Source organism: Musa acuminata, chromosome BXJ3-8 (genome assembly GCF_036884655.1).
Source record: "Musa acuminata AAA Group cultivar baxijiao chromosome BXJ3-8, Cavendish_Baxijiao_AAA, whole genome shotgun sequence".
Lineage (NCBI taxonomy): Eukaryota > Viridiplantae > Streptophyta > Magnoliopsida > Zingiberales > Musaceae > Musa > Musa acuminata.
The window spans coordinates 40,961,695-41,028,006 of NC_088356.1; the positions used below are offsets into that span (position 1 = coordinate 40,961,695).

The 66,312-nt window shown below is 36.1% G+C and overlaps 6 protein-coding genes and 1 pseudogene across 9 annotated transcripts in view; 3 read left to right on the forward strand and 4 right to left on the reverse strand.

The window, feature by feature from the left end:
- Positions 1–20,766: 20,766 nt before the first annotated feature.
- Positions 20,767–22,720, forward strand: LOC103995097 (vicilin Cor a 11.0101-like). Its single transcript, XM_009415606.3, has 5 exons — positions 20,767–21,211; positions 21,291–21,466; positions 21,543–21,623; positions 21,708–21,968; positions 22,058–22,720. Exons 1-5 carry the CDS (start codon positions 20,797–20,799, stop codon positions 22,547–22,549), a joined length of 1,425 nt encoding a protein of 474 aa, XP_009413881.3. The 5' UTR covers positions 20,767–20,796; the 3' UTR covers positions 22,550–22,720.
- A 672-nt stretch (positions 22,721–23,392) lies between these two features.
- LOC103995144 (NADPH-dependent aldehyde reductase-like protein, chloroplastic) lies at positions 23,393–24,103 on the forward strand (annotated as a pseudogene).
- A 9,170-nt stretch (positions 24,104–33,273) lies between these two features.
- LOC135644743 (proteasome subunit beta type-2-B) lies at positions 33,274–35,694 on the forward strand. The gene is made up of 3 exons (XM_065162616.1): positions 33,274–33,549; positions 33,654–33,777; positions 35,210–35,694. Exons 1-3 carry the CDS (start codon positions 33,392–33,394, stop codon positions 35,540–35,542), a joined length of 615 nt encoding a protein of 204 aa, XP_065018688.1. The 5' UTR covers positions 33,274–33,391; the 3' UTR covers positions 35,543–35,694.
- A 143-nt stretch (positions 35,695–35,837) lies between these two features.
- Positions 35,838–37,755, reverse strand: LOC108953602 (actin-binding protein wsp1-like). The gene is made up of 4 exons (XM_018830239.2): positions 37,389–37,755; positions 36,545–36,643; positions 36,400–36,459; positions 35,838–36,313 (listed from the first exon to the last, which is right to left on the reverse strand). The coding sequence occupies exons 1-4, from the start codon at positions 37,648–37,650 to the stop codon at positions 36,126–36,128; spliced, it is 609 nt and encodes a 202-aa protein (XP_018685784.1). The 5' UTR covers positions 37,651–37,755; the 3' UTR covers positions 35,838–36,125.
- Positions 37,756–38,070: 315 nt separating this feature from the next.
- Positions 38,071–42,176, reverse strand: LOC135644610 (protein CDC73 homolog). Its single transcript, XM_065162339.1, has 3 exons — positions 41,046–42,176; positions 38,420–38,502; positions 38,071–38,314 (listed from the first exon to the last, which is right to left on the reverse strand). Exons 1-3 carry the CDS (start codon positions 42,109–42,111, stop codon positions 38,222–38,224), a joined length of 1,242 nt encoding a protein of 413 aa, XP_065018411.1. The 5' UTR covers positions 42,112–42,176; the 3' UTR covers positions 38,071–38,221.
- A 2,309-nt stretch (positions 42,177–44,485) lies between these two features.
- LOC135646088 (FCS-Like Zinc finger 8-like) lies at positions 44,486–47,080 on the reverse strand. 2 transcript variants are annotated; one of them, XR_010498956.1, is made up of 4 exons: positions 46,547–47,080; positions 45,585–46,478; positions 44,974–45,457; positions 44,486–44,830 (listed from the first exon to the last, which is right to left on the reverse strand). XR_010498956.1 is itself a non-coding variant. In XM_065165231.1 (3 exons), the coding sequence occupies exons 2-3, from the start codon at positions 46,457–46,459 to the stop codon at positions 44,779–44,781; spliced, it is 927 nt and encodes a 308-aa protein (XP_065021303.1). In that variant the 5' UTR covers positions 46,460–46,478; positions 46,547–47,080; the 3' UTR covers positions 44,486–44,778. The 2 variants fall into 2 exon arrangements, 1 of the variants encoding a protein (XP_065021303.1); XM_065165231.1 differs by lacking the exon at positions 44,974–45,457.
- An 18,829-nt stretch (positions 47,081–65,909) lies between these two features.
- LOC135584542 (single-stranded DNA-binding protein, mitochondrial-like) overlaps positions 65,910–66,312 on the reverse strand; it is a 2,976-nt gene continuing 2,573 nt past the window's right edge. For all 3 annotated transcript variants that reach the window (XM_065165570.1, XM_065165569.1, XM_065165568.1), the window contains exon 7: positions 65,910–66,139. In XM_065165570.1, coding sequence (XP_065021642.1) covers positions 66,123–66,139 — 17 coding nt within the window. In that variant the 3' untranslated portion in view covers positions 65,910–66,122. The remainder of the gene's footprint in view (positions 66,140–66,312) is intronic.

Genomic DNA, 66,312 nt, shown 5'->3' on the forward strand with positions numbered 1-66,312 from the left:
AAATAGATTCATTAATCTCCTTTTTGAAAAGTCGATAAAGTAGAGAAATTTTTTAAGGAGAAAGCTTTCTTCTTTTTAGTTTATTTCATATAATCATGCCTTTGTCTTTTTTATACCAATTCAAAATATATATCATCTTTTAAAATGAAAGTGCAAGATTTATCATAAAAATCATCAAGATCAATAAATCACAAAAATCATTAAGTATAATTTCGAAATATAAACTTATTAAGCATGATCATTATGCATCATTACTTTGGGCATGATATCATTAATCATCGAGCATCTTTAATCAAAATCAAAAAATAATATGAAAATCAACATGATACACATTAATGCTTCTTAAAAACGAACATAGGATTATCATTAGATTTAAATCTAATATTTTATTACTTTATCATAAAACATATAATTTTCATGATCATTACTAGAAGGATAAGCATGATTCCTATTTTTTTACATTTTTATTATATTATTAAAAATATAATTTTTAAAAATAATTAACCTAAATTAAAAATAACTCATTAAAAGCATTATGTAATTTCAAAATAAATTAAGGGAGTTTCGTTTACCTCATCATCAAAAGCCGTTAAGGCATAGTTTGCCACCTCGTCTTTGTTGATTTTCTCCTCGTCTTCGGAGGATCTCGTTTCATCCCAAAGTGCTTTCTTCTTCTTCAATTTATTTGTATTTTTTGATTCTTGCTTTAAGTATTTTTAAGTTTTATTGTGAGAAGTCCAAGTTCATGATCACTTGAGCTTTCGCTTGAGTGGCCTTATTTTTGTTCGATGTGCCACATCCTTCCTGTTCTTTGGAAGGTGGTTCTCAAGTTCTTCATATTCAACATATGTCATAAAACTCATTTCATAGGTCTTTAAAGACCCTATTAGTTCTTCGAGTGGAAAACGATTCAAATCCTTGGCCTCTTGTATGGCTGTTACTTTAGAGTCTCAAGTTTTAGAAAGTGAGCGTAAAACTTTGTTGATAAGTTCAAAATTCGAAAAACTTTTACCAAGAGCTTTTAAACCATTGATGACATCCGTAAAAAGGGTGTACATGTCTCCAATGGTTTCGCTTGGTTTCATATGAAACAATTCAAAATCATGCATTAAAAGATTAATCTTCGAAACTTTTAATCTATTAGTGCCTTCATGTGTGGTTTCAAGAATGTGCCAAATATCAAAAGTTGTTTCGCACAAAGAAACCCGATTGAATTCGTTTTTGTCTAAGGCACAAAATAGAGCATTCATAGTTATAGGATTTAGAGAAAATGTCTTCTTCTCTAAATCATTCCAATAGTTCATTAGAAGAGAAGACATTTGAAAACCAAATTTGACTATATGCCATAAAACGAGATTCAATGAAAGCAAGAAAACTCTCATTCGAGTTTTCCAATAAGTGTAGTCCGTCCCATTAAAAAAGGGAGGACGAATGAGAGAGTAACCCTCTTGAAAGCTAAAAAGAGCTATTTCTCTTTGGGTGTTAAACCAAATGAGAAAATGAGGCTCTGATACCAATTGTTAGGAATGGGGTCAACACTAAGAAGGGGGGGTGAATTAGTGCAGTGGTAAAAATTATGTCGGTTCAAAACATCGTTGCGATTATATCCGTTTCCGATGAAAAACCGTTTCGTAAAGATATTAACCTTGAAATTGTACGAAAAGGTAGTGAAGGAGGAATTCAATTTACAATAAAGATAAATAGCAAGAAGTAAATGTAAATCAGATTTTAGAGTGGTTCGGTCGTCGTGACCTATATCCACTTCGCTGATTCCTCTTCCGTTGAGGCTACTGGTATCCACTATCGTGTTAGGATCGGAGCGGCACTAAGAGGGGGGGGGGGGGGGGGGGGGTGAATTAGTGCAGCGGATTAAAACTTCGATTTTAACAAAATCTTTCGTACGATAAGAACGGAACTTGAAAAGTTTAACTTGAAAGCGTATTCTTAAAATTGCGCAGCAAGGGTAATAAGGAACTAAAGCAGTAAGAAGATTTGCAGTAATGTAAATGACAATAATAAAATGCAAACCAGAGATTACGCCGATTTTTAGAGTGGTTCGGTCAAATGACCTACTCCACTTGCGATGCCCCTCTTCGATGAGGCTCCCACCTTCCACTAGCAAATCTCTTGAAATGGAAGGGTAAACACCCCTCTTACAACCTTTTACAAGTAGCTCAACCTCTTACAAATTTTCAATAAGAAAGGAGGAGGAGAACTCTCTAGCAAATTGAAAACAAGACTTGCTAAGACTTTCTAGACTTTTCTCTCAATCAAAATGCTTCTCAAAAGTTGTAACCTCGGCTGAGATTTGAGGGGTATTTATAGGCCTCAAGAGGATTCAAATTTTGGGCTCCAAAATTTGAATTTTCTTAGGGTTCCCGGTGCTGGAGGTGCCACCGCCCAACCAGGCAGTGCCACCGCCCAGCGCTCGGGTGCTGGACGGTGCAACCGCCCAGCCAAGGAGGTGTCACCGCCCAGCCAGGCGGTGCCACCGCCTGGCACTCCGATTTCACTGGTTTGGCTTAATTTAAGCCCAAACCATATCTGACTTTAGGCCCAGTTGGCCCCTAACCAGGATATAGGATTATCTCTTAATCCTAATCCTAATTACAAGTGAACTACATAACAAAAACACATCCTAAGCAAGCTTTCAACCGCGAACGTCGAGTCTTGTTTCGGCGAGCTTTCCGACGAACTTCTTCCGACGGACTCCCATCAAGCTCCCGATCTTGTGATGACTTTAACGAGTAGCCGAGCCTTCTCGGTGATCTCCGTGAACCTCCGACGATCTCTTCGGCGAACTTCCGATAGGTTCCCGATTTCTTCTCAGTTGGTTCCGGCAGCATCTCCGACGATTCTTCGGACTCTTAAACGTCCATCGATCTTGACTCTGATATTCTTGCTTTGTGTTTTCTGGTTATCGTAGTTAATCCTGCACACTTAACTCAATAATATGGATTAGATCAATTAACCCATCAATTGATTTCATCATCAAAATCCGAGATTCAACAATCTCCCCCTTTTTGATGATGACAATCAATTGATGACGGAGTTAAACATAACTCCCCCTATCTATATGCCATATTATGAGAAGATGAAAACACTTGAATTTCATCCATTGAATTCAAGCATAAACCGATAAGTTCTAACCGTAGAGCTTATCGTTATTCTCATTAAGCAATAGTAAATGCGAAACTTCGATGAAAATCATAAGTCAAATGATATGGGACAATTTTTACTACGATAGGAGATAAAGATTTTCAACATGAATTTCATGATATCGATGTAAGGCATGCTTTCAATATGATCAATCAATCTTGTGATATTCTCAAGGATTTTGCAAGGCATATAAGACATTCATATCACACAAGCTTTTGCAATTCATATAAGTCATGCTATTAAAATGATACAAGTCATCACTTTTCTCCCCCTTTGTCATCAACAAAAAGGGAATGAGACTTGAAGCACATAATTTATCATACAAAGATTTTATCATTGATCATACATCACTCATCTATATTATCATTGATCATACAAAGATTTTATCATTGATCATACATCACTCATCTATATTATCATTGATCATACACAGATTTTATCATTCAAAATTAAGTATGCTAAAATATTTACGCAGAGTTCATCTTAAAGGAAAATTCAGCATTCATCCATATTATCAAATCTCTTCTTTTTATAAATAACAAAAATTGTAGATGTACAAAGAAGAGATTGGGATAAGAAAAAAAATTTTAAGTAGTAACTCCAATAAGTCAAGATCATAATTCGAATACAAATCCATTCAAATTCAATTCGTCATCTTGAAACTCATAATCAAGCTATCAAAATCAATTTCGAGATTCAAAATATCATAAAATTATTAATCTTGATCAGATGGAAGCGGTGTTTGACTCAAGATAGGATAAGATAATTTAACAAGTCACCGAGGAACGGAGAGAGAATGAAAAACTTTATGGAAAATCCATTCAAACAAGTTTATTCTTAGGGGCAATTTAACATACCTAATTCCCTTCTAATGAATTCAAATTGGTCTTCATTCAAAGCTTTTGTAAATATATCTGCTAATTGATGCTTTGTGTCAATGAATTCTAGAACAACATCATTGTTAATGACATGATCGCGTATGAAATGATGCCTAACGTCGATGTGCTTAGTTCTAGAGTGCTGAATTGGATTTTTAGTAAGACATATGGCACTAGTATTATCACATTTTATGGGAATGTTTTTAAAGTGAATTCTATAGTCTTCTAATGTATTTTTCATCCAAATGACTTGTGCACAACATGCACTTGCAGCAATGTATTCGGCTTCCGTCGTAGATAGTGCAACTGAATTTTGTTTCTTGGAAGTCCAAGAAACAAGTGCATGTCCTAAAAATTGGCATGTTCCGGATGTACTTTTTCTATCTATCCTGCATCCGCCAAAATCGGCATCCGCATAAGCTATTAAATCAAATTTTTCAGATTTTGGATACCACAATCCTAAATTTGGAGTTCCTTTAAGATACCTAAATATTCTTTTAACACTTTTGAGATGAGATAATTTAGGATTAGATTGAAACCTAGCGCAAAGTCCTACACTAAACATAATATCCGGTCTAGTCGCGGTGAGGTAGAGTAGGCTACCTATCATTCCCCTATATGTTTTTTGATCGAAATGTTCACTATTTTCATCCATGTCTAACTTAGTTGTAGTACTCATAGGAGTGTTTGTTGCTTTTGAATTATCCATGTTAAATCGTTTTAACAATTCTAATGTGTATTTAGATTGGTTAAGAAATATACCATCCTTAAGTTGTTTGATTTGTAATCCTAAAAAGAAAGTTAATTCACCCATTAAACTCATTTCAAATTCATGACTCATAGATTTGGCAAATGATTCACATAGTGATTCATCCGAAGAGCCAAAAATGATATCGTCAACATAAATTTATACAATAAGAAAATTCTTTTCAAAATGTTTAATAAACAATGTAGTATCAACCTTGCCTTTGGTAAAATTATTTAAAATAAGAAAGGAACTAAGCCTTTCATACCAAGCTCTAGGGGCTTGTTTCAAGCCATAGAGAGCCTTAGTCAATTTGAATACATGATTAAGAAGAAGAGAATTTTCAAATCCGGGAGGTTGTTCGACATATACTTCTTCGGAAATAAAACCATTCAAGAAAGCACTTTTGACATCCATTTGAAATAGTTTAAAATTATTACTACTAGCATAGGCAAGGAGCATCCTTATGGCTTCTAATCGAGCCACGGGAGCGAAGGTTTCTTCGTAATCGATACCTTCTTCTTGGTTGAAATCTTTGGCCACTAATCTAGCCTTGTTTCTAACCACGATACCATTTTCGTCTTGCTTGTTTCTAAAGACCCATTTAGTACCAATGACTAAATGGTCACTAGGTCTAGGAACAAGCTCCCATACCTTATTCCTCTCAAATTGATTCAATTCCTCTTGCATTGCAATAACCCAAAAATCATCTTTTATGGCCTCGTCAATGCATTTAGGTTCGATTTGAGAAAGGAAGGCGGCATTAGCACAAAAATTCTTGAAAGAGGAACGAGTTTGAACCCCTTTATATGTATCCCCTATAATTAGCTCCTTTGGATGAGCATCTATATACTTCCATTCCTTAGGTAAGGAAATTTCGGAAGAAGGTGCATCCAAGTTGCTATTTTGAGGAGGGGGTTCATTCAAATTCAAATTTTCAAGACCAAGATCATCATCAAAATCATTTTTCTTTAAATTTGAAACTTCATTAAAAACTACATGAATAGACTCTTCAATTACTAAAGTTCTTTTATTAAAAACCCGAAAAGCTTTAGAAACGGAAGAGTAACCAAGAAAGATGCCTTCATCGGATTTAGCATCAAATTTTCCTAAGGCATCCCTTTCATTTAAAATAAAGCATTTACAACCGAAAACTTTAAAATAGGAGATGTTTGATTTTTTGTTATTCCATAATTCATAGGGAGTTTTGGATAAGGATGGTCTTATTAGGACTCTATTCATGATGTAGCAAGCCGTATTTACGGCTTCGGCCCAAAAGTACTTAGGTAAACTATGTTCATTCAACATAGTTCTTGTCATTTCTTGTAGGTTTCTATTTTTCCTTTCAACTACTCCATTTTGTTGAGGATTTCTTGGAGTTGAGAAGTTGTGATTGTACCCATTACTTTCGCAAAAATTTTGAAAGTCACGGTTTTGGAATTCACCACCGTGATCACTCCGAATTGATGAAATCATGAAGCATTTTTCGTTTTGAGTGAGTTTACAAAATTTAGAGAAACACTTGAAGCAATCACTTTTGTGAGCTAAGAAATAGGTCCAAGTGTATCTAGAATAGTCATCCACAATCACAAAAGCATATTTACTTCCACCTAGACTTGTTGTATCAATTGGTCCAAATAAGTCCAAATGGATCAATTGTAATGGTCTAGTGGTGCTAATTTGATTTTTTGGTTTGAAGCTTGTTTTTATTTGTTTGCCTAGTTGACATGCATCGCATACCTTATCCTTAATAAACTTCATATTCGGAATCCCTCGTACTAATTCTTGAGATGAGATTTTAGATATTGTTTTCATGCTTGCATGACCTAATCTCCTATGCCAAAGCCAAGCATCATCATTTACGGCGGAGAAACAAATTTCATTACTTAGTTCATCAAGATTGATGGTATAGACATTATTTTGTTTTAAAGCAATCATAGTCATGTTATGATTTGGTTTTTCAATAATGCACATATTTGATTCAAATCTAACGATATAACCTTTATCGCATAGTTGACTAATACTCAAGAGATTATGTTTTAATCCATCAACTAGTAAGACATCATCAATGGAAAAATTAAATTTGTTACCAATAGTTCCCTTGTCAATGATTTTGCCCTTGTTGTTGTCTCCGAAGGTAACGTACCCTTCTTCTTTGCTAGTGAGCATAGAGAAATGAGATGGATCTCCAGTCATATGTCTTGAGCATCCACTATCGAGATACCATCTCTTGCTCCTAGCTTGTGGGTTTGTCTACAAAAGAGGATGATTTTTAGGTACCCATTTGATTTTGGGTGCCTCAAAAATTGACCCACTAACTTTGTTATTTATTATTGAATTCTTTATAGTTCCTTTAGGAACCCATATTAATTTTTGTGAACTAATTTTCCTAAATGGGCATTTGTAGGCAATATGTCCGGATTTGCAACAAAAGTTGCATTTCATATAAGAGGAAACATGTAATGTAGGTCCTTTTATGTAAGTGGTAGGATTTTGATGTAATCCTTTTACAAATCCAATTCCATTTCTATTTGCGATGTGACCCTTGTGTGCAAGGATCATATCTAATCCTTTGCTACCAACCTTAAACTTGTTTAAGGTTTCCTTAAGAAGCAAATTTTTATTTTTTTATTGCTTCTAAGTGCTCACACTTAGAGCATGGAGGAGTTTGAAGACTATCAAACTTATCTTGTAGCAAAGCATGCTCTTTCTTTAAGATACTTAACTTCTTGCTAACAGCTCTACATTCATCAAATAATTCATGAAAAGCGATAGATAGTTCTTCAAAAGATAACTCTTCATTAAATAAATCACATACCTCTTCTCCTAACGCCATTAGCGCGTAATGAGCAACTTGCTCGGTGTTGGACTCCTCTTCTTCGGATGCGCTTGAATCATCCCACGTTGCCTTGAACGCCTTCTTCTTCGATGTTCTCTTTTTGGCTTGAGGACAATCGTTCTTGTAGTGTCCCGGTTTTTTGCATTCATAGCAAATCACTTGGTCCTTCTTTTGTTCAAATTTGTTTTTAAATTTGTTCTTTCTTAAGTATTTCTTAAATTTTTGAGTCAAAAGTGCAATGTCATTATCACTGTCCTCATCACTTGATGTTCCTTTCAAGTGGTCTTCTTGTGATTTGAGTGTCATATCCTTCCTGTTCTTTGGAAGGGGGTTCTCGAGCTCGTCATGAGCTTGACATGTCATTTCGTAGGTCATTAGAGACCCAATGAGTTCTTCAAGAGGGAATGCTTTAAGGTCTTTGGCCTCTTGAATGGCCATAACTTTTGGATCCCAACTTTTAGGGAGGGATCTTAAGATTTTAGTTACTAGTTCAAAGTTAGTAAAATCTTTACCAAGAGCTTTGAGTCCATTGATGACATCCGTAAACCGGGTGTACATGTCTCCGATGGACTCACTTGGTTTCATTCGGAAAAGTTCGTAAGAGTGCACAAGGATGTTGATTTTGGACTCTTTCACTCGGCTAGTGCCTTCATGAGTGACCTCAAGAGTTCTCCAAATATCAAAAGCCGAATCACACATTAAAACACGATTAAATTCGTTTTTGTCTAATGCACAAAACAAGGCATTCATAGCCTTTGCATTTAAAGCAAAAACCTTCTTCTCCGATTCATTCCATTCGCTCATCGGAAGAGAAGATTTTTGAAATCCATTCTCAACAATAGACCAAAGCTCAAAGTCCATAGAAATGAGGAAGATCCTCATGCGAGTCTTCCAATATGTGTAATCCGACCCATTAAACAAAGGTGGTCGTGCAATAGAGTGGCCCTCTTGCATGCCGGAGTAAGCCATCTCTCTTAGGTATTAAACCAAATATGAGAGATAACCTCGCTCTGATACCACTTGTTAGGATCGGAGTGGCACTAAGAGGGGGGGGGTGAATTAGTGCAGCGGATTAAAACTTCGATTTTAACAAAATCTTTCGTACGATAAGAACGGAACTTGAAAAGTTTAACTTGAAAGCGTATTCTTAAAATTGCGTAGCAAGGGTAATAAGGAACTAAAGCAGTAAGAAGATTTGCAGTAATGTAAATGACAATAATAAAATGCAAACCAGAGATTACGCCGATTTTTAGAGTGGTTCGGTCAAATGACCTACTCCACTTGCGATGCCCCTCTTCGATGAGGCTCCCACCTTCCACTAGCAAATCTCTTGAAATGGAAGGGTAAACACCCCTCTTACAACCTTTTACAAGCAGCTCAACCTCTTACAAATTTTCAATAAGAAAGGAGGAGGAGAACTCTCTAGCAAATTGAAAACAAGACTTGCTAAGACTTTCTAGACTTTTCTCTCAATCAAAATGCTTCTCAAAAGTTGTAACCTCAGCTGAGATTTGAGGGGTATTTATAGGCCTCAAGAGGATTCAAATTTTGGGCTCCAAAATTTGAATTTTCTTAGGGTTCCCGGTGCTGGAGGTGCCACCGCCCAGCCAGGCGGTGCCACCGCCCAGCGCTCGGGTGCTGGACGGTGCAACCGCCCAGCCAAGGAGGTGTCACCGCCCAGCTCTCGGGTGCTGGGCGGTGCCACCGCCTGGCACTCCGATTTCACTGGTTTGGCTTAATTTAAGCCCAAACCATATCTGACTTTGGGCCCAGTTGGCCCCTAACCAGGATATAGGATTATCTCTTAATCCTAATCCTAATTACAAATGAACTACATAACAAAAACACATCCTAAGCAAGCTTTCAACCGCGAACGTCGAGTCTTGTTTCGGCGAGCTTTCCGACGAACTTCTTCCGACGGACTCCCATCAAGCTCCCGATCTTGTGATGACTTTAACGAGTAGCCGAGCCTTCTCGGTGATCTCCGTGAACCTCCGACGATCTCTTCGGCGAACTTCCGATAGGTTCCCGATTTCTTCTCGGTTGGTTCTGGCAGCATCTCCGACGATTCTTCGGACTCTTAAACGTCCATCGATCTTGACTCTGGTATTCTTGCTTTGTGTTTTCTGGTTATCGTAGTTAATCCTGCACACTTAACTCAATAATATGGATTAGATCAATTAACCCATCAATTGATTTCATCATCAAAATCCGAGATTCAACATATCGATCTTTCTTTAATAAGCAAAGATCAACCTCCTTCTTACACCCCTCTTCTCCTTTTACCAGGTTTAGGAGACAACCCTTACAAGCACACACTCCTCCTAAACAGAATTCTAAACTTAGACTATAGGAGGGGATTTCTTTAGTGATTGCAACAACGTTTTCTCACTTTTAAATATTGTATGCTTGTGTCTTTTAACCAGGGATGAGAGGGGTATTTATAAGCTTCAAGTTGATTCAAAGTTGGAGCCTAAAAACATCTCATCCCTGGTTTCCTAGGTCCGGGCGGTACCACCGCCTGTGTCAGTCTGACACTAACACTACACTGGATGGTACCATCGCCTACAGCCTCTCGGAGGCTGTGTCTAGGCGGTACCACCGCCCAGACCGACGGTACCATCGCCCAGACCGACGGTACCACCGCTTGACACAGCCTCGGAGACTATGCCACGATGGTCTCACCTCTTAAGGCACTATTTGGGCCTTTTCATTGGGCCCAATATAGTCCTTACATGAGCCCAACTAGCCCATAATTGGGTTGGCCCAAATCCAAACTCAATTATGTGCTAACTATGATTCCTAAGACATTTCCTAAACTAAACAAGTCCGTAAGTCTAGTTTCTTTCGACGAGTTTCCGACAAACTTCCGACGATCTTTCGGTAATGTTCCAGCGGACTTCCGGTAAGCTCCTGGACTTCACGACGACCTTCTTGGCGAGTTTCGATGAGCTTCTCTAGTAAGCTCCAGGATTTCTCGGCAGAACTTCGTACGAACGTCCGGACTTCCGACGAACTCTCGAACTCCCAACAAAATCACATTCTTGACTCCGGGATTTCATTTTGCTTTATGCCTTGCTATCATAGTTAATCCTGCACATGTAAAAATACACTTCGATCTAGACAATTAATGCTAAGCATTAATCATGTTGTCCGGCATGTCATTGGTCCCTCGATGCTTCGTTCAATTCTTCGGCGCATCGTCCTCTCTTGTGGCCTATTGCCCAATCAGCCAGTTGATTTTGCAACTCCGATATCCTTGGCGCAATATCCGCTCTTCTTAGCCTGATGCCCGAATCCATGGCCCGAAGCCTTCTGCCGATACGTCGACCGATCTACCGGCTCGACGTCCAATCTTCTAACATGTTCCACCGGCCCAACATGATTCTTCATGCTTTAATTGTCTCATCCTGATCGAAGTATCCTGCATCACTCAAAACGCAGATCAAATCATAAATACTATCAATTGGTTTCATCATCAAAATACGAGATTCAATAGTTTCATCATCAAAATCCGAGATTTAACAATCTCTCCCTTTTTGATGATGACAACCAATTGATGATGGAGCTAATCTTAACTCCTAAAGTTTAAACAAACTCCCCCGATCAATATGGTATATTTGTGTTGAACTCTTGGATTCAAAAATCCAAGCAATGTGTCATGATAAAATCATGCATAACATCAACATACTTCTCCCCCTTTGTCATCAACAAAAAGGAGAAGTTCAATTATCAAGTATTTTAGACATACAAGTTTAAGTCATTGCATAATAAACATAATTTCCAGTTTTATCATTATGCAAGTTAGCAATAATTAAAGATGTGCAAGTTTAGCATATTTGCTTTTCTTGAGATAGTAACTGTTTGCTTCTCTTTAGATTACAAGCAAGCAATTTTTACGATATGCAAGTTTTACAACATTCAACTAGCATATTTGTTCATCTCCTTACAACATGCATAATCACCAAATCATCATTAATTTTGAAGATGTGCAAGATTATAAATTTTGCAAGTTTGCATTTTTGCTTCTTAAGATAGGCAAGCTAGCAATCTTCGGTGATGTTCAAGATAGCATTTTCTTCTCTTTTGAGAAGTGTCATTTTTGCTTCTTTTGCAAAGTGCAAGATAGCAAAATTTTATTTTATTTTACAATATGCATGCTAGCAATTTGGCAAGTGTTACTTCTCTTTAAAGTATGAAGGCTAACAAGTTTTAAAAAATAATGTAAGATAACAAGCTAGCAAGATACAATGTTTTACATGAAGCAAGCTACATGAAGTACATTTGTATCTTCTCTTTAGATGTGCAAGCAAGTTTTTGCATCTTCTTGACTTGTGCAAGTTAGCTAGCAAGCTAGCTATCTCCCCCTTTGTCATTGTCAAAAAAGAAAGGAAGAATACAATTTTGTATCTCTTTTTCCCTGTACAATAATTTTCAAATAATGATAAAGGATAAATAACAAAGATGAAAAATCAAGTTATGAATGTCAAAATAATTTTTCATCATGAATATTTTATCATTACATGCATCATTTTCATAAGTTGAAGTGTTGTATGCATAATATCAAATCATCATTCATAATTACATCAGTGTTTCAATCATTATTTCAATATGTTTGTGCATCATTATAGTTTCAATTTACAACATGCATAATTTTAAAACTTCACATATCATCCTTACTCTATGCATGATACTAAAAATAAATCAATCATCATATCATACATAATACTCATAAACTAGCAAATTTATATCAATTTAGAGTATTAAAACAATATCATGAGTATTTCATGCATTCATATCATCAATGTTTCAATCATTATTTCAATCATCAAAAATGAAAGATCAAGTCTAAAATTTGAGAAATCAAGAGAAACTATGGTCCATTTTAACAAATCTCCTCATAAATAATTAATGAAAAGATTTCTTAGGAGATCATGATATAGATAAAATTCATTTAATCTTGTAAGAGGACAAAACCTCTATGCATATAAAATCTTATGATTCTGTTAGGATCCTTTTATTTTATGAGCTTTTGAATAATGTTTATTGAGTTTGTTTAGTTCAGTTAGAGTCGGATAGAGATTTATTTAATATTTATTTATTATTAAAAGTCTAAGTCATGGTGGACTCTAGGTGGACTCTATAAATAGTGATGTAACCCTTTCTTCAAGGAATCAATTAATCAATCATTGAAATATTATTCCAGTTTGTTATGACAAATTCAAAGCGATCAAGGAGGCGGATCCCCTTGAAGTGATCAAGGAGGCCGATCCCCTTGAAGCGATCATTCTCATTTCATTTTCTCCATTTTCTTCCACGATAAGACTTTAGGGTCTTATCATTTGGTATCAAAGTCTTATCATATAGTATTAGAGCGGCGATCCTTGGCATTCTCGCTGCAATGTTGTTGTAGCTATCAAAAACAAAAAAAAAAGAGAAAGAAATTTGTGAGAGGAATGATGAAGTCGGCAGCCACGAACGCCGATCCTTCTCAACCAAGAAGAAACCTCTATGTCCCGACCAACGACCACTGTTGCCCATTCTCTGCCGCCATCGCTGCTACCTAGCCAGCAGCCAGCATCGCGGCCGTTGCCCCCTCGCTGCAGTTATCTTATCTTCAAAAAAAAAGTGAGAGAGAGAGAGAAAGAAGAAGAGAGAACGCCGGCAGCCCGCATCCCCTGCTTCCTTGATCAACGGGTTGTGATGCATTGTAGATAGCCTATGACTAAAATGCTGAAAGAGAAGCTCCCCGAGTTTGATGTTGCTCAGCCTTGAGGACAAGGCTGATTTGAAGATGGAGGAATTGTTAGAACTCTTTTTATTTTATGAGCTTTTGAATAATGTTTATTGAGTCTATTTAGTTCAATTAGAGTCGAGTAGAAGTTTATTTAATATTTATTTATTATTAAAAATCTAAGTCATAGTGGACTCTAGGTGGAACTCTATAAATAGTGATGTAACCATTTCTTCAAAGAATTAATCAATCAATCAATGAAATATTATTCCATTTTGTTATGACAAACCCTAGGAGGTCGATCCCCTCGAAGAGATCAAGGAGGCCGATCCCCTTGAAGTGATCAAGGAGGTCGATCCCCTCTTAGCGATCATTCTCATTCCATTTTCTCCCTTTTCTTCCATGATAAGACTTTAGGGTCTTATCATATTCACATAGAAAATATCCTATTTAGTAAAATACCAAGAAAAATTGTAGGAGTACAAAGAAGAGATCTTGATAAAAAAATATATATATCAAGTAATTCTAATAAACCAAGATTATGATTTTGATAAAACTTATTCAAATTCAAATCGTCAAAATCATCAAAATCTCAACATTTCTTTTAAAAGATTCAAAATGACATAAATAATTTTATTGATCTCTTAGTAAAAAATCGATAAGGTAGGAATTGAGAAGTTTTCAAAAAAATGCTTTCCTCTTATTGTTTCAACTTATTGATTGATTTCATACATGTATGTTCTTTTCTTTTATGCCAAATCCATGCATCATTCATTAACACCAAAAAAAAACTTTCAAAAGATCGCAAAAATTATCATGCATAAGTTAAAAATATAAACTCATTAAGTATGCTTTCAAATCATCATTATATTTTCATTAAGACATCAAACATGGTTTCATTGAACATAATGTTAAATGATTCTTAAAGATATCTAAATATTTTTAGTTTCAATTTATGTGATTGACTTTATATTAGCATGCCCAAATATTTGTTCTTATGTCAAAACCATGCATCAACGTTTAAAACGAAAAGATAAAAAATCATCAAGATCAAAAAGAGTAACACATAATTCCAAAACATATGATTTCAAATCATTACTTCAAGTCCTCATGCATAAAAATCATCAAGTATGATACAAATATTTATTTTCAAAACATTCATCATGATAAGGTATTTTTTAATCAAAATCATTTTGTTTATTTATCATAAAATATGATTATTTTTAAAATCATTAGAAAGGTAAGCATGATCCCATAATTTTTTGCATTTTCATTATATTATTAAACATACAATTTTTAAGAAAAATATTTTATCTAAACTAAATTAAATATAACTCATGAAAAGAATTATATAATTTCAAAGTAAACTAGGGACATTTTGATTACCTCATCATCAAAAGCCGTTAAGGCGTAGTTTGTCACCTCGCCTTTATTGATTTTCTTCTCATCTTTGGAGGAGCTCGATTCATTCCAAAGTTCTTCCCTCTTCTTGCGTTCATAGCAAGTAATTGTGTTCTTTTTGTTCTTTTTAAGTTTAATTTTAATTTTTGATTCTTGTTTTAAAATTTTCATGAGAAGTTTAAGTTCACCATCACTTGAGCTTATGCTCGAGTGGTCTTCAATTGTTCTAAGTCTGAAATCCTTCATGTTATTTAAAAGATAGTTCTCAAGTTCTTTACGTGTATTGCATATTATTTCATAGGTCGTCATCAAAAACCCTATAAGTTCTTCATTTGGTAAATGGTTCAAGTTTTTTTATTCTTGAATAGCTGTTACTTTTGAATCCCAACTCTTATAAAGTGATTGTAAAATCTTGTTAACGAGTTCAAAATTCGAAAATCTTTTACCAAGCCCTTTTAGACTATTGACGATATCCGTAAAATGGGTGTATATGTCTCCAATGGTCTTTCTTGGTTCCATATGAAACAACTCAAAATCATGCATAAAAAAGTTGATTTTTGAATCTTTAACTTTGCTAGTGCCTTCATGTGTGATTTCAAGAGTATACCAAATGTCAAAAGCCATTTCGCAAGTAAAAATCCTATTAAATTCGGTTTTATCTAAGGCTTGATAAAGCATTCATAGCTCTAGCATTTAAAGAAAAAGTCTTCTTCTCCAAATCATTCCAATGGTTCATTGGAAAAGAAGACCTTCGAAAATCATTTTCAATAATATTCTATAAATTTAAATCCAAGGAAAGCAAAAAACTCTCATCCGAGTTTTCCAATAAGTGTAGTCCATCCCATTGAACAAGGGAGGACGAATGAGAGAGTGACCCTCTTGAAAACAGAAAAAATCTATTTCTCTTGGGTGTTTGTTAGGAATGAGTTGGCACTAAGAGAGGGAGAGAGGGGGGGGGGGTAAATTAGTGCAATGATAAAATAACATCGGTTCAAAATTATTTCGTTCGATTAAAACTAATCTCAGAAAAATACTTAAAATTGAACTTGAAAGCATTTTCGTAAAGAAAGCTTGAAAGCGTATAGAAAAGTGTAGTGGATGTAAAGCAAGTTAGGAGGTTTGCAGTAAAGTAAATTGCTCAAATATAGAAAAGCAAACCAGAGAAGAACATGCCGATTTTACAGTGGTTCGGTCGTCGTGACCTACATCCACTCCACTGATTCCTCTTCCGTCGAGGCCACCGGCCTCCACTATCGATCTTCCTATAATAGGCGAAGATCAACCTCCTTCTTACACCCCTCTTCGCTTTTTATCGAGTTTAGGAGACAACCCTTACAAGCACTCACTCCTCTCTCAAACTATTCTAACACTTAAACTAGAAGAGGAGGATTCTCACAAGAGATTACAACAGCGTTTTTTCCTTTTTAAATTCTCTATGCTTATGTAAGTCAACCAGGGATGAGAGGGGTATTTATAGGCTTCAAGTTAATTCAAACTCGAAGCCTAAAAAGGTCTCATCCCAGGTTTCCTAGGTACTAGCGGTACCACTATCGTTCTTGGGTGGTACTACCGCCATAGGATCTACTACCAGGCGGTACCACCACCTGACAAGGGTGGTACCACCACTGGCAGCATTCACTGTTGGTGGTACCACAGCCCAGATTTCCTAGGGTGTTGTTCCCTAGGCGGTGCCACTGCCAGCCAGGGTTTTAGCATCTTGATTGGGCCATGAATCCGGCCCAAACCAGCCCAACTTCGGGCCCAATTGGCCCCTAACAGAGTTGATGGGATTACCTCCTAATACTAACTCTAATTATATGCTAATTACGATTCCTAAGACATAATCTTAGCAAGATAAGTTCAGTTTCTTCCGGTGAGCTTCCGGCGATCTTCCGGTGAACTTCTGACGATATCTCGGCAATGTACCGACGGTCTCCCAGCAAGCTCCTGGACTTCACGATGATCTTCTTGGCAAGTTCCAATGTGCTTCTTTGGCAAGCTCCTAGACTTCTCGATTGGTTCTGGCAGAATTTTCGACGAACATCCGGACTTCAGGGTATTGTATCCATCGGTTGCAAGTGGATCTTTAAGAAAAAGATCGGAGTAGATGGAAAGGGAGAGACCTATAAAACAAGGCTAGTGGCTAAGGGGTATAATCAAAGGCAAGGTGTTGACTATGACGAAACCTTCTCGCCCGTAGCAATGCTAAAATCCATCCGAATTCTATTGGCTATTGTAGCACACTATTATTATGAGATCTGAAAAATGGATGTGAAAACCATATTCCTCAATGGGAACCTCAAGGAGAAGGTGTATATGATACAACCCGAGGGATTCATATTCAAGGACTACCCAGATAAGGTGTGCAGGTTGCTTGTATCCATTTATGGACTAAAACAAGCTTCCTGAAGTTGGAACATAAGATTTGATGATGCAATCAGATCTTATGACTTCGTTAAGAACGAAGATGAGCTTTGTGTGGATAGAAAGGTAAGTGGAAATACTATCACCTTTTTGGTATTATATGTGGATGACATCCTAATCATTGGAAATGATGTAGGAATGCTATCCACAGTAAAGGGTTAGTTATATAGATACTTCTCCATGAAGGACTTAAAGGAAGCATCTTATATCTTGGGGATTCAGATCTATAGTGATGGATCTAAGAGGATGCTCGGCTTGTCCTAGTCCAAGTACATGGACACCATTGTCAAAAGGTCTAGAATGGAAAATTCCAAGAGAGGTTTCATACCGATGAGACATGTGATATCGCTTTCTAAGAATATGTCCCCAAAGACTCTTGAAGAAAGGGCAAACATGGATAGGATACCTATACCATAGTGATAGGGTCTATCATATATACTATGCTATATACTAGGCCTGATATAGCGTATGCTCTGTGTCACGAGCAGGTATCAAGCGGATCTAAGCTTGGAGTACTGGAAAGCAATGAAATGCATCCTTAAGTACTTGAGAAGAACTAAGGATCTTTTACTAGTATATGAATGTAGTAGCCTCAGGGTTGAAGGCTACATGGACTTGAGTTTTTAGTCATGTCGATGATAGCAAGTCGAAATTGGGATATATGTACACCTTGAATGGAGGAGCAGTATGCTGGAAGAGTTCCAAGCAAGATACTATTACTAACTCGACCATAGAGGCAAAGTACATTGATATAGCAGAGGTAACAAAAGAGGGAGTCTGGATGAAGAAGTTCATCACAGATTTGGGAGTCGTGCTAGATAGCGAGGAGCCGATTTCCTTATATTGTGACCATAGTGTGGCGATTGCTCAAGTGAAGGAACCCAGGTCTCATCAGAAGTGTTCTGAGAAGGTTCCTCATAATTAGAGAGATCGTGACCCGAGGAGATGTAGCAGTGGAAAGAGTTCTATTCAAATATAACATTACAAATCCGTTGACAAAGCTGTTGTCTCAGATTGTCTTTGAGCGTCACAGGGGTCTGATAGAGATCAGACACATAAGTGATTGGCTTTAGGTCAAGTGGGAGATTGCTAGTCATAGGTGCCCTATAAGCCAATCACGTGAGTAATGACATATATGACTTGACACACAGTCTTTTTGCTTATTATATTTTGGCATTTATCACTTTATATTGACTATTGTATATATGCATATATATATTGTGATGTCCTTAGATCTGTGTAATGGGAATCGGATCATGATGAGATCATAATAATGAGACCGATTCACCTTTAAACACAGATTCTAAATAATCTTGTTCATACGTTACTCGAGAGGGACATCGAGATAACCAGACAGACTGGTGTGTTATATACCCGTCCATATGATGGATGTAGCTGGTCTCATAGCTGCTCATGTGGGGACACTAGAGATACAATACAGGTGCTTATTAGGAAATGAGTTCATTGATTGATCCGCTTACGGAATGCTTGATGGTTGATGATGCATTATTGTCAGACAACGATTTCGTGGTCCTAGTGGTGTATCTAGTCCTTAGACTTGAGAGACTAAGGATGTCCTGTATGAGTGCTCTACTCTTTGATAATAGACTTATATGTTTGGATATCCTAGATCTAGCACATCCGATCTTCGGGAGTGGTAGTCAACCTTATGAGAACTATTGAGTGTCGATAAAGGATCAACTAACATCTATCTATCTAATAGTGAGGTCTAATACTGAGCTCTGTATATAATCCTTTATTGATGTTAAAAGTTTTCTGATAGTAGATTTCTATCTGCATTTTGAAGAATTTTGTTGAACACTGGTTTGTGGCTGTTTTGTATTGTTACAGTTATGATTTTTAGGTATTTTCTGTTGTGAATCTGAATGAATTGCATAAATATTTGTGGGAGCTGAAACAGATGAATCGGAGGAAGACAGGATTTTCTTTGTAGAACGTTTGTCGTTCCCGTCAATCTGGCGGTAACAAGTGATGTCATTCTCAGCAAGGTGGATTGTGTTGGAGTTTCATATATAAGGTAAAAGTGGAGGGAATGGTGTAGTTTGGAAATTGGAATAAGGGATTTTTTTCTATAATCAAATTCAAGAATTATTTTCAGTTGCTTGAATTAGAATTCTTAATTTGTGGATGATTGTATGAGTTCCTTAATGACTACCAAAGGATCTTTTGGGCTTTAATTTTTTCCTTTGATATTTTTTTTTCATCCAGACCCACTTAATATATGAAAAATCTAGAGGAGTCTCACGCGTATGAGAATGAGTCAATAGGGTCAAAGCAAAGGGTGACGATAACCACGACGAGACGGAAGGTGGCCACATGGGGTGGAGGTGATAGTTGACAATAGCCACGCTAAGAAGGTGGTGGCAATAATGAGAAGCATTTAGTGTATTAGAGAAAAATGGGACATCAAATACGAAAATAAAAAAAACATTTAGTGTATTAAAAAATCTTTAAAAAAGTTTTTTTATAGAAAAATCATCCCATTTTCTTTGTTTAAACCTTTAAATTTCATCTTAAACCAAGTGAAATCAGAAGAGAGCCTCACTTGTTGATTGCAAGCAAGATTATTCATGTTATATGTAGTCTAAACAGCATTGAGCATGTCAAAGTGGAAATGTCAATTTCAGCCAAAGGGTACTCTAAGTTGGCTTTTTATTAACTTTACCTCATTTTTGAGTGACAATCCGTTTTCAATTGGAAATTACACAATTTTATTGCAGCAATACGAACTGCTCCATCGGTATTGGTAGTATTATAATTTGGGATTAAACTGAACTATTATCATGTCGTCTAGAGAGGTACTTTTTTTTCTATTTGAATATCTAATGCTAGGTTATAATAAGATTTGGTTATATGGATTTTTTTTATTGCTATTGAGATTTATAAAGAATTATATCAATAGGTCTCTTTCCGACAATCTCCTATTCATTATGTTATCAGTGATGTAAAGTAATTCTCTATATTTTTTCGTCCAAGCTTTGGATTAGCTTCGATAGTATTTTCGTTGTGTTTGAACTGTTGGTATGAAATATTTAATCTCAAATGAACGATAATATCATTAAACTCCAATGATCAAAAATATTTAATTCTAAATTAACGGTCCCAAATTAAGGAGTAACGATACTTCTGTAGTCATCTGGTGGTCATCGTTGCAATCGTCAGTCCATTGAGAGCAATCTTTCACCATGACGAGCACAAGACGGAAATAGCTTTCGTAAACCACCCATTTGCTTTCCTGCTCGTGTTTAGAAACCCAACTGCACGGACCCTACAAGGGTCTATGGCAATAAATGTATCAGTAACGAGTAGCACTACACGAGAAGCGTCGATTTAGTTTCAAGGGTCGTTGGCAACGATAGAACCAGGTGGCCTACGACTCGGTGACCGACGACCAAATCATACGCTCCACGTGAGCTCCCTTCATTCCAGGCCGAGCCATGCACATTGCACGCGGCCGAGCGTCCGGAGGCGAACCCGCTTCGATCTCCTCTCTCTCTCTCTCTCTCTCTCTCTCTCTTTCTCAACTCTATAAATATCCGCTTCGCCATTCACATTGCATCACACATCTCCCGCAAAGACCAGAAGCCAAAGCGAAATGGCCACCAGAAGAGTCGAAGCCTTCCTCTTCCCACTTCTCCTCCTGCTCCTCTCCTCCAGCTGCCTCTTGGCTTCATCCTCCAAATCTGATCCAGAGAAGAAGCGTTGCGTCATGGAGTGCAGAGGCATTCCGGAGCAGCAGCAGAGGAAGCTATGCGTGCACCGGTGCTTAGACCATTCCGGCGAGCAAGAATCTGGAAGAGAGCACAACCCTTACTACTTCGGACGGCGGAGCTACCAGCAGTGGAGCAGAACGGAGCACGGCCGTTTGGAGGTGCTGGAGAGGTTTGCTCGGAGATCCGACCACTTGCTGGGCGTCGACAACTACCGCCTGGCGGTGTTGGAGGCGGAGCCGCAGACTTTTATCATGCCCTGCCATTGGGACGCCGAACAGGTGGTTTACGTAATGCAAGGTATACCAGTCGATGCATGCAAGCTTTGATCAAAGCCCACTGGTCTCTACGTACGTAATGTCATGGCCGTCACGTGCAGGGCGTGGGACGATAACACTGCTGCACGAGGAGAGGCGAGAGTCACACGATATCAAGAGAGGAGACATCATGAGGGTTCCGGCGGGGGTGATCGTGTATGCCATCAACAAAGCCAGTAATGAGAGGCTCCGAGTCGCCATGCTCCTCCACCCCGTCTCGACTCCCGGGCACATTGAGGTAGATTGGATTCAGTGCGCTCCTTTTGATTAGGTCCTCGGTGCAATGTGAAGGACTCATGGTTTCTTTGACGTAGGAGTACCATGGTGCAGCCGGGAGGAATCCACAGACCTTCTACACCAGTTTTAGCAACGAAGTACTGGAAGCTGCCTTCAATGTCGGTTCCGATCTGCTTCCATCTCCATTTTCTCAGCGGCTCTTCCACCTTTAGGACTTTAACCGTACTGTGTTTGATCTGTAGACTCCGTGGGATAAACTAGGGAGGGTATTTAGGAGCCAGAGGAAGGGGGAAATCATAAAGATAACCGAGGATCAGATCAGAGCATTGAATGAATCCAAAACCGAGAGTTGGCCTTTTGGACTCTCAAATGAGCCATACAATCTGCTGGAGAACAGCCCTTCTCATTCGAATGAGCATGGTCAACTACACGAGGCCACAGGTAACGACTGCGAGATGCTCCAGGATCTGAATGTGGACGTATCCATTGCTAACATCAGCGAGGTGATCTCACTCCTCTCTTTTTTTGCACTGTTATATGCACACTGTAAGAGTCGTTCTCATCATTCATCCTCTGCGGTTGTTATGTGTAGCGATCAATGATGGCTCCAAACTACGACACCCGGTCGACCAAGTTGGCCATGGTGGTGGAAGGAAGAGGCTACATCGAGATGGCTTGTCCCCACCGCTCCGCCGAGCGACGCAGAACCCAGGAGGAGACGGGATCCCAAGGAGAGCAGCGCGTCCGCTATCGGACCGTGAGATCGCGAGTCTCCCGTGGGTCGGTGTTCGTGATCCCCGCAGGGCACCCGGCGGCAGTCGTGGCCGCTGCTAACGAAAACCTTCAGGTCCTCTGCTTCGGGACACGGTCGGAGAACAACCGGAGGTACTACCTCGCGGGGAGGAACAACGTGCTGAACAGACTCGACAGGGCGGCGAAGGCGATGGCCTTCGGCGTCCCGGCGGAGGAAGTGGAAGAGGTGCTCAATGCGCAGCCGGAGAGCGTGTTCATGCCCGGTCCGGAGCGCCGGCGGGAAGAAGAAGAGAAGTGGCGGCAGCTTATCTTCAAATATGCCGGGTTGTGAGTGAGCTGTTGAGCTTGTGGGTAGGGAATCCTGTTTAGGTGAACGAGGATTAGTGCGAAAAGGATAAAATGGGGCACGGGCTTCTGCAGTTCGAATAAAGAAGGTCACTTACTTTGCGTGCTCCAACATGTGTTTCAACATGTTGTTTAGGTGATCAAATCCGCTTCTACAGTTTCCGCTGCTCTTTCCACTTCAGCTACATGTGGTTTTCACTGGTTGCGAACTGATCGTGTGTTCACGTTTGACGTCCCTTGGAATGCCAAAGTTTGAAGATTTGATCATCAGCGGCCAGTGGCATCTTCCAAGAAGAGTATGAATGTTTTACCAAGTGTTTTCAAACTATTGATAATATCTGTAAAATAGGTGTACATGTCACTAATGATTTCGCTTGGCTTTATTCGAAATAATTCAAAATTATGCATCGAAAGATTTATCTTAAATACTTTTTATTCTACTTGTGCTTTCATAAGTAATTTTAAGTGTGTGTAAAATATCATGTGAAGTTTCATAAGTCGATTAAACTCATTTTTGTCCAAAGCACAAAACAAAACATTCATAGCTTTAGCATTTAACGAAAATAATTTTTTCTTAAAATCATTCTATTCATTTGTAGGTTTAGAGGGTGTTTGAAAATCAAATTCAATGATATTTCATAAATTAAAATCTATAAAATACAAGAAAATTCTCATATGTGGTTTCTAATATGTGTAGTCCGTCCCATTGAATATAGGAGGGCGAGAGATAGAGTGACCCTCTAAAGTATCGGTAAAAACCATTTAATCTCTCTTGGGTGTTAAATTAATCGAGAAAAACTTGACTCTGATACTAACTATTAGGACTAAAATGACACTAAGAGAGGGTGGAGATAGGGGTGAATTAATAATTTCATAAAATTATGACGATTTAAAAATTCATTCGATCAAACCCATATCACAAATGCATTTAACTTAACTATGGTTTATCGTAAAGTTACCATGAAGTGCATGCCATCGCCGTCCGCACTAATGTCTCTGACCTAGCTGATGTCAAATCACTATTCGACCGCGCTGAGTCCACCTTCGGCGGCGCTGTGCCCCACATCCTCATCGCCTGCGCCAACGTCCATGACCCCAAGTATCCACCCCTCGTTGACATGACCCCCGAAGATTTAGACTCCACCTTCAACTTCAATGCCCACGGTGCATTACTCTGCTACTAGGAGGTGGCGGCACGGCTGATGAGGATCGTGACAATGTCGTCATCATTGGTGGCAGTGCTACTGCTAGGATACAAGCGTACTCGGCGTCGAAGGCGGTGGTGGAGGCAATGACGAAAGTGCTGGCGAAGGAGCTATGGGGGACGAGGGTTACGGCCAACTGCGTTGCGCCGGGGCTGACGGCCATGGAGTTCTTCTTCACGGCGAAGTGCGAGGACGTGAAGCGGATAGCAGAAACGAGTCCACTGGGGTGGCTGGGGCAATCGGAGGATGTGGCCGCGCTGGTGGGGTTCCAATGCATCGATGCCAGCGAGTGGGTCAACGAGCAGGTCATTCAGGTCAACGGTGAATTCATTTGATATCGGCTTCCGCTTCTTCGTGTTGTCATCGCTCTTAATTCACCGCCTTATTTCAATAAAAGGATTGTGCTGTCTTATTGCACAATAAAAGGATATTTCAATTGATGCAAATTAAATATAAGGTGGCAATTAATTAAGCCGAACCTACCACAAGATTTGAGTGAGCATTTCCAAATCTAATGGATTTCAATTTTAATTTTGTAACAAAAGACTTCTTTTATACCCTTTATATGTTTGCATATCACGGCACAACTAGTGAACCCGCAGTGACATTTTATCATCGGATCTAAAACATGATGTGTAGACAATCTGTAATCTAAGAAACGAAACATATTGTAATGAGCTACTAGCTTTCTTTGTGATTTGTACTACTATTCGAGAACTTGATTAATAGATGATGATGGATTATTCATTTGATAGTAGAAAAAAAAAAAGAGAGAAAAGCAAAAAGAACTCCAGAGAAAGAATAAAGTTTTGATTGAAAAATAAAATTTTAGGAAGAGAACAAGAAAGTTTCCTCGCAGATGAAAGGATCCGCGTAAAGTGTGGCCTAAATATTCACATAAAATATCAATAAAGTATTGAATTAATATGGGGAAAGAATTTAGATAGAAGATCGAGGTGCCATCTACTTCACTGAGATCGAGTAAGACACAGAGAAACAAAAAATATCTAGATGAAAGGATCCAAGAACAACGAAGCAATCAAGGAAAAGGACTCAAGACACTAACCTATTTGTCGAGCAAAGGAACATCAAGAATGAACCATTAAAATGGAAAGAATAATATGGGGAAAGAGGAATCTGAAAGTAGGGAAGTAACCGAAGAAAAGGGTCTATGAAATATTCACTATAATTCAAGATCGAGTAAAAAGGAAAAGCAAGAATGAATCAATCGATAATATAGTTTAGAATTGTAAACATAAAATATGTAATATGTTATAAGTTACACGAAAAATTTTCATACCAGGATTGAAATCAAATAATTTTAAATCAGGTTTATAACGTTTCTTTCGATGCCATAAAAAAAATATATCTCTGATCTACAAAGGTACTATCCTCCAAATCTAAATGTCACACTAACGTCGATCTACAAGGAGAAGAGAGAAATTATAATCTCTCAACTGCGTCCTCTATGACATACGTTGTTTACTCCCTAAAAGTCTTATTTGCAAGAGCAGGGGGTCTAGAATAAATTATTATGAGAGTTCCTCCTATCAAGGGCATCCCCTAAGGAATCTTACATTAATATGAACTTCTTTCGATTAGCCAATATCTGTCATCAGAATCCAATTAATTCTATTATATATCTTATCCAATTATAAAGGGCCACATAATCTAACATTCTTCCACTTGGCCAATTAATTGATAAGATATTAAAAATATTTAAAATCAAAATAAACATAATAAAATTTGTTTGAAAATAATTTTACCTAATTTGATTTTAAAAAATTTTGAAAAGTATTTTATACATGGCCATGAATTTTAAAAACAAGCTAATAAATCCAATAAGGATAATAATACTATAGTCAGTCTAAGTATCAACGTGAGTCATAACGGTTGTATGTCATCAATCTCATACTTCCTTTTATGTACCATAACATTGTTAGCCTTTTCTTATATAGATTGTAATGACCCTGCAATTTATTTTGTGAAGACAATTATATTATTATATTTAACTATAATATGCATAAACATAAATATAAATATAATAATAAAAATAAATAACTTTAACTATATAAATAAATATTAATAATAGCATCCACCTAAGCATGCATCACCCTATCTTTTATGGTTTTCTCAAAAGTCCTATTCTAAGAATATGTTCTTTAAATATTTTATACTGTAAAGCTTTAGTAAATGAATCAACAATCATCATAGTAGTGCTAAGGTTCTTAATTGACACTCCTATTTCTAAACCCTTTCTCTAACCACTAAGTACCTTATCTTAATGTGCTTGGAACTACTAGAGTACTTATTATTCTTAGAGAAGAAAACTGCTATAGTATTATCACAAAATATTTTTAGCGGCCTAGTAATTGAGTCAAACGACATCAAGTTCTAAAAAAAATTTCGCAACTATAAAGCTTAATTTGTGACCTTAAAACATATTATAAATTCAGCTTTTATTATTGATGATACAATAAATGATTGTTTTACACTTTTCTAAGAAATTGCCTCACTAATTAACATGAATATAAATCCTGAAGTGGACTTTCTACTATCGAGATAATTTACAAAATCAGTATTTGAAGATCCTATCATTTCAAACTAAGTTGATCTATTATATATGAGCATATAATCTTTCATCTCTTACAGATATCTCAATATTTTCTTTGTAACTTTTCAATATTCCATTCTTGGGTTGCTTTGGTATCTACTCTGCATTGCAACTATAAAACTGATATCTGGTCTTGTATAGGTTTAAGCATATAATAGACTTTCAACTGCACACTCATAAAGAATATTTTTTATTTGATTCTTTTCTAAATCATTTTTTGGGTACTAGTTTTAGTTGAAATTTTTACCTCTAATAATAGGTATATCATTGGTTGATTAAAGCTAAATATTAAATCTCTCTAAGATATGATTAATATATTTTTTTTGAGATAGTCCTAATAATCATTAAGATTTATCCCTAAATGTCTCAATGCTAATAACATAGGCTGCCTCATTCATATTAACCATCTTAAAGTTCTTACTGAGAAATATCTTGGTTTTGTATAATAAACTAAGATCACTATTAGAAAACAAAATATCATCCACATATAAGACCAATATAATAAACTTGGCTCACTTACCTTAAATACATGCACTAATCATAATGCTTTCCTTAAATGTGAAAGAAGTAATGATATCATGAAACTTTATATACCATTGTTTGGAAACTTGTTTAAAGCTATAAATGGATTTCTTAAGTATACAAGCTCAGCTTTCTTTTTCCTCATCTATAAATCCTTCAAGTTGTTTAATATAAATTTTCTCATCTATATCCCTATTCAGAAATACTATTTTCATATTCATATGGTGTAATTCAATATCATAATGAGCTACTAATGTCATAATGATTCTCAACGAGTCCTTTCTAGAAACTGGAAAAAATATCTCATTGTAGTCTTTGCCGTCTTTGTGAGAAAAATGTTTAGTCATAAATCTGGCTTTATATCGTTTGATATTGTCTGTTGAGTTATGTTTTGTCTTAAAAACTCATTTACAACCGACTCTTTTATAGTTACTGAGCAATTTAATAAGTTTCTAGGCATCATTCTAGCCTATTAATTTTAACTCTTTTTCATTGCATCATACCATTTTTCAGAATCGTTGTTTTCTATGGCTTGTGAAAATGATAAAGGATCTCTTTTTATTCCTATATTATAATCTGATTCTTATAGATATACCATATAATTATTAAAATGATATATTTCTTTTTTCTTTGAGATCTTCTTAAAACTGTCAATTGTGATTATTCTATAAGATCATCAATGGAGAAATCAACATCATGTGAAAGTTTATCAATGTTATTTTATTGTTCACCCTCATCAATTCTCTCATTGATTTGAGGAATAATAATTTCTTGAATAGAAGATGATACTAGAGAATTAATCTGAATCTTCTCAATATCAAAATTGATCCTTCGAGATTTTTACTCCCACTGATTTCATTATTTTTAAGGAATCTTGCATTATCACATTTTACTATCATCGTACTATGATTAAGGTAATAAAATATGTATGCCTTGGACTTTTTTGGATAACTAATAAAATATTTAAAAATAGTTTTTAAATATAATTTCGTTTCATGTGGATTGAATACTCTTATCTAGACACCCCTAAATATGTAAATATCTTAGACTAGGCTTCCTACCAATCCATAACTCAAATGGAGTTGATGGAACCGACTTACTAGGAACCATGTTCAATATGTACATAATTGTCTTAAGAGCTTCACCCCACATTGACTCCAAGACAAAGGAATAACTCATCATGCTCCTAACCATATTTATAAAAGTATGATTTCGCTTTTCAATTATAATATTCTACCGTGGCACACCTGATAAGGCATACTGAGCACAAATATCTCATTATTCTATAAATCTAGAAAAAGAACCAACATTCTAATCAAATTCATCATATCTATCATAAAATTCACTACCCTTATCAGATCTGATAATTTTAACTTTTTTATCTAGTTATCACTCGACCTCATTTATATACACTTCTAGAGTGTCAATGGCTTGAAACTTTTCATGTATTAGATAAATATAATCATATCTGGATAGGTCATCTATAAATGTGATGAAATACCTTTATCCATTAAAACAGGGAATATGAAGTGGTCCACATATATAATAATCTCAATGAGTTATTTACTTCTTGTGGTATTTTTCTTTGTATGTTTAGTTTACTTTCTCTTAATGTAATATATACAAACATCAAAATCAAAATCAATAAAGTTTAAATCTTTTAAAATATTCACTAATATTTCAATTCTTTCCTTCGAGATATGCTACAATCGTTTGTGCCATAGTATAGAAGATCTTTCGTTATTGAAATTATGTTTCAATCTAACACTGGATTATAGGATCAATAATGTTTTTACAAACTTAAGATTCAAATTAATTCTATATAAACCATTACACAGAATTTCATAACCAATTTTTATTAAATTATAAAATATATTGAGTTTACCATTACCAAAAGAAAACTAATATCCTAACTAATCAATTCTAGATAGAGAAACTAAATTTCTATAAATAATAGGAATAAAACATATGTCAGCAGATCCATTAGATAACCTTTCTTTAGGCATAAGCAAGAAGTCTCCACTGATATCACTTTTGCTTTGAGACGATTTCCCATAATGATGAATCTTTCATGTTCTTTTGGTTCCAAATTAAAAGAAATCCTTATATATTATTGGTAACATGAATTAAAACACTATAATCAATCCACCAAGTATTAGAAGGAACTTTTATAATATTTGATTCGAAACATATAAAGGTTGAGTTCATACCTTTATTTTTAAACCAAGTTTTGTGTTTAATGTAGTCCTTCTTTATATTTCTTTTCTTGTCACAAAAGAAGTGTTTTATTGTAATAGCTTTCTTTCATTAGTTTGTTTAATATTTCTAAATCCGACAAATTTCTTTGATAGAGATGCTTCAATTTTCTTTTCTTATTACTAGCTCCTTGATAGTAGTTATGATATTATATAAACTTTTCTACCTTAATCTCAATTCTTCCTGTACACATATACTAGTTAACTCATTCAAGTCTCACTTATCATTATTTGTATTATAGTGAATCTTAAATATTATAATTGGTAATAAAGTCTTTATATTATTTGTAATCATCATTCTTATAAATATTAAACTAAGCTTATCATATCTTTCCCAAACCTTTATTTCATTAACTTATTCTATAGTACTTTCACCAATCAAGTTTATAGGCTTTTCGACAAGCAATACTAAGTTAAGATCTAATACGCTCAGTGTAAATTACATATGCTCTATTCATTCTAAATAATTTGATCTAGAGAATACAAGGACATCGGAAGCATGAGAATATATCAAAGAAAGCACCACTATAAAAATATAAAACAATATTAATGCTTTAAGTTTTCAAAATTGATATCATCCATATTTCACATTTTGGTAAAATATTAATATATCCGATGTTTACTCAAGATTATCTATAGAGGATTTATACTATCCTTGTAGAATAGTATTATTATCTTTGAGTATACAATCATAAACTATAAGAATATTCAAAACAATATCATCCTACCCATCACATAACTATTTGAAGTAGATTCTCCTTTGGGATTATCTAACTCCTAATTATATGTGTCATTATGAATATTATTTCTTTGATGTCATTTAGGACTAATTCTTTAATGTCATTTTATAAGTTATTAGTCTATGTCACTTTGGTGGCTACAAGATCAATACACTAATATAAAATATAGTTTAAAATATCCTATAAATAAAAACTTTTATTGTAATTCACATCTCATAAGTCTATCATCCTAAGCCACTTTGGTAGTTACTGATTAAATAAAACTTAAGGAGATGAGTTACAAATAATATTCATCAAAAATTTTAATTTAATTTATACTAAAATAGTTTAATAATAAAATAATTATTATTATTATTATTGAACCTTAATCAATAAAAAGAAAAACTTATATGATAACTATAATCATGATGAATGATGGGCCTTTATGTGAAAGATAATATTATTTCATAATTTTAAACATATACATGTAAATAACTAAATAAATATCCAATAACAATAATTAAATTTTATTTACTGCATACAATCAATAAATCATATAAGAAAACTATAAAAGAAACAGTAATTTATATTTTTTTATTTTCACATAAAATATTAAATTAAACCGATCGATTGTATTTAATTTGGGCAAGTCCAAAATTGGGCTAAATATCAGCTCAATTAAATAGGTTGATCAAAACCAAAAATTAATCAAATTTAATCCTTTCTAAATTTGATTGAAACTAAATTCAATTAATAATAAGTCAAAATATAATCATGATCAAATTCAATTAAATTATATTGATCAATTTTTTAATTAAGGATATAAATAAAAAAAATTTAATTTCATAAGGGTAAAATAGAAAATTTATTGATACAACATAGCCTGAAATTATGAGATTTGTAAAGGGCAAAATTGTTACAAGATTAAAACAGAATTAATAAAAATTATAGGGGTAAAAATATAATTTTCTTTCACAACCCTAAGGGGTGGTTGTCGCCCCTATGCGCGGGTGGGCACTGCTAGTGTGGCCACTACCTGTGGGCAGTTACCACATATGCAATCGTCGGTAGGGCATGGCCTTTGCCCTCGCATTGTTGCAGCCTAGATGCGGCCTCTGCCCGCACACAATTGTCGCTATGCGGTCGTTGCGTGCACGCGTTGTTGCCTACATGCCTGCACATGGTTGTCGCGATGCGTGTCCAACTCGACGCATGACCCACGACCGTCATAGAGTGACCGTCGCGATTTATGGTCAATCACGATGTATGGCTCGCCACCGAGCGGCTGCCCACAACCAATGTTGCTATTGCAGTGCGCATGTGTTGCCTAGCACAACCATTGCTACCAACGAATCCGCCGTAGCGATCGTACACAGCGAGGATGCTACGATTGCCATCGGCAGCGGTACTGTACAGCGACCGCTTCATGATCATCGAAGATTACATTATAAAGAATCTAACATCACCCGTAAGTAGGCGAGAAGATGGAGTAGATAAGAATTTAGATCGACAAAATATCTAGATCATTGAAGGATCATAAACAAAAATGACAAATGTAACATATTTGATCTTAAGAACCTAGGCTTCGATATTAATTATAAATATAAAATATGTAATATGCTATAAGTTACACGGAAAATTTTAATGCCAATATTAAAATAAAATAACATTAGATCGGATTTATGATGCGTACCGATGCTATCTGAAAAAGATCTTTATCTAATTTGCAAAGGTACTGTTCTTTGGATCTAAATATCATAGTAACATCAATCTACAAGAGAAACCGTAATCTTTCAACTGTGTTCTCTATGACATACATTATTTAGTTCCTAAATGTCTTGTCTATTTATAGACGAGAATAGAGGATCTAGGATAAGTTATTAAAAGAATTCCTCCTATGAAAGACATGCTTGAAGAAATCATATTATAATATAGATTTCTTTTTTATTGACCAATATCTGTCATCAGAATCTAATTAATTATCTTATATATCTTATGTAATTATAAAAGATCACATAATCTAATCATAATCATAAAAAAAAATATTAATAAATTACTAAATTGAAGTAAGAAAGGATTTAGGAAGAAAATTGAGGCACCATTACTATTATTCAACTTGATAATATTGAAAGAAATAAGATCCAAAATAAAGGAAGTAACAAGGTGATTAAAGAAGTGGATTCGAGAAACTAACCTTAACTAATAGTCAAATAGAGAAACAAAATTAAGAACAAACCAACCAAAAGAGCTAAGAATTGTCTAAAAAACAAGATAATAGCATAGAAAAAAAAAACCTCGGAACTTAAGAAAAGGAACTAGGAAATTAGTATATTAAAATCAAAATCGGGCAAACTATATATATATATATATATATATATATATATATATATATATATATATATATATATATATATATATATATATATATATATATATAAAAGACGATTGTTTTGAGACTTTCTGGATTAAGTTAGGAATTGAATTAAAATTTTTGGACTTATTGCATGATAAGACATGGATGAAGTTAGATTACAATATCCTCATAGCCTTGATCGCATATATTTTTTTTGTTAGAATGAAAAGCCCATGATGAAATAACGTTTGGATTTTAAAATTTTACCCTTAATGAAATATTTCTTAAGGCATTTGTTTTCTTTTTGACCTAAGTGCAAATGTGCATAGGGCACATGAATACAATTAACCAGTTAAATAGAGCAAGCCCTGGATGTAAATTGAAATTGGATGACTCTTTTAAGGAGAACCCAATAGAGGATGATATTAGATTTATCTTAAGGACTAATATTATAGAGGGTGATATTGGATTTATCTTAAGGACTAATATTGATGACTGTATCCTTGTCAGTGGAAAATAAAACTTCTATACTGAATTACTGCTGTGAATGAGGGATACAGAGGCTATGGGTGGCTGTTTCTATTCTACGAAAGGAGGTTGATCCACCATGATTAGTTACAAATCTTCTACATGATATATTTCAATTGATATTATCCTTTACTGATGTAATAGTCTCTCACGTATATTGCGATGTTAACCAACGCATAGACTACCTGACTAATTATGTTAAACTTCATAATTTGTATTTTGTTTGAAAGAGGGACCGATCTCCGGATTCTTCTATTTTTTGCATATGGTGCTCTTCATAGCACAAGCTGTATCCGTTTTCTGAATTAATGTAGTATTTTTTATCTTTGAAAAAGTATATTTTTCTGGTCCAGATTCCAATTTGGTCCCGAAGTGACCCCAATCCGAATGTGTCCGGTTTGAACGAATCGGTGGGTTCTGGTCAAATTGCTGACCGTCACTACATGAATCGGATCCAACTAATTGAACCCTGAACCCAAACGGATCCCCCCATTGCCTTGTGTTCCAAGTCGCAGAGGTCTGTCGCCTTCCGCTTCTATCATATACTTTGGGAGTTTGGAGAACTACCAATCGTCCTTGCTTTCCCCATCTCCGCTCCTCCGACGCCGCAGCCTTCTTCCCGGATCGAAGAGATGGAGTGCGTGTTCGGGCTGGTGGGCGATGGCTTCGCGCTGGTGGCGGCCGACACCTCCGCCGTCCATAGCATCCTTGTCCACAAGTCCAACGAGGACAAGGTCATGATCCTCGACTCCCACAAGCTCCTCGGCGCCTCCGGTGAGGCCGGCGACCGGTACGTCCCACAATCTCCTTCCTCCTCCTCTCTCTCTATATCTCTTCTTTGATCTGTTCTTGATGATTTGCTGGTCGACGACGTCTGTGATCTGTGTGCGGCAGGGTGCAATTCACCGAGTACATCCAGAAGAACGTCCACCTCTACGAGTTCCGCAACGGCATCCCTCTCGCCACCGCCGCCGCCGCAAACTTCACCCGTGGCGAGCTCGCCCTCGCCCTCCGCAAGGTCCGTTCCTCTTACCCCTTGCTCTCCTTCTAGGGTTTCCCTTCGATCTACGGAAGGAGGATAAGGATGGTTTTTCCGTTTCTACTATGCTTGTTGCATTTGTGATATTCTCCTCCTCTTATCTTTAAACTTGACTATAGGGTTTTTGTCTTACTTCTTTTTGTTGGTTTGGTGAATTATGTTGTTGATTGGTAAAGAGTGGTAGTTGGTATTTTGAAATTAAAGAGGACAAAGCCAGTAATGGGATCCAATCAGTGATGAGACTCTAAGTTCATATGAGAATTAATCATCTCATGAGCTCTAGATAATGTCCTTTAAGTGATTTAATATCTGTATGTTTAAAATTACCCTAATTATTTGTTCCAAAACTTCAAACTAACTTTCATGTCTCAAGATGAGGTATAGCTACTGTTATCAGTTCTCCGTAAAAGTTGCATGTATGAGTGGCTGGTTTGGGGGCACTGAAATGAGGTAAGGGGTATGGAGTTTTTATATTTAACTAGCTTTTTATGAGTCACTTTGTTCTACTCTGGTTGATGTCAAAATTAGGCTTGCTTGTATGTAAATAAAGTTCTATTAGGATAAGCGTAAGGCTGACCATAAAACCATAGTAAAGTGCATGTGTAGTGTCGTAGATTCAGAAAACACTGCCAAGAAGATTCTTTATGTCAAAAGTTCAAAAATCAGTTCACGGCTGCTTAGACATTTGGTTTAGTGCAGAACCACAAGTCAACAAGATATCTTGTTCTTAACCTGCTGAATGTTAGGACCTGAGTCACCTGACAGATGCAGCTAATGATTGCTTCTATACTGTCCATAATTTTTTACTGCAATATGTTTTGTCCAAATGCTGCCTATTGATCTTCCAAAGACCCTTTATACACACTGGTCTCGATGATGGTATGAAGTCTTAAATTGATTCTGCCTCTAGCTTAAAATTGAACCCATGGGTGCTTGCTAGCTTTGAGTAATCTCAACTGCCTTCTCTCTTTTTAGCTTTGGTAGTTGCAAAGCACCTGGGTCACATGCGGAAGCTGCTGAGAGATTTTTCTTCTGAATCAGCACAAAGTCACTGATTTCATTAAGCCATCATTTCCACAAAGGCCTTTGAGTTTCTGACAAGTATCTTTATTTTCTTTGCTTTCTAGCTGTTTAATCCTCTTTTGGCTTAGAATACTTCTACTCAACCATTTATGAAGTTCTTCATAGATTGGTAGTTACCTAGGTTCTTATCTTTAATAGGTACTAATGAACATTATATTTAATTTAAATGATCTGCTGTATGTGTGTCATCTTTTGTAATAATGTCCGATGTTGGTTAATCAGCTTTATTCTCCTGGGAGGTTTTTTTGAATTCACAATGTTGGATGCTAGCTATCTTAGAACTTGGTTTAACAAGTCTGATCAGTTCTAAACTTGCTTGCTTTCTCAGAACCCATATTTTGTCAACATTTTGCTGGCTGGATATGACAAGGATATTGGTCCATCTCTCTACTACATCGACTACATTGCTACTCTGCACAAGGTTGACAAGGGTGCATTTGGTTATGGATCCTATTTCGCCCTATCAATGATGGACCGACACTACCACAGTGGCATGTCACTGGAGGAAGCAATTGACTTGGTTGACAAGTGTATCATCGAAATTAGATCTCGACTGGTTGTTGCTCCACCGAACTTTGTGATTAAGATTGTGGACAAGGATGGAGCTAGGGAGTATGCTTGGCGTGAATCAATCAAAGATGCTGGAGTTTCTGCAGCTTGAGATAATTCTCATGTTCTATTTTCTTCTTTCAGTGAAACTCCAGCACTGTTAGTGCGCCAAAATTGGGTATGCAATTTGTCGGTCTGGACATAATTTGATGTTAGTCACATTGCAAATGCTCATCTATATGTTTCTGATTTCGTTTTCCTTCACTTGGTCACAATCTAATATTTTAAGGGTTCTTTTCCAAAGCAAATTAGGTTGTACGAACTATTTGATGTCCTGTGGGAAGCTCAGTCGAACTTTATCTTGAAAATTTGGTACATTTTTATGTTGTTTTAGCTAATAGTAATTATTTGCCCTCGTATTACTTGGATATTTTTCTACCGGAGACATTTTTTAGCCTTTTGCCACCCATCTTGAGGCCCTGCGTCCTCATAGGACAGATATGGTGAGCATCCTCAACCAACCATGCACGTAGAAACTCTGTTGCAACCTCATGCAGTCTAATATTGTGCGACAACAGCCGACGGGATCAAGCAAGCAAGACTGCTCGACCTACAGGGAACAGTATCCTTTCTGACTACGTCACTACTAATTGTCTCATAACCGTGGGTTGGCCCCGCTATAGCTACCAATCAGATTAGATGATAAGAAGGTGGAGTAAGAGCAGGCATAAGAAGGATTGAGCGATGATCAGCACCTTTGTGCCATTGCCATTGCTTTGCTCTAATGGTGGCGTGGGTGGCGCTCTGGGGATTGGCGGGGTGGACAACACCAGTGCTGGCGGCGGTGGCGGCGAGGGGACCACGGTGGCAGGAAGAGGAGGTCCTGCAAATTAACCCAAGGGAGACGTGTTGAAGTGGTTCTATGCATGCATATGTATTCTAGGCTTGGTGCAAGTGGGAAGCACGGACCTGCAACTGGTCGCCTTGGAGGCGGAAGCGGCGGCCGGACCGCATTGGCGGGTGGAGTGCCTACAATACATATTTACGCTGGAATTAGAAAAGTAACAGAGAAAAGGAATATGGATTGGTATATTAAATGGACCATTGCATATACCTGTTGCAACTGGATGGCGAAGGCCACCACTCCCGTTTCGAGGAACGGGCGGTGGAGGCAACGTGGTGGCTGTGACAATGGTGGCAACAACATCAGTACCTGCAACAAGAAAGGAAGAGACCTGACCAAACGTTAGTCGTGTCTCCACTCGGGGTCGTTCTAAGTAACTACGCCTGACGTCAAGGACGGAAATTACATGGACTGCTGATGGCATAATCTGGCGCGCGATTCGAAAGAAAGAAGGAAATATTTTGTTCCGTATTAGATAAGAAACACAACCATAGAATAGACATAATGAGAAACCTGTATAAACCTTGACGATATACATTAAATTTTCGTGTGCAAGAAAAAGTTAGTGATGGATTTATTCAGTATAAAGGAAAAGCAAATTTACTTGATGATATAGCTTTACTCGATCGGTAAGGCAACAAGGAACTCAGGTATTTGAAATAAGAAGAATCCAAACCAAGAAAGTAGCGGAGTGGAAGAAAGAACCCAAGAAAAGAAAAGGTAGTTCAGAGTCCACAGAAACAAGATCGTTTAGGGATGTAGAGAGCAAATCAGTCACTAAAAGGGGACACCAAAGGAGTGGTAAGATAGCTTCATTGCTTCCGGAACGCATTGCTTTAGCAAACGCTTGTCCAGGGAAACACGATCGAGCAGATGAACACCAAGTAGAATGAATCCAAACCCAGAGAAGCAACTAAAGAGAAGGGTCCAAGAAACTATTACCCGAGAATCAAGATCGAGCTGAGGATCACCAAGAACGAATGCAAAAGCAGAGAAGCCACTAAAGAAAGGAACACAAGAGCAGAGAACGAGAGGCGGAGAAGATAGGTGCGACCTCGGCAGATCTGGTCGAAGGGAGAGGCATCGGGGGCGTTGGCAGATTTCCAGCAGGAGGAGGCGAGAAAGAGGAGGCGGGAGGCACTGATGGGAGATCCGGCGACCGCGCTCTCGAGCATCAGTTGGCAGAGACAAGAGGCGTTTTCGCCTCCGATCTCAGCGGAGAATGCCGCGCAGCAATCGTCAACGAGGAGGGGCTGTGGGGAAGAGGCGTACCCGGACGCCGCCGCCGCCGCCAGGTGGGTCATGCAGGTCAACATCGCCTCCGTCACCTTCGCACAGTGGGCAGGAGGAGGCGGCGCTGCGCCCGCGGAGGCGGGCGCTTGCGACTGGAGTAGTAGTATTAGGCAGGAGAGGAGAGCGGGCTTCATTCTCGAACGTCTTCAAAAGAGCAACGACGGCCCGTTACCCAGCTTATATAGGGAACGGCTTGATGGTTGGAGATTCGTGCCGGTTCTATATAGTGCAATCCACACCGTACGATCGTTACTGGTCAAGAAAGAAAAAGAGAAGCTCCGTGTTCAAAGACAGACACCCATCTGATGAGTGATGAACGGACGGTACTCGAGGTTTGAGCGGGACCCACATCCTGTGCACGTATTAAATTAGTGACACAAAATCTTAACCACCTGCGTGGCATGACTCCTCAAAGCGAATGAACAAAAGACAATAATGCAGACTGAGATTGTAATACACTTGATTATCATATACAAACATTAGTTGCTTTGTTTGGGATTAAGTCTACAACAAAGGACTCGGACTCGAGACTCAGAAACAAGTGTACTAAGAAATAAAGTACAGAGGTTACTGTTCCATGGAACTAAAAAGCACTTAGTTATGTGACCGCGATCGCATGAACTCTTCTAACCGGTCCCACACCTCCAGAGCAGCAGCCCTGTCTTGATGTCTTTTATGTTTACTAATCTGCAAAAGCAATTTTTTTTATAAAAAAACAAAAAAGAGTTAAAGAAAAAGTGGCAAGAGCCACCTGCTCTATCGGAAATTTAAAAGACTATGGGATTAACTCACCGAAATAATCTTTACATTCCACTGTTTCACAGTTTTTGCGGATTCCACACTGTCATCCTCGAAACGCACAAAAAACCCAATAACTGCACAACATTAAATCAGATTTCAGCATTTGCCAGTTATCATTTCATGGTCTTCAGTTAAGAGGGCGTGACAAATTTTAGAACCACAAATGACTAAGAAAACTTAGAGCAACTATAAATTGATGGCAAAGCATTTGATGCATGATCTGATGTCTCCACTTTGAGATAATTCTATAATCCAAAAGCATAAAAGCATAGATGTAATAAGAAAATTTGCACATGAAGTAACAACGCATTGTGATCAAAGCGTCATCATAATTAATTGAGCAGGCTCCAGGGCAAGTTTGTCAGAATAGAATAAGTTATCAACCTGCTGTCAACCCTATAACGGTGCCTAGTGCCCAACAATGGCAAGTTTTACTTTGAAACCTAGAAAGCTGTTAGTTGGTCCAAAGGTCTTTACAGTTGAAGTTTAAGCTCACACATGGAAGAGGCAAACCAAAACTAGTCATGAAAGTTATATAAAAAAAGATAGAGGTTATCAAGCAAGGAAAGAAATTTCTTAATCACTTAAGCTTATAAGCTACTCAACAAATCTAAGGGAGGCTAGGAATAGATAATGATTGGCGCATAAAATAAAGATTCCATGCCACTGTAAAATAAAAATGATTCAAACTGCAACAACTGAAACTTGAACATTTACAGCTCAAGTATTTGTCCACTGCATAGTCGAAGATACAATAAAAGGAATCACATCCAATGATCATGACAAGAACCAACTCATCTAAGAGAAAGCAAATCAGTCACATGGTACATATACTGCCATTTTCATGAACTAGTTTCCAAATGAGTAACTACAGATGAATGCGGTGCCCAAAGATAGGAATACAAAGGAAGGGATCAAATCAAACGACCATGACATTATATTATTCATAACAGACTATATTATTCATCAAATCAGCGGAAGAGATCAAGTGCATCCATAGGACAAAGTCAATCATGCTTTATCGCCACATAAATGAAGCAATGTACATTATTCATAACAAGCTAAATGCATTACCTTTATGCCTGATGGGTGAAGGATCAGCTATTAAGAACTATCCAGTGGGCAACCTATCCAAAGTTTGGTCGTGTATAATAATAATAACAATCATAGACATGGATATGTGGACAAACATTGACTAATGAGGAAACAGCCACATAAGAAAAAATGGATATTGCTAATGAGACCTAGAAAAGTAGTAATGGAAATTAATTTATTTTCAAGAAACTTAAGTTTAGATATCATTTTCTGAGAAACTGTAGCATGATGCTCCCAAATTAAAAGAATAATAACTCAGAGATTCGCCACACGAACAACTTTTGAATTATCAATAAAGTTACCGGATGAAAAAGAAGAAAACTGCCAATAAATTACACTAATTATTTAAGTGAAAATGCAATCTATGCTACATGGCATAATTAGATGGTTCAAATTTCGAAACAAACTGTAAGTATAAAATTGAAGAGATAAAACAGTAGTACATCTATAAGACAAACAATGCATTTTCTATTATGTAATTCCTTTACATTCCATATGCAAATGACATCCCTACCAAGCACCAGAATAAATAATTCACAACAATAAGGATGTAAGTATTGAAGCATTTGGCAAGATCCTAGTACCAATTGTATCAGACAAAAACACAGATCAAAAGGCAGTACAAGTAATCAAATTTTATTTAAATAATAAACAACCATATAAATTTAATACTTAACAAGGCTTACAAACAACTACAAAACTTCACAATCATCAACACAACAGAACCTTGGGCATCTTACACTGTAAAATCTAGTAGTCCGTAGTTAATAAACCTTATATTAAGTACTGATGTATTCTTATATGAATGCACAAAATGAAAAACTAAATTTCAATTATACTAGAATTATCATATTTTCTTCACATTCATATTTAAAGAATTGGAGTTGAACATGTTAAAAAGCCTGAAGTTTAAATAAACAAACGAGATACAATAATACATTTCAATCAGAAAAAAAGCCTGAAGTTTAAATAAACAAATGAGATACAATAATACATTTCAATCAGAAAAAAAAATGGCATACTGCCTATTCCCAAATGAAACATAATAAAAATATGTATGTATGTATGTGTGTGTGTGTGTGTGTGTGTGTGTGTGTGTTTGTGGGACCAATAATTCCTATGGATACTAAAACTGATTACATGATGTGCCTAATTGATGTGTGCACACTAAAAAGAATTTCTGCAAAGAGGCACACCACACACCTACTTTTGCAGTTGCAGGTTACTGGATGAATAGCAGACAACTGCAAAGATAATTGACTAAACATGAACTTAGTTTATACAGTGAAGGAAGCGATTTAACATGAAACATGATGTTAACTGTTCCATGGTTCAACTTTAGATTTACTTGAAAACAGTTTAGAGAGGCGAAACAATAGTCCATGTCCAAAAATAATTCTAAATTGAATAAAAACAGTTCTCTGACACGACTTTTAAGCCAAACAGTTTCTAATATGTAATTCCTTTGTATTTCTAAAGATAGGAGACAAATAAACAAACACTTGGTCTGCATGGCACTCACTCTTGTTGAAGATCTCGACATGGTCTTTGAATGGCCAGTCCTTGAACTGCCACTCCTTTCCGAGCACAAACACGGCCACAACACGGTCCCAGTCCTCGGGCTTGAACGCCGAGGGCTTATCCCTCACCTCATAGGCGGCCACCGCACGGTCCCGGCTCAGCTTCTTCTGCACGGTCACACAGTCAGGTTTTGGCCCCCGCATTGCCTTCACCTTTACATCCGTCGGCACGAACACCCCGTCCTCCAAGAACTCCTTAACGTTGTAAATGGTGATCAGAGTCTGGAACGCGCTGGGCACCAGGATGATGGGCACCCCCTCCCCGATCTTGCTCCCCTTGAGGTGTATCTTGGGTTTGGGCGCGGCGGCGTCGGCAGCGTCGTCACCGGCACCGCCGTACGCCGCCACGACGGGCCGATGGTGATCGTCTGACCCGATGAGGCGGGTCTTGGCGACGAGGCCGTCCTTCCGCTGTTGGGACTCGAGGCGCTGCCGCTCCTCCTCGCGCTTGGTGGACGCCAGGAGCACGGCGTGGAAGTCGCGGTTGCGGCACTCGAGGAGGGACTCCCGGTCTTTCAGGGGGCGCTCCAGAGCGTGGATCATCGTGACGTAGTCGACGGGGGCGGCGGGAGCGAGATCCGCAGCGGCCTCATCGGCGGCTGTAGCGGGGGCAGAGGAAGGGGGCTCGTCGAGGGGGAGGGAGGGGTCATCAGGGCGGTACTCCTCGACGGTGGCAGAGGGGGGAGGGGGGAGGAAGGAGACAGCGTCAGAGGAGGCGATGCGGCCGAGGAGGTAATCGAGGAGGGGCTTGCGGTCGGGGAAGGTGACGGTGGGGAGGCGGTATTGGCGGGCGGACTGGAGGTATTCGGTGTGCTTGAGGTGGTGGTGGCGAGCGAAGAAGAGGAGGGCGTCGAGGGTGTAGAAGCCGCCCTGCTTGGAGCGGTAGGCAGTGACGGCGGAGCAAGGGAAGGCGTACTCAGAGCCGAACCGGAGCTCGTCGCCGGACTGGACCACCCGGTCCAACTCCCCTCGGATCGCGTACTCCCGAAGCACCGAGAGGGGGTCCATCTCCCCGTGAATTGGACGCCGATCGAAGGGCACTCAAGGAAGGGGCTTTGCGAGGGGTTGCCTTTGTCCACCGATTGGAGGAAGAAGAGGAAGAGTGGGTTATGGATGTCGGATCTCAGGATTCTTGACCCGATCCGCTCGTGTCAATAATTCGGTAAGGCAGGAGGGATGCTGGGTTGCGGATGTTGCATGAATCCTTGATCCGATCCGCCTTCTTCCAAATTATTGCAGGATGAAATTGTGTTCATATTATTTTTAATCAGTTAATACAAATTCTAATAAAATATAATATCAAAAAATGTTCAATAAAAGATTGATTTTAGTAAGTATTTATTTATTTTAGCATTTTAGAAACATATTATAATGAGTAAGTTCTCCACTGGATTGGATCACAGTTAACTTCAACACCTTAAGGGTGGGTTATTATATATCATCTCTAATGTAACACCATCCCTTGGTTTACAAGAGAAAGCTTAGTGGATAGATGTTGGATTTTATAATGCTTATTATGTGCATTTACATTTCCATTAGGTTTCACTATTGAGTTGGTAGAAATTGCTCGTGAGATCATCCATATGCAAACCAATAATATAATTATAATTTTCTCCGCATCTAATGTTATCGACCAATGCAGTCAAAGTCATCGAGGCTTATTTATGACTTTTTTATTTTTTATTTCATTAATTTTTACTATTTTTGAGTATTTTCTCATAGGTAGCATATATGAGGTAGAAAATACTATTATTTTTGGTACTTTTGTTTTTCTTTTGCAAGACTCAAAAATGTTTCTAGTTATATGATATTGTGTTATCACGAATGATCGTTTTGCATCTTTCATATCTTTATTAATATATCATTTGTTGCTTATATTTGCTTTTACAGTTGTTTGACAATATGTTTTATTTTATTTTTATGTATTTTTAGTTGGTTTGTATAAACAAAAGTAGTTTACGAAACTGTACAACAATTGCTCATTAGAATAGGTAAAGCTATTCCGAAATAGTTTAGTTTTCTATAAGACATTGTGTAATACAAAATGTCAATCATCTTAGTCCTTAAAATGATTGTTCACTAAAGCAGCATATGACTAACTATATGAGACTTTAGAATCGTGTTAGTGTTGTTTGGATATACAAATTAGCACATAAAGTGTTCATGTATCTTTAAAAACTTGCTGTACGTACCCAACACCTAATTGAGTGGTTATTTGTGAACTTATGACTTTTCTTTGACCTTATAAATTTTTTGTTTCTCTTTTTTTCTCTTCTCTTGCATGTTGAATTGTCTATAAAGTGCTCTCTTTTGTAAAACGTCGAGATTTATCTACTATTTATTTTCTTACGCTAATCAACTTTCTTTTGTAAATCCTTCAAGACTTGTATAAGGTTGCTCTTAAACAGAATCTTTTGTGGATGGATAATATAAGGGTGTCTCATGATTTCAGTAATTTCAGCTAAGTTCATAATAACACCAAAGGGAAACATAGCCGCCTCGTTCTCATGTGTCAGATTCTAACTTATCGTTTTACGATGTGAAATATAAATTGTTTCAATATCCTGGAACCCTTAAGTAGCATCAAGCCAAATGGAACCTTAGTTATATATTTAAGGGATAGCGCAACGTCTCTAATATCTATGCTTACTCCTTGACGAAAATGCTAGGTGAATATTGGATCTATATCTACCTTTTCGACCTGTTTGTGTAGACCATTTAGCCCAAAAGCCCTTTATGCCTAATAAAAATTAATTGCTTTGTGTTACTTGCCATCCCATCTATTTTCATCTTTCTCATCGTTTTATATTTGTACATGTCCTTCAAGGATTGAAGGATATATAATTTTGTGTTTAAGGCTTGAAGCATTTGGCGAAGGTATTATCTTATACCAACATGGAAATATCATATTATTCTGCATCATCACCTTTAGTAGAACATACAGTTGGAGCATATTCCTTCTGCACAGGCAAGAGGGAATAAACATTAACAAAATAATTCTTTATCTGTGAATTATTCTGTGAGAACTTACACAACATTAGAGAAATGCCACATACAATTGACAGTTCTCTCAGACTAGAACCTGGCAAGCATTGTATCTGCCTTGAATTAGCAAGTCTTATCTCATTCAACCTAAATAATGTTTGCAAATGATACAGAAACATATGTATCATAGTCATGATAACAAGTCCACCCAGGAAACAGGTCTGCTGACTTTTAGGGCTCATGATGTATCAGGCTGCATAAAAGGGTGGAGATTCTCTATCCACCATGCAGCCTTCTTTTTCTTGTTCATGACAGTTCTTCCACGCACTACTTGAACTCATCTCATAATGAGCATCTAGAAAATGATCAGCAAAATCTGGAAGCAACAACTTGACAATTATGAGCCAAAAAGGAGACAGATGCACATAAGATTGATCAGGTTTCCTAGTTTTACATTGACATCACTCTCTCATCCAAGGAAAAAGGCTGTGACACAAGCCCTCAGCAGCCTAAAACAACAAAAAGAACACCCCACAAGGACCTTTTTCTGATCATTTTCCATCATTTTTTGACATCAATCCATGGCAATCAAATTCAATTAACAAGAAACAAGACATGCTCAATCATCGTCGCCATCGTCTGCAAACAAGGTGAAGAGATGCTTGTGCTAAATTGTTGGTGATGAATCAACTACTGCTTTTCCAACTCTTCATTGACGTGCTTCTCATGGCTTTGACACTCCCTGCAGCAAAATTATTGTACACGATCAGTCCTGCTGTATCATTCCGAAACAGATTTCGGTAAGCTCAGACTAAACTATAGTGTTCATGAAGAGAAAAACAGAACAAACAGTCAAATTTTGCTGCATAAAGGAGAGTAAATTACATCACACATCAAGGAGACATTTTATGCATCAGTGGTTGAAATGGTCCAGTAAGAAAAGCACAGCCATGGTTAGGTCACTTTCTATGCCAAAACACAGGGGTTGAAGCTTATCATATCCTGAATTGACTGCTGAGAGCTTTTAATTGATGGCGAAGGTAACCTCTAAAGAGGAATTGGGGGACCCCAACAGCAACCACAGGAGACATGGCGACCCCAGGCGTGTACAGCTTTGGACAGAAGCCACATTTCTACGAAATTAAGCACTGGTGTCTGATCTTGGTTATGAAAGTGACAAGGAATCAAAACGTCACGTTCAGTAGGCAAACGACATTGCGATTTCTTGCACAGAAGTTGATCGAATAGATTCATCAACGAATTCTGTAAAATAGTGGCATCATGCAGAAAAGTATTCCGAGTTTGATCAGGTTGGCGATTGCAGCTATGAATTCTCAAGCTAGAAGACCCTAAACATGACCACAAGAACCTGCAATGCTAATGATGAGCAAAGACTAGTACATCTGCAGCAAAAGGTGTTGATGTTGCAATCTATGTGATGTCCAATTCAAATCAAACTTTGAATTGAGTAAAAAGATTGATTCAAGAAAGCTAACCTATTCACAGGGATATCCATTTCTTCTCCAAGATTCTTCTTGCATGCACAGCAGAGGAAGTCATCCGCAGAGCAGCCTTCATGGCTTGGAAGAGGACTACTCTCCTTCATCACAGCGGTGAATTCGTCGCCGCAGCTCTCCACAATGCAATTGTCAAAGATGTGCGTGGTCTTCGGATTCGGCCCGTGGGAGATCACGCAGGTGTAGTCCTCCGAGAGCTCCATCTCGCTCACGGAGATGCTCCCGGTGGTGAAAGCCCATGGGGAAGAGGAGGCGGCGGGCGCTTCGTGGCCCAGGGATCTGAGTACGGGGGAGAAGAGAGCCAACTGGGAATCCTTGTTCTTGATGCCGAATTCGATTGGGGAACTGGGCAACTCCATGGACCTGGCCGGCGGCGAACCGGAGCTCGAGCACACGGACGGGATTTGGATCTTTAACTGCGATCCAAACAGAACCATTCGACGCTGCGGATTGGAGAACTGCATGGCTTTGTCATCGGTGAGAGCGTCAACGATACCGAGGCCGATGGGCTCTTGTCCGCTGCTGTCCCAAGGGTGGTGTTTGCTCTCTGTAACAGTGTCAGTCGCGGCAGCTGAAGCATTCTCCAAAGGAGGATTCTTTGGCAGCGTATCGGAGTGTAAGAGGTTGCCGAAGGAAGACAAGTGCTTAGTTTCGAGTATGGAGGTCGGGCTCATCATGGCCGCCTCATGGTCTGAGAAGCTCTTCGAAGAGAAGCTCCGGAAGAGACTTGGAGAGGGGAAGAGGGAGGAAGCTGTGGGCTTATTGTGGCTGTTACCAGAGGAAGATGAGAGGGAGTAGGGATCAGACATCAAGCCCTGTTTGCCACCAACTGCCTTCGATCTCCTCCTCAGCATACTATCTTGCTCCTTTGCTCTGAGACGAAAACGAAATGAACAGAACAAAAAGGCAAACAAATACAGTAGAACAACTGTCGAACTCACCACTCCTGGCTGTTAGATTCTCTTCTCTTCAACCTCAATGGAGTGGAAAGATCAAATCTCCAAGATTGCTTCAGAACAAAAACGAAAGCAGATCATGTCTGTAGACGCAGTCTCCATCAGAACAATCACCGAAGTCATTTCTCCTCACTCACCAAGCCATCACCAAAGGCAAAAAAGGAAACAAATAAAAAGATCATCCACGACCTGAAGCTAAAAAATCCGATTTTGACAGCAAAATACTAAACAAGATCGCTCCTTTCGGCTTCTTCCCTGGCTCCAAGAGCGATCACTGCACGGAGGAGGAGGGGAGGAGGGGAGGAGGGCACTCCTAATGGGGGTGGCAGGGACAGAGGAGGGGTGTGGTGCTCTGCCCAGGGGAAGCAAGATACAAATGGGGGAGGGGTTATTTAAACAGGAAACCGGTGTCGTGCCGTGCGTTGGGATCAGATAGCCACGCCAGAACAGAGAAAAAAGGTTCCAGGATTGCATCTGCCTCCGCCAAAACCACCATATCCGGCTAAAAATTTTTCTTCTCTCTCTCTCTCTCTCTCTCTCTCTCGCTCGCTCTCTCTCTTTCTTTCTTATCGACGACTGACTGCGACCCGCAATCAAATGCGACAGTTATTAGTATTTTTTATGACTGCTGGTGTTCATCACAATTACTCCGAAACAGATGGCAGAATTATTAGGGAGCGAGGGATGATGGCACGACGCTTTTGATCCATGGACAGTACGGAAAGTTCAATTTTTACTGTTTGAGGCTTGTACGAATGAATAGTTTAGTCTCAGGGAACGAGGCAGGCATTCTGGCTGGTCTTGGCTTGGCTTTAAGCTTGGCTGGCCATGAACAGTGGTGGTGTTTTGGAATGACGAGGGAGGAAATAGTGCTGGGAAGACACTCCCTCCGTTGCTTGATGCAGTGTTGTGATGCAGACCACTTACTCAACAATTTTGGATAATGCTTGGTGTCATGACGTAAGAGGATTAATACTGGTGGTTAGAGGCTTAGATTTAATAAATAGTCGAACAATTTTGGTTCTTAGTTTCAGAATTTTATAATAATTTGATAATGTCTCTTTATATTATCATCCAATTAACACACACACATATATATATATATATGATTTAAAAAAAATTATATTTTTCATGAAAGGTGCTTTGTTTTTTTTTTAATTATACTTCTATTTCTTATAATCTCATAATATCACTCATCATCGTGAATCATCTTTATCCCTCCTTCTTTGATTCTTTTCTTAAAAGCACTAACATGAAACAAGCATTTGGGGGGTGATAGTGTTTAACGGAGTGCTTCACGATGATATCATACGAACAGAGGTAGGTGACAAGAGCGACAATAATATATATATATATATATATATATATATATATATATATATATATATATATATATATATATATATATATCAATGGAAAAAGCTTCTCTATTTATTTTTTGAAAATACCCTTCATTTTTCCATATGATATCTCTATTTCCTGTCATCTTGTAATGCCTCTCGTGATTATCTGTTACTATTGCTACCTCCACCGATCGTGAGGCCTAGCCACCTCCATATGGTTGTCTTCACCTTGTTCGTTTTTTTTTTCTTTAGGGCTAAACACAACATAGATATTGAGAATAAAAGATGAAGGGTGGGGGTAGAAGTGATCGAGGGGTACTTCGATAATAATAATGATAATATCACGAGGTCTCACGGAGGACAATGACGAAACCTCTACGATAGCAACAATAAGAGACATGTACATGATTATAAAAAATAGAGATACTATATCGAAAAAAAAAAGATAAGTATATCTTCTAAAAAAAATCTAAAAAGATAGATATTTTTAGATAAATCATCCTTTTATATATAATAATTTTGATAATAAACTATTAATATTTACTTATTATTTTTAATATATTTAGGAATATACCATATCTGGTTTTGGTTTAAGGTTAATAATTTGCCCTAAAAATACAGTTCTACTTTAAATCAAACCCAACTATTAATATAACATCAAAGATGAGCAATTGAAAGGATCTTACATCAAGATTACTGCTGATGGCACTGCTCTCCAAGTACTTCGCCCCACTGACCCCAAAGTGGAGTTGGCTTGGAAGCCGAGTCGAAGGGGCACACCATATTTTCACGGACTTCGCTGCGGGTCCCGCCCGACCCGTCCTCTCTAAACCGACTCTTTTTACTTTGGGCCCCGCCCGATCTCTATTCCCGTTGGTTTCTACTGTCGTCCACCCAACGTTTCGGTGCGGTGCTCAGTGGTTTTCTTTGTAAATAGCATGATAAAGTGAGGGTAATTTTCTAATCGAAGGGATTACGTGGGTCCCAGTGCTTCTATTTCTTTGACTCCGCATTGGGAAATTAAAAGAAATAATAGCAATCTCGAGGCTTTATTTTATATAGACACCTCAAAAGTTTAAAATTTATATATTTATTATTATATTATTTAATATGATTTACTTATTCTTCCGAATATTAATTTCTTCACACATGCCAACTATGGTCAAAAAGCATCTAGAAAACAAATTTTAATTTATTTGAAATAAAAATTCTACATATTCCTAACATTTTAAACACCATTATGAGTTTTTAAAATGAGCTAATGCATAATAAAGTTAATTATAATGATATATATGTATAAAAATTGTTAGGCTTTGGAAGGGATAAATAATAAAATGGTACATATAAAAATTAGATAAAAGGTTGGTGAGAAAGACTTTCATTTTTAATTTCTTCCTCTAAAATTAAAATAAAAAAAGGAATTTTGAGAAATTTTTAAAAAATAATTATAGATAAGCATAAACCAGTTTTATCATAATCATTGATTTTTTCCTTAACATAAATCAAATTATCATAAATAATATGTTCCTTTATTTAAATTATTAATTTTATAGTATGATTAAAAAATTATTAAATTGATTTTCTTAATCATGTGGATAAGTTAAAAATTTTATCAACTAATTAAATTATTAATTTATTTATTTTATAATTATTGATATGATTTTTAGAAAGTAAATAGGTTTAATTTTATTTTTATATGTGAACCATAAAAAATTACTTATTTTTTGATGAGAGCTTATCTTCTCCTCTAATATAAAGGAGTTCTTACTTCCTCGTTTCTTATGGAGCTTGACAAGAGGATTAAGGAGAGGATTTCGTCGAAGAGAGATAGGATCATACATTATTTTTTATCAACTTTTATTTATATTTTAAAATATTTGATATTAGAGTTATTACAATTTATATGACGCATAATAATATTTTAATTTTAAAATTTTATGATTAACAAATAATGATCATTGAATTATGATGTTAGAATGATTAGTTAATATAATATTAATAAATAATTTTAATTTATTTACTTAGACATATTTATGTTTCAAAGAATTATATGTGAATTTTTATGATTTAATTAATTTTAGATTTGGAATCATGAATTTAAATTATTATTTTATTAAAAAAGATTTGAGATTAATTATTATTTTATAATATTTTAAATAATTTTAAAATATTAAAATTTAATTTAATAAGACGAGTCAAATTGGGATTTGAATTGAGTTAGGTTGATTAGCTAAACTAGCCAATGTGGCTAATAATGTCTCAGCTGATGTGGTCAGTTATGATTTTGCCCATGTGGCTAAACACAACTCAACTCTTATGGCCATGTTCGACTTAACCCATGTAGATAGGCATGACTAACCCATGTAATCATGATACGACTCAACCCATGTAGTTAGATATGATGTAACTCATGTGGCTAATCATAATACAACCCATGAGCCAAGTATAGGCTAGTTCAACACTAAAGCTCAACTCAAATTGTGAGTGAGATTTAACCCAATCCGTGAAGTTAGGCTCGCCCAATTATTCTACCAGTGCTAGACACATTGTCATCCTTCTATCTAACCCATTATATCTCAACTCAACCTATTACCTAGGGTAAGCATATGCGATGCACATGACCTATTCAATACTCAAGTGGGTCGTCTAGACTAGCACTATGCAACGTAGTCCTTTCCTTTTCTTTTATTGGTTTGATCATATTAGTTGATTGAATCAAATATGTTTGATCGATTCAAGCCAATCCAAGGTGATTCCAAAACAAATTGATTGGTTTAAGTCCACTTGACCTCATTAAAACTAATCATATCTAAATTAGACTCATCTACGATGATTTCAACTAGTTCTACAAGGATTTGAGGTTAGTTCTATTAAGTATCAATTTAATTGAGTTTGGTTTAAATTATTTGGGCCACTCCAATTAGGGTTCTCGTTGATTCAAGACTATTAAGAGATTGATGCCTCACGTTTTTATAATTTAATAAATTTAAAAAATTTATCTAATGTATCATTTGAAAATGATTGATAATTTTTATTATTTTTTAGATTAAATTGATAATATTGATGTAATTATTACTATGTAGTATATATAACTATGTTGAATTCTACATATTGGAAGTGCAAGCTACGAAAAGAGTTACAAGTCCATCGTAATACGAAGCTACTAATAGATATAGTATAATAGATCATACATCAACCATGATTTCTCATAATCTAATAGTGTAACTTATGCTATTTTTTGGATGCATATGCAAATGAATAGATAAATGTAAATGAATGATCATAATTGTTTATATATCCAAGGACAAATAAGGTGATTTTTTTTTTGAGATTAACGAGCCGTTAGATGTGACAATTAAATAATTCCTCCATCTATTATTAGGAAGAATATGCCCCTACTTGGGTAGGTAAAAAATATCACTATATCCATTATTGGGAAAGCGATATGAGTTCTCTCTATACACTATAGAAGGAATCCATCTTGTAGAGTATGCATGTTTATCTATTATTAGGAGAGTACATTCTTGAATATGATGTATATCTTTATTATTTGACTATTATGTATATCATGGTGATGTGTTGTATATGACTAATACATAATTTTGTTTATAATATAAGAATCATCATTATATTTTTTTTATACATAAGTTTTATAATGAATTGATATGTTATTATTTTATATTAATTATTAATATTTATATTTGTTTCACAAGTATTGAAGATTAATCTTATGATTTTTTAGAAATTCCTACCAACATACTTGGCTACTAATGTATTTTTATTTTATATTTATTTTTAAAATAATAAACTATTTTGTAATGAATTTGGGACTTGGTTGAAGGAGATTTTTTTATCATTTTAACCCTAATAAGAAGATGTTATTTTTTATAATTAAAAAATTTATTGTTATAAAATTATGGATTTGCATTCAAAAGAAAGAGAAAAGAGTTCATGATGAATAATAAAATGATGATTACTCTGCAATATGGGATGTTATGAAAAGAGTCTTCATTAAATAAGGAATTAATGAAATTAATTTTTTGTTGCTAAAGATAGATAACATGGGATGTTACTCTACACCGATTGAATGCTTATAAAGTTTCAATATTTTGCTAGATATAATAATAATTTCAACATTGTGACTACAAAATATTGCACAAGTATATGCATAAAAAATATAAACTATTTCGAAGATACTAATTTACGTAAACAAATGCATGTTGAGGGCTAAATTAAGATCTTGTACTATCTTAGTCGGTCCAAACACTCAAAACATCGCATCAGAACGAGACAAGTCAGTAAAAAAAAATGATGGAAGATCTTCTCCAAGGAGGAGATAACGCAATTGTGGGTGGGTAATTGGTGGTAAAATGTTTGGGAGATGAGACCTAATTGGTGGGTATTGTTTAGGCCACATTTGACTTGTTACCTGGTCACAATTATTGATTGTCCTGAAGTGGGAGGGTGTTGATTCCTCCATTTGAATAAAGCGTGTTTGTAGGGATAGAGAGGGCAATAGGCGTAGGATGAGGACCATGATATTTTATGTCAGTCATGAATGACAAATCCCTATGCTTTGTTGTAATTATTGGAGCCAAATAGATTTGGAGAAAGAATGATGAGAAGAGCTGTTGTTTGGAATATTCAATAACTTTAACCATGGTCAAATGGAGGGAGGTGAACCCACCTTTGCTAAAAAAACATAGGAGAAATATTACATGATCAAGGGGTAGAGACATAGTTTAAAAAAAAAATTTAATAAAATAAATAATATACATAACATGAGTAACTTGATACATAGTAAATTGTGACATTCCAAGGTTTGGTGGAATATAGTGTTGAAAGTTAGAAACCAATAAACAACCTTGGAAATGACATTTTTGTTCTTTGTGCTATCTTAACCTACACATTATCTCTTCATGATGTGTAGATGTCACTTCTATAGATGCTTTATGTGTTGAGTAATTTTAGTTCAATTTGGATAGCTGTTGTGTTCAATTATGAGTCAAGTCTAGCTAGATCTATGACATGGAGGCACTCAACCACATCATAAAGTCCACATAAGAACTCAGCCAACTTGACTTTGTTGATATGTGATAATGTAAGGCTCTCCCTGTGGCCAATTTATTTTCTTGTTTTGTATGTTTATTCTAATTTAATATAGTAGGCACAATCCATAAGGGATGATGACAAGAATTACATGCAATTGAGATCAGAGGAAGCATGTTTCACTATCAATGTGATGGTTTAGTGCAAGCAACAGCCTGCCAGTGTAGGAAGTGGAGTGTTGAGGAGAGTGGAAGAAGCTGAAGAGATGAAATGATGTATCAAATCCAGACAAAAACAAGATGCTATTGGCTTGTTCTTATTCCTTGCTTGAGTGTTGAGGCAAGTGAGAAATCTGTATCTATTTGGAGGGGCCAAAGATGACCACATCCAATTGGAGTTGATTCTAAATAATTTATTTGTCCTTTGGCGAAGTGGATAAGTCCTTTGGTGGATTGAGTGAGTATAACATGAGCATCACAACATGTCAAGTATAAAACAAGTATAATTGTATGTGGTTATTATGAATAGAAAGAAAGAAATTTTGGATATCAATAAATGAATTTGATTATAACTGATGAATAACAAAGTGACATTTGGAACTAATCATCACCCATTAGTTGAATTACCACTGATCCCAAAAATTTATGGATTCAAGTGCAAGTTGATGATAAAACATAAAGAATAACTCATACCATTGATAATATTTTAAGCAAATCATAATGAGTTAAAAGGGTTGATATCTTAAGAAAGCAATCAATTTTATATTTAAATTTCAACATCTTGGAATTCAGTTGATGAAAAAGAGTGAGCATTTTTTAGCTCTCATGATGGTGGACTATTGGTAATTATATTAATGAAAGGATTCATTGCTTTATCATTCTCCCGAGACACATGAAAAAAGAAGTGCAGTCAAAGAAGAGCAAACTGGATAGATAAATTAGGCTAATGGTGTAACTTATCCAAATTAGATTGACATGACTATGTCTTAAGGATAAAGTGGAAAGGAGTTATGTGGGTTATTTAGATGCAACTTGTGATATCCATGACACCATGTTGATTCAGTGAGGTGTCATTGTCACTATCCTAGAAATTTGTCTTATGCTATCATGAGTGCATAGAAGTAAATTTTGGCAAGAATCTTTTTGTTGAGTAAAAAGTTAAAAATAATCAAGTGGATCATATCAAGCTCTTCTTTAGGGTGTAATTGGCTGAGTTCCTCTCTCTCTCTCTCTCTCTCTCTCTCTCTCTCTCTCTCTCTCTCTCGCCTTTCTTGCTAAAAAAATATAAATTGTACTAAAAAAGAGATAATGAGGTCATAAACAAACAAAAAATGGGGCCCATGGTGGCCCACACTAAAATGATTGATTGTTACTTGCCACATCAGCATCAATATTGGAGGATGGTTGATGAGTCCCTATGAGAATAGATAAGCTGGATTTGGAGAAAGAGACACTGCAGCCATGAGTACTTGGACACCATATTGTTCTGTGTCTTGGTTTATCTTAGGACTAGTTTGTAATTTGCTTTATGTATATCTTGAGAATAAAATTTTGAATATCTAAAGATATATTACACTAAAACATATCTAACACTTTTGAAATGAAATAATTAGGAATTATTAGTTCCATGGAGAAAAAAAAATTCATATCACAAATAATTAATTCATTTTCTTTTTTATGAGAATTGCAATTTATTTCTGCGGAGGACCATTCATCTAATTGTATAGATGTGATATTCACTTATTGAAACCTAATTATTTTTCTGTTTTTCTCTTTTTTTTATTGTTAAATATTATTTAATAAAACATAAGAGACACTTCTGAAATTAAATTTACCATAATCATACTCGGTTAAAAGAGCAAAAAAAGGGATTGTGGCTTGTCTGATTTTGGATTTTCCATCATGAAAGGAAAGACCTATAAAGGAATTTGAACTCAATGTTTATTTCTACCTCATCATAAATATTCCCATTAAATATTACAAGTACCTGTCTTCTTCCGATATTTTCACTTGAAAATGACAAAAAAAAAATCAATATACAGGCTGCAAAAAAATGCCATTATAGATTTATAATGCATATATATTTGTGATAGGATTACCCTTGTTCTTGTCAAGGTAAAGTCCAAAGAGCACTAGCTTCCATCTCCATGTTTTCTATAATCTACTACCTGTCGAAGTCTTATTTGCTGGAAATTGAAACATGAAAGATTGGTGGAGTTTTTATCCATCATGCCAATCAAACCTCAATCCAAAAGTTGTCTGTCTTCTTTACCCAACATTGCTTGTCCAATCATGGCATGCTTGCTTCTTGAACGAGCCTGTTCTACCATGTAAAGTTGGTCCTTTGTCACACATCAACTTACCATGTGTCAAGTGACCATTGGTGGATCGGTCCACCCTAATGTCTCCATCTGTGGGCTGATGGATTGTGCCATCTCTCTCTCTCTCTCTCTGCACTTTAAACACCCAAGTGATGGTTCCTTTCAATGGAGGTCGACTAGTATTGGATTCTCTTGCACTTCAATTTGAATACTACAGATAATATGTTTGGTCACAACAAAGTTTCTCTCTCTCTTTAGCTATTACTTCACAAAGCTCACATGTGGACAGGCAGATGTAATCTCTGGATGCTGATTGCCATTTGTGGACCACTTGACAGGATATGGTTTAAGGAAGAAAGGGAGGAATGGTTGTAAGATGGGAGCCATGGTTTCAGACTAGAATATTTTAAGGTTTATGAGGTTCCGAATTTGATCATCATTAACCAGCTGTGACTTCTGCAATAAGAATCAAATTTATATTAATTGATAAAATAATTGATCGAATAATAGAATAAATTTTATAAATTAATGGATGAAGTGAGAGATTATTAGATTATGTGATCATATGTAGTTGGGTAAAATATATTATAAATTTAACTAGATTTAAAAGCTTTTAAAGAGAATTTTACATGTGCATATAAATTTTATAAAATAAATTAATAAATATAATAATTTTAAATTAAATATAATTATTTATCAATACGAATCATAACGGTTATATGTCATAAATGTCATACTTCTTTATATATACTATAATATTATTGATCTTTCCTAATTAGTTAATAATGACTTATGTAATTTATCTTATGAATATATATATATATATATATGTATATATATGTATATGTATATATATATATGTATATGTATATATATATATATGTATATATATATATGTATATGTGTATATATATATATATGTATATATATATATATATGTATATATATATATATGTGTATATATATATATATATGTATATATATATATATATGTATATATATATCCCATTTTAAGAATATATTCTTTAAATACTTTATACTATAAAGTCTTAGTAATTGGATCAATAATTATTAAAATAGTGCTCAAGTTAACTTGACAGGAACTTACCTTTACGCCCGACACCCAATTGTCGGATTTGCAATTGTTCATTCAACATTCTAAAGTTATTGTTTTCTCCTTCCTCTCTTTTTCTCTCTTGTACTCAAGGAGCTCGTTGAATTGCTCGTAAATCTTCCCTCTTCGCGAGATGTCAGGACTTGTATGTCGCTCGTTTTCAAACTAATCAACTTGTTATTTTATAGGTCATTTAGGACCTGTACGAGATTGTAACTAGGCTGACTCTTTGCGGACGCATATATTGTAAGGACGTCTTATGACTTAGACAATCCCAACTAAGTTTGAGAAGTTGATAATCATAATCAAAATCCAATCAGATATATAATATATTTTACTCAATTAAACATAATCAAAAAATCTAACATTTTATAGCTTTGAACTTAGATCGCCATTAATCAATTGTGACTTCTGCAATAAGAATCAAATTTGCGTTAGTTTACAAAATGAATAGCCCATGATTTTGTATAATATTTGGCCGCTTGCAACAAAATCAAGCTAAAAACTTGGGCTATGTACAACATGATCATATAATAACATACAAGCCTTTAGCTCATCCACTAAAATGAATCTAATTTCCAGCTTTGATATAATAAAAATGTTTCAGGCATTGATAATTATAATCTGCACGTATCACTATCCTCTTATCACAAACTATTAAGCTAAAAAAAAATCACTTATTGTACTCTTTCTTCCACTGCTTCAAACTCTCTCAACTTTTTTATATTTATAGAGGCTAATCTGTTGTGCTGAAAAGAGATCTAAAATGACATGGATACAGAAAAAAAGACCAAGTGAAAAATTATTGCATTTGGTAATTTTGTTTTCCCTCAAAATAAATTTGAAGAAAATTACATAAGGATTCTGTTGAGAATTGATTCATAGTAGTTATCTAGATAGTTATCATGATCTAATAGTTATCTAGGTAGTTATCATAATCTAGTAATTATCTAGGTAGTTATCATGATCTAGATGTTATAGGGTAGTTTTAATAACTGCCTCAATCATTGGTGACATGGTGATATGAGTAGTTACCACTAGGTCCTAAAAATAGGATCGTAATTCATGAAGTAAGATATAAGGTAAAATACACTTAAGAATATCTTGTAAGTATTCTATGTCAATCATCTTGTTTTAAATACTACATCAGTTTTTTTGAATCAAAAGGATTCTTTTTACTCATATCGTAGTATTCTATTTTTTTTTCTTGCTCTTCCATCTCCAATATTTATGGTATCAGAGCCTAGTTTCAATCTGAACGAGGCATTATGGCTTTTAATGGCAATTCCATGTCTCAACCCCTTATTCCCATCTTCTCGGGCAAATGCTATGAATTTTGGAGTATCAAGATGAAGACTCTATTCAAGTATTAAGTTCTTTGGGACTTAATAGAAAATGGATATGCGGATCCAGATGACGAAATTAGGTTGAGGGAAAATAGAAAAAAGGACTGCATTATTCTTCATTCAACAAGCTGTACATAAGACAATCTTCTCGAGAATTACAACAGCGACAACCTCAAAGCAAGCTTGGTTGATACTTCAAAATGAATTTTAAAGCTCATCAAGGGTGATTACGATAAAATTTAAAACCCTCCGTCGTGAGTTTAAAATTTTGTTCATGAAAAGTAATGAATCGGTGCAATATTTTCTTTCTCGAGTGATTAAAATTATTAGTCAAATTAAATCTTATGGTGAACATCTTTTTGATCATATAATTGATGTGAAAGTTTTGAGAAGTTTAACTCCGAAATTTGATCATATTGTTACCGCAATTGAGGAGTCAAAAGATTTATCTATATTTTTATTTGATGAACTAATGGGTTCCTTGCAAGCACATGAAGTAAGGTTGAACAGGTCACTTAAAAAAAATGAAGAGAAAGTATTTCAGGTTAAGAGGGAGTCTTCTACTTCAAATGAAGATAAAAAAATCAGCAAGAAGAGGACGTGGCAGAGGAGGATTTCATGATAGAGGAAATGAAGGAGGACGAGGACACTTTTATGAGCATGATGAACAAAGGCAATCAAATTATGATAAAAAAAATTACAAGAGTGGATTTTAATATCACTATTGTAAAAAGTTTGGTCACATGAAGGCATATTGCTGGAAAAGAGAAAAGCAAGTAAGTTATGTGAAAGAAAATGAAGAAAATAGTAAGTTGTTTATGACTCATTCACAAGTTCATGATATCTCAAATGATATTTGGTTTATGGATAGTGGATGTTCTAATCATATGTCAGGCATAAAATCAATATTTAGAGATATTAATGAAACTCACAAGTTGAAAATTAGACTTGGAGATAACAAGCAAATCCAAGTGGAAGGGAAAGGAACAATTGAGGTGAAGACAAATCAAGAGAAGGTAAAATACCTTGATAATGATTTCTTTGTTTTTATTTTATCACATAACTTGTTGAGTGTTGGACAATTGATAGATAATGGATATTTAGTTATATTTGATGATGGTTCATGCACTATTAAAGATAAAAAAAAAATCTGGTTTGATTACAGTAAATGTTTGCATAACGTAAAACAAGATGTTTCCATTTGATGTTTCAAATATTGAAAGGTATGCGCTTATCGCAACTCAAAAGAATGAGTCTAATTTATGATATTTAAGATACGGACACAACATTAAGGGTTTAAGATTGTTATGTAAAAAAGGAATGGTTTTCGGATTGCCCAAGATTAATGCACTTGATGTATGTGAATAATGCATTTATAGCAAATAAAGTAAAAAAATATTTCCTATTAAAAAAGCTTGGAGAGCATCTAATTGTCTTGAATTAATTCATGCTGACTTATGTGAACCTATGAATATAAAATCATTTGGTGAAAGTCAATATTTTTTATTGTTTACTGATTATTATAGCCGCATGAGTTGGGTATATTTTCTGAAACTGAAATTTGAAACATTTGATCATTTTCGAAAGTTCAAAGCACTTGTAGAAAGGCAAAGTGGTAGGCACATAAAGACACTTCGGACAGATAGATATGGTGAATTTTTATCTAATGAATTTATTTATTTTTTATGAAGAAAATGGTATTCGTAAAGAATTGACAGCACCATATACACCGGAGCAAAATAGTGTAGTTGAACGTAAGAATCAAACTATCGTTGAAATGGTAAGAAGTTTGCTTAAAGGTAAACATCTTCCAAATCAGTTTTGAGTAGAAGCAGTTGCAAAAACAGTTTATTTGTTGAATATTTCACCAACAAAGGTTGTTATGAATCAAACTCTTTTTGAGGCTTGGTATGGTATAAATCCAAGTGTAAGCCATCTAAGAATTTTTGGTTGTATTGCTTATACTTTGGTGAATTCACAAAATCATCACAAACTTGATAAAAAAATCTGAAAAATATATTTTAATTGGTTATTCCTTATAATCAAAAGCATATCGATTATATAATCCTATTAATGGCAAAGTTATTATTAAAAAAAATATTGTATTTGATGAAAGGGTAAGTTGAAATTGGAAGACCAATAAAGGTGGAACACAAATTCAGATTACAGTAGAACTAGACACTCCGTAGAATCAAATGACTGATCCCGCTCCAACAAGTTCATCGTCAACCTCACCCAATAGCAGTTCAAATTCTGATTCCTCGTATGAAACCCCTCCAAGAAATTTCATATCACTAATAGAAATTTATGACTCAACATTTGCTTTGTTTATTTCAGATCTAACAACTTTTGAGGAAGCAATTAAAAAAGAGGAATAGAGAAAAGCAATGAAGGAGGAAATCAAATCAATTGAGAAGAATGAAACTTGAGGGCTAATGGATCTACCAAAAGAAAAGAAAGCTATTGGATTAAAATGGGTGTTCAAAACAAAGTTTAATGCAGATGGAAGTATCTAAAAGCATAAGGTTCTACTTGTAGCAAAAGGATATTCATAATAACAAGGTATTGATTTTGATGATACTTTTTCTCCGATTGCTAAATTCGAAACCGTGAGAACTTTCTTAGCTTTAGCTGCTTACTTGAGTTGGCATGTTTATCAATTTGATGTAAAATCTACATTTTAAAATGAAGATTTACACGAAAAGGTTTTTGTTACTCAACCTGAAGGTTTTTTTGGTTAAAGGACATGAAGAAAATGTGTATAAGCTAAGAAAACCTCTTTATGGGCTTAAACAAGCTCAAGGGCATGATATAGTAAAATTGATTATTTTTTTTATCAAAATAGATTTAAGAGGAGCAATAATGAACCTACTCTTTATCTAAAGAAGGAAGGTGAACATAATATTTCAATGGTTTGCCTCTATGTTGATGATATTATATATATGAGTTCATCTAACTCTTTTATGATAGAATTTAAAAAATACATGATGAATAAGTTTGAAATGTTAGATTTAGGTCTACTGCACTATTTTCTTGGGTTGGAAGTGAAGCAAGGATTAGATGAAAATTTTATTTCATAAAGAAAGTATATAATGGATCTATTCAAAAAATCTAATATGATTAATTGCAAAGTTGCAGCAACACCCATGAATGTAAATGAGAAACTGAAACTTGCATATGGTACATGTCTGACAAATGTAAGATATTACAGAAGTTTGGTTGGAGGTTTGATTTATCTAACTCATACTCGACCAGATATTACCTTCTCTGTTGGTGTAGTATCCAGGTTTATGCATAACCTAAGCAAACATTATCTCGGCGCTGTTATAATAATTCTACATTATATTACTGAAACTACATATTATGGTATTTTGTATTCTCATAATTTTAAATGTAAATTATTTGATTTTACTGATAGTGATTGGGTAGAAGCTTTAGATGATAGAAAGAGTACTTCAGGCAATATTTTTAGCCTCGAATTAGGAGCTATATCTTGGAGTTCAAAAAAACAAGTGCGTTATCGACATCGGAAGCAAAATATGTAGTCGCGACATCAGCAGCTTGTCAAGCAATATGACTTAGAAGACTTTTTGAAGATTTTCATCAAGAATAAAAAGAAGCAACAGAAATATTTTGCGACAACAAAGCCACAATTGCAATGACGAAGAATCCAACATTTCATGGAAGAACGAAGCATATAGAGATACGCTATCATTTCATTCGGGATCTTGTAGCAAGTGGAGCCATAGCAATGAAGTATTGTGGAACAGATGAGCAAGTTGCAGATATCCTCACCAAGTCACTTCCAGTTCAAAAACATGTTTATTTCATGTCACAAATCGATGTATGTAACTATGAATTAAAGGGGAGTGTTGAGAATTGATTCATAGTAGTTATCTAGGTAGTTATCTATATAGTTACCATAATCTAGATGTTATAGGGTAGTTTCAATAACTACCTCAATCATGGGTGACATGGTGATATGGGTAGTTACCACTAGGTCCTATAAATAGGACCGTAGTTCATGAAGCAAGATAGAAGGTATAATATACTTAAGAATATCTTATAAGTGTTTTATGTCAATCCTCTTGTTTTAAATACTACATCAGTTTTCTTAAATCGAAAGGATTCTTTTTACTCGTATCGTAGTATTCTATTTTTTTCCTTACTCTTTCATCCCCAACAGATACATCTCAAACATTTCAATATGAACAATGAAGGAAAAAGAAAAAAGAATTCTTCTTGAACACAAAGTTTACTTATTTACTCCATGAGTAACTTCAGATAAATTTTAGCCAAAAACTTGCTTAATGTGCAATTGGTCTCATTAATAGTTTGAGGAGAAAGTCCTGTTTTCATGTTTTCAGCTATTCTGAAGTGGAAATATCATTAACCAACCTTCACTATTGCACTCCCTGTATTTGTGGCTGATTCTAAATGAACATGAAGCCCATGCAAATGGCTTGCCTCCAAAAGATTCTTGAAGCATAGGTCATATAAGATACTTCTTGAGAGTAAATAAAGATTGATATAAAGATTGTTAAACAATTAGGATGATTAAAAATTGCAAAGACATCATGGAATCTGACCCTGTAAACTGTTTAGGATTGCATGAGAAAGACAAAATCAAGTCCCTACTGGAGTCTATACCAAACAGAGCATTTTGCATGAGAAAAGACCTTCATAAAAATAACTCCAAAATATTGAACTGAACTTTAGGCAATACTATGTGATGAATAAGATCACTAGCATCTTCTTGATGATCTTCTAATCAATGAAACATATCTAAATATAGTATGCACTAAGTCTTTTGCAGAAAGCTGTAGTAGAATGCAATCAGTTCTGAACTTCCATCTTTTTTCTCTCTGGACACAGGTTTTAGACCGATCTTCGAAGGATCAGCATGTTGTTAATTTAATTATTATATCAAAATACAAACTTCATGAGATCAAATTCTGAGACCTCAGGTACTGACTCATGTAATCAGATAAAGACAGTTAATTCAATTATTAAGTTCAACTTGCAGGAAAGTGCAGTATCACATCCATAAACAAAGATATGAGAAAGTTTAAACCAAGGGATTAACCCATTGAATCCTAAAGTTGGCATGCAGTCTTCAACTCGTATACCAGAATTAAATTGCAGCCCACAGTCAAGACATTACTATTGAATGCCCTATTAGAATAACAAAAGTGAGATATGATGACTGAAAAGAAACTTGAGATAAAATAGGTATGCAGTTTGATGTCATTTTCAATCCCTACTGACCTACACCATTTTAAATTTGATGAGGTTGTGGTTATGCTTTTCCAAGTTACTCTCATCCTTCTTCCACTACACTAGAGGAAATAGGGATTGCATGAATTGAAATGGAACATTAAAAAACAGCAACTGGTTCTTTTCTCTCATCTTCATCACTCATTCAGTTCCTTTGTATTGTTTTGGTTTCATTTTTCAGAAGAACAATCTTGATGGAAAATGTAGCAGTAATCAAGTGTAGTGGTCTTTTTCTACATACAATTGTGAATTAGGGACCACACAGAAATCAATTTGCTGAAGAAGACCACTTGGTTGAGCTTTCTGCAGCTGTCTAATATCATAATAATTGAAATTATGAGCCAAAAACTTTATGCTGCATTTGCTCTGGTTCCCTGCAACAACTACTCTGCCGAGCATATCCATCGTTGTCATCATGTCAAGCAAGAACAGAAAATGTCATCACTGGTATAGAACGACATACAACCATATGCTAAGTGAGCACTATAACCGAATTGGATTTCTACTTCTTTGAAACAGTCATCAAAGATATCATTTGCCTTTTTAAAACACTTCTTGATATACTTGTGTTTGGTGCATGAATTCTTTTAATCACTTGCAGCTTTATGGAAAAGCTTTGTGAAGCTAATAACAGTTAATCTGAAGCATGTAGATAAACCACAAGTAATTATAGAAATGGGACCAAGAATTGCAGTTAAATTTAAAGCTTTAAACTATTCTTTTGGGAAGAAGAAAACATATTAAATAGCCTCAGCACCATAACACAGACCACCAAAATGCATAAGCTTTAAACTATACATTTTCTCTGCATGGCATCAACAATAGATTTCATGACTATGACATGAAGATTAGTCTTCCACAGTCAAGTAATATATTATTAGATTAGATAAGCTTATTAAGCAATTTTTGGTGCCAGAAGAACATAATTAAGGCCTCATCCAAATAGCTTACTGGGCTAGTAGGCTATTCAGATCATAATAATTTGGCATCAGTGCCGCAAAGACATTTTAAGGATCATAATCTTTTGACTATCATAAATAAATTTGAAGGTTCCAAGTATGAATTGCACTCTTCTTAAAAAAACATGAAGTGATATTCCATGTGGATAAAAAGGATTGCACCATCAAACACATGCATGTGGATGTGAGAGAGGTAGATGTTATTACAATGATATGGATCATATGGCAGATCCTAGTGTAATCAGGCAAATGATTGGAAGTGAGAAATCAATCGAGGTTTGGTTGAGTTAGTAAAGTAGTCCCATGTTTGGAAGAGCAGGAGCATATGGATGGTATCCCACAATCAATGCCAACCAATATATCTACCAATGTCCTGTACATTGATGAGGAAATCCAAACAAACATCCATGTGAGCAATCATCCATCCATGGAAAAAACTAGAAGAGTTAGGAGATAACTAATCCATAATTTAGGAAGAAAACAAAATATTTGATGAAGCTCAGCCATTACTTCTTCTCTCAAGTTGGTGACTTCTCAGGTCATGACTCTCCAAAGAGGAGGCAAGCATGATATGATAATGAGGAAGGTTCTCCTAATGGCACACTGTTGTTCCTTAAAAAGGCATGCTATGAAACAAGACCACCATGAAAACAGACACAAAGAAGGGATGTGTTTGGAGATGAATACACAAATAAAGCATATGGGGTTAACTTGGTGACAATGCTGTTTTAGCTCATAAGGTTAACTTATATGTTTTCTTTCTCTAGTTTCTATCTGATAAATTTTTGTCTTGATTTCTAGTAGAAGATGTGGCAAATATGGTTCAAACTTCATGCAGAATGTAAAAAAATTGCATACTTAATAGGAGTTTCTTCTTTAAAGAAGAGCCAGAATAGAGTAATATACTTGCAGATTGCTGTGAATAACATATGATACTTCCCAACCTCTCCATTGTTTGTTTTTTTGTTATTATTATTATTATTATTATTATTATTATTATCATTATCATTATTATTGCAAAGGGTAAGATTCGAAAGTGAAATTCTGAGTACACGGTCTTACGATAAATTGTCAAAAATTTTACCACCTAAGCAAAACAGCACCTTCAAGATCAAAAAATTGCAAAGAAAACTCATCCCCTATTTCAATTTGATGCAAGGAAAAGGCCAACCAAACCATGTCTCATGTCCCACCGCAGAACATGGAGGAGCACACTGTTCCTCCATCCATAAAAGCTCGTCCTTCCCTTCCAAGCCCACCACTCACAGCACCACCTCACACGTCACTGGGGCAGAGGATAGCAATAGAAGGAATGGAGGTTCGAATCAGTGAAGTGAGCGTGCTGTGGGCTACGAGAGGACTGCTCCGAGGACTACATAAGCAGCGTGAAGGCGAGCTTTGACGGCGAATGGCTCTGCGCGGGCTCTGCTGCGAAGCGGTGAGGAGGAGGTAAGCAGTAATGGCGTGGTGGAGGAGGGCAATCAGGTTCACATGTCCTTCTGCAGCAAGATGAAGACGAGCCCTGCGATCAGGGTGGCTGATGGCATGAGGCAGATGCTGAGGAGGAGGCCGGCTGCCGGCGGAGTCCGCAGCATCATCGCCGACTGTTTCTGTTTCTTGTGGATTCTGCTTTTATATATATATAAATATATATATATATATATATATATATATATATATTTATATATTTATACATATATATATCCCCGAAGCGATGCTCTCGATCTCCTGACGTGAAGTAAAAGTGATCGAGTTTAGATAGAAGAAAAAGAGAAAATATTGAAAAAGGATTTTGTCGTTCTCACAATGTTTTAAGATTTACTACACATTGAGCCAAAATAAAACCTCTTTTTCTTCGTAATCAAATGGAAGACTCTTATTACCAACATAAACTTCAAGGTGTAAAATAAATAATTGAGAAAAGGCTGCTTGAAGAAGACTTCTAAAATCAAAGATATCAAAACCACACTAAAAAGTTCTACATCATTTTAGTGAATAGACAAGCTCAAGAACACACCTTGGACAATCCTTCTTAGCAATAAAGAAAATAACAAAGTTAGAACTTGCAAAGTTTGGCGATCACTACAAGTGTATGACTGCAACACACTTGGTCTGAAGGTACGAGCAGGTAAAACGCATCTCAAGTAACACGCTCAAAACAATCCATCCCCTGCAACCAAAGATGAAATTGGCAACAATTAGTGAATATTTAGTTGGTGGTAGGAAAAGAACATTGATTTAAGAACCTCTCTCTAGTTACGATGATCATTAAGCACATTTTTAGATCGACTTCTAAATTGTGAGGATGCTTTACTTGAAAACCAATACTTCTCTTCGTGCCTA

Coding starts and splice junctions, on each gene's coding strand:
- LOC103995097 (XM_009415606.3), top strand. CDS start 20,797: ATGGCCACCAGAAGAGTCGAAGCCTTCCTCTTCCCACTTCTCCTCCTG. Junction 21,467..21,542: donor CGACTCCCGGGCACATTGAG/GTAGATTGGATT, acceptor TCTTTGACGTAG/GAGTACCATGGTGCAGCCGG. Junction 21,624..21,707: donor TACTGGAAGCTGCCTTCAAT/GTCGGTTCCGAT, acceptor TTTGATCTGTAG/ACTCCGTGGGATAAACTAGG.
- LOC135644743 (XM_065162616.1), top strand. CDS start 33,392: ATGGAGTGCGTGTTCGGGCTGGTGGGCGATGGCTTCGCGCTGGTGGCG. Junction 33,550..33,653: donor TCCGGTGAGGCCGGCGACCG/GTACGTCCCACA, acceptor TGTGTGCGGCAG/GGTGCAATTCACCGAGTACA. Junction 33,778..35,209: donor TCGCCCTCGCCCTCCGCAAG/GTCCGTTCCTCT, acceptor TTGCTTTCTCAG/AACCCATATTTTGTCAACAT.
- LOC108953602 (XM_018830239.2), bottom strand. CDS start 37,650: ATGTTGACCTGCATGACCCACCTGGCGGCGGCGGCGGCGTCCGGGTAC. Junction 36,644..37,388: donor CTTCGACCAGATCTGCCGAG/GTCGCACCTATC, acceptor TTCTTGTTGCAG/GTACTGATGTTGTTGCCACC. Junction 36,314..36,399: donor TCCAAGGCGACCAGTTGCAG/GTCCGTGCTTCC, acceptor GTTAATTTGCAG/GACCTCCTCTTCCTGCCACC.
- LOC135644610 (XM_065162339.1), bottom strand. CDS start 42,111: ATGGACCCCCTCTCGGTGCTTCGGGAGTACGCGATCCGAGGGGAGTTG. Junction 38,503..41,045: donor TGTCGAGATCTTCAACAAGA/GTGAGTGCCATG, acceptor AATGTTGTGCAG/TTATTGGGTTTTTTGTGCGT. Junction 38,315..38,419: donor GGAATGTAAAGATTATTTCG/GTGAGTTAATCC, acceptor TTGCTTTTGCAG/ATTAGTAAACATAAAAGACA.
- LOC135646088 (XM_065165231.1), bottom strand. CDS start 46,459: ATGCTGAGGAGGAGATCGAAGGCAGTTGGTGGCAAACAGGGCTTGATG. Junction 44,831..45,584: donor ATGGATATCCCTGTGAATAG/GTTAGCTTTCTT, acceptor ATTTTGCTGCAG/GGAGTGTCAAAGCCATGAGA.